The sequence below is a fragment of the Rhinopithecus roxellana genome, chromosome 3, assembly GCF_007565055.1.
Source record: "Rhinopithecus roxellana isolate Shanxi Qingling chromosome 3, ASM756505v1, whole genome shotgun sequence".
Classification (NCBI taxonomy): Eukaryota; Metazoa; Chordata; class Mammalia; order Primates; family Cercopithecidae; genus Rhinopithecus; species Rhinopithecus roxellana.
The window spans coordinates 85,755,867-85,827,955 of record NC_044551.1 but is presented as its reverse complement, the minus strand read 5'-3'; the positions used below and the strand labels follow the sequence as shown (position 1 = coordinate 85,827,955).

The 72,089-nt window shown below is 41.1% G+C and overlaps 1 protein-coding gene across 1 annotated transcript; it reads right to left on the bottom strand.

Moving 5' to 3' along the window:
* Nucleotides 1–22,374: 22,374 nt before the first annotated feature.
* Nucleotides 22,375–48,966, bottom strand: TARS1 (threonyl-tRNA synthetase 1). Its single transcript, XM_010356392.2, has 19 exons — nucleotides 48,580–48,966; nucleotides 44,634–44,714; nucleotides 41,010–41,200; nucleotides 36,712–36,835; nucleotides 35,065–35,186; nucleotides 34,428–34,545; nucleotides 34,068–34,132; nucleotides 33,907–33,985; nucleotides 32,712–32,858; nucleotides 31,455–31,553; nucleotides 30,261–30,427; nucleotides 29,084–29,246; nucleotides 28,840–28,977; nucleotides 28,406–28,483; nucleotides 28,142–28,242; nucleotides 27,942–28,046; nucleotides 26,325–26,397; nucleotides 23,462–23,576; nucleotides 22,375–22,891 (listed from the first exon to the last, which is right to left on the bottom strand). Exons 1-19 carry the CDS (start codon nucleotides 48,634–48,636, stop codon nucleotides 22,743–22,745), a joined length of 2,172 nt encoding a protein of 723 aa, XP_010354694.2. The 5' UTR covers nucleotides 48,637–48,966; the 3' UTR covers nucleotides 22,375–22,742.
* Between the last annotated feature and the right edge of the window lie 23,123 nt (nucleotides 48,967–72,089).

The window sequence follows — 72,089 nt, the reverse complement described above, 5'->3', positions numbered from 1 at the left end:
CTTAAGGGGAGAGGGAATGAAGGGGAGGAGATGAAAAGGAAGGAGATGAAGGGGAAGGGGAGTGAAGGGGAGAGGAGGGGAGGAAATGGAGGGGAGCGGATAAAGGGGAGGGGATGGAGAGGGGATGAAGGGGAGGGGAGAGGATGTAGGGGATGAAGAAGAGGCATGAAGGGGAAGGGTAGGGATGGAGGAGAGGGGAGGAAGAGGAGGGGAGGGTGTCAGGACTGGTTTCTTCCTGGAGGCTCTAAGAGAGGGTCCATTTTCTTGCCTTTTCTGGCTTCTAGAGGCGATCTGCTTTCCTTAGCTTTTGGCCCTTTCTTCCATTTTCAAAGCCAGCAATAATGGGTCCAGTCCTTCTCACATCACTCTAATCTTTTCTGCCTTCCTCTTCCACAGGTAATCCAAGGTAATGTCCGCATTTCAAGATCTTTAGCTTAATCACATCTGCAAAGTTCCTATTTCCATGTAAAGTAATGTATTCATGAATTCCAGGAATTAGGATATGAACATTTTTAGGGACTCACTATTCTGCTGGTGTTTTGGGGTTTGTTGTTGTTGTGGTGGTGGTGGTGGTGGTGGTGGGTTTTGTGTGTTTTTTTGTGACTGTCTCTCTCTCTGTCACCCAGGCTGGAGTGCAGTGGTGAGATCTCGGCTCATTGCAACCTCTGCCTCCCAGGTTCAAGCAATCCCCACCTCAGCCTCTTAAGTATTCTCACCACGCTCAGCTAATTTTTCTTTTTTTTTTTTTTTTTTTTGGTTTGCAGGTAGAGATGGGGTTTCACCATGTTGCCCAGGCTGGTCTCAAACTCCTGGGCCTCCCAAAGTGCTAGAATTACCAGTGTGAGCCACCACGCCTGGCCCACCATTCTGCTGTTAAATCAGCCACTGTGCCTGGGCAACTATTCTACTGTTTAGCCTAAAGTCGTCTTCTTCCACATTTTAAGTTCAGCCTAAATGTTTCTCTGTACATAATGAACTATAACCCAAATGGAAGTGCAAACAGACTATAGCCTACTCTTGTGCCAATCACAAAAAGTTTTGGCCAATCTAAGGGGGCTAACTGATCAAATCGTGTTCAAATAAGGTAGACACCCAGCTGTAATCTATCCACCTGTTTCTGTCCCTCTGTTTTTTGTATGCCACTTTCCTTTTACTGTCTATAAATCTCCTACCCTGTGGCTGCATTGGAATCTCCCTGAACCTATTCTGGCTCAGGAGGCTGAGCTATTCATAAGTCATGTTTTACTCAATTAAACTCTATTAAATTTAATGTGGTGAAAGTTCTTATTTTAATACTGCCTACCACAAAAAGGAAGGATGGAAGAAAGGAAAGGAGGGAAAAAAGGAAGAAAAAGCCTTATCTAAATGTTAATATATGGGTTTTTATGGTCTTACTAAATCATCCAGAGGATACCTAGAATTCATTGCCTCCTATCTTGAAGTTCCAGCACTAGAAGGACCCTTGCGACGGCTTCTTTTCCTCCCCTCACTCATCAGTTTTGCTGTTTCATAACCACCACCTGCACCTCTAACCCTAGCAGCTGCTGCACAAGCCAGGCCCACCACAAACAAGCTCATGGCTAAGGGCTCTTAGTGTGTCCCCATGGTTTATGGACCAGGTGCCTTCCTGCGTTCCCATTTCTCCAGAGGAAAGGGGTACTTGCAGGGTCTTGAAATGGTACCTCATAGTTAACAATTAGAGGCTGAAAATATTTATTTAAACTAAAAGAAAAATGCTCCTTGGAGGGATTTCAGGTCCTGTGACTTGTCACTGAGGAACAAGGACAAGGAAGGCTATTATTCCCTGAGGCCCCTCCAGTGCTAACAGCAGGCCCTCTTGCACCCATTCCCAAGGTTGCCTTCTTGCACCTGTGAGTGCCTGGTTATGAGAGGATCAGGTGTCAATCCAATGGCACATTTTCATCCCAGGTGAGGAGAGGCCCTACCGTCCTCTCCCCTTCCCTGTCCTCTCTTCCCCTGACCAGCTGTTGCCAGCAACCTGAGCTCAGAGGCTCCCTAAGAACCAGGCATGAGCCTCATCTGTTCACGCTGGTTAACTGGTTACAGCTTGAAAACAAGAGAACAATTGCCCATTTTTGCTTGCTCTCTGATAGGCTGGTGACCCTTGGCAGCTTTCAGATTAAGATTCAACCCCAGAAGGATCTGGAAGGCCTGGGATGTGCTGACTTCCACCAAGCATGAACTCCAATGGATGCCCTGGTCATCTGTTTGGGTAACACCAAATTCTTCCTCAGCCTAGTTAGTAAATGGTTCTGCTGTCATTCTGAAGGACTGGCAGAATGTCCAATCAAAGACTTTTGCTGCTTCTGGTCTAGAAGTTTTGGACATTAGCCCTCAGGTTATGGGGATCTGGTCCTGACTGTCTAATGGTGAGATTGTGTAGGTGGGGATAGGGCAGGAGGTGGGGAGTAGTGGGAACAGGTGAGGCAAGACTCTGGCTTACCAGTTAAGAATTGGGTGCTGAACTCTGACTACCTTGTTTGGAATTCTAGCTCTGTTGCTGTGTAAGCTTAAGCTCTCTGTGCCTCAGTTTTCACACTTTAAAATGGATATATACCTTCCTCATACTGTTACTGTTGTTTCTGTGAGGAAGGTTTTGTAGGGCCAAGGGAAACTTCCTATTTGCCCTCCTAAGGTTTACTGAAAAATCAGCTCACAACAGTCTGTTTAACTGGAGAAAAGACACAAATTTTATTAACATGCACACAGGTTGAACCACAGAGTGATCACCCACCCCTCAACAGTGTTCAGAAGCTTAGACACCATCCTGGCCAAACAGGTAATGGGAGGGGAAAGAAGAGGAACTATGTTGATGGGGGTTGGGGGAAGCAATGAAGGATTACTAGGGAGAATGAATTGATTCAGGAACAGAGATGAACTGGTACATTATCTTGTAAAAGGGTCTGTCCAGGTGTGATGATATTCTTTGTCTTACAAAGAGGTAAAGAAAAAAACAACTGTTCCTTTTGGTGGGCCTGGATCTTAGGTAGATAAGGAAACTTCATCTTTGGGAGAGTCAGTTGTGGGGAAAGTCAGAGAGACCATGAGGTTTTTCCAAAACACCATATATTGAGGTAGTTGTTTCTGAGATTTAACAGCTGATATTTACCAAGCACTTCCTAATACTATTATTGTTTTGTTCTGGGTGGCATTCAGCTCCCGAGGGAAACAGGTCTCTGAATGGGCACTTCCTCAACAATTAAAATGGCTCCTTCTCTGGGCATTACTGTGACTTCCCTGCCTCTGTGCTCCTTCTGATTAGATTTAAATCAGAGAATAAGCAGGCGTGATCAGACACCTGACTGGAGGGGAAGCTGGGGACCTGAATAGCAGTTTGGATTTCTGCTCCCAAGACTGTCCATGGGACCTGTAGAGCTTACCTAGGGGCAAATCCAGAATACGGGGCCTGGGACTGAGACAATTTGGGGCAACCTCTTTAAGGAAAAAAATATACAGAATCACGAGTATAAAATGAGGCAGTAGCACACGAACATATTGCTGGGATGCTGCTGGAGGAACAGCCCTGAAGTTTTATCCTCCTTAGCTTTGGAGTGAGTTCACTCTGGCTGATATGGTTTGGATGGTTTTCCCCTCCAAATCTCATGTTGAAATGGGATTCTCAGTGTTTTGGAGGTGGGGCCTGGTGGGACATGATTGGATCATGGAGGCGGATCCCTCATGAATGGTTTGGCACCATCCCCTTGGTGATAAGTGAGTTCTTGCTCTGTTAGTTCATGTGAGATCTGGTTGGTTAAAAGTCTGGGACCTCCCCGCTCACCCCCACCACCCCTTGTCTGTACTCCCTTGCTCCTGCTTTCTCCTTGTGATGCCCTGCTCCCTCCTTGCCTTTCACCATGATTGTAAACTTCTTAAGGCCCTCACCAGAAGCAGATGCTGGCCCCAGACGTCTTGTACACCCTGCAGAACCGTGAGCCAATTAAATATCTTCTCTTCATAAATTTCCCAGTCTTAAGTATTGCTTTATAGTAATGCAAACAGACCAATACACTGGCTAATTTTCAAGGGTCCTATGAGGAGCTCCGTAAGTGTCTACTCTGTGCAGAGCCTCAGAGGTTCTATCAGCCCTCAAACGGATCTTCATCAGAATGTGGGCCCCGGGCTGGACAGCTCCCAGAGAGGTTTGCCTGCCCTCTTGGGAAGACTGAAAAGTGTTGGGGGTGGGGCTGTCTCTGCCCTCAGAAACTGCCCCAGGACATCCTGGGAGCTGCCTAGCCTATTGGGTGAAGGCTCCCCAGTTTCGGTATCCTTCCACAAAGAGAGAGGCTGACTAACCATGATGTGATGGAATGCGCAACCACTTCACTCTGTGATCTCGGGCGAGCCAACCTCTTTGATCTCTTTGATCTTCAGATCCTTTAAATAGGGTAATAATAATAATAATGCCATCCTCACAGGGTTGTTGTCAGGAATAATCACAAGTATGAAACTCTAAAGCCCTATGTAAAAGTTGGTTCTATTTCACTGCCCTCAGCAAGGCTAGTCCACAGATGAGAAATGATGGTGAGCAATTGGGCAGTGGGAAGAAGGACTTCATCTCCTCCACAGCTCACTGCATCTGCATTCTTCATGAGTCTGAGACTAATTTATTACCATCTTTCTTAGGCAATTGAATTATCTTCATCATGATTATGGCAGAAGAATAACCACAACATGAGGAGCTAGGACTGCCTAAGTGGAGTTTGAAGCGTGGTACTTATGAGAGACAGGACTAGCTGGATTTCCTAGGCCAACTAAAAATCCCTAACCCTAGCTAGGAAGGTGACTGCTTCCACCTTTAAACACGGGGCTTGCAACTTAGCCCACACCTGACCAATCAGAGAGCTCACTAAAATGCTAATTAGGTAAAAACAGAAGGTAAAGAAATAGCCAATCATCTATTGCCTGAGAGCACAGCGGGAGGGACAAGGGCCAGGATCTAAACCCAGGCATTTGAGCCAGCCATGGCTACCCCTTTTGGGTCCCCTCCCCTTATGTGGGAGCTCTGTTTTCACTCTATTTCACTCTATTAAATCTTGCAACTACACTCTTCTGGTCCATGTTTTGTTACTGATGGAGCTGAGCTTTCGCTTGTCATCCACCACTGCTGTTTGCCGCCATCACAGACCCTCTGCTGACTTCCATCCCTCTGGATTCAGCAGGGTGTCCACTGTGCTCCTGATCCAGCGAGGCACCCATTGCCACTCCCGATCAGGCTAAAGGCTTGCCATTGTTCCTGCACGGCTAAGTGCCTGGGTTCATCCTAATCGAGCTGAACACTAGTCACTGGTTTCCATGGTTCTCTTTCATGACCCACAGCTTCTAATAGAGCTATAACACTCACCGCATTGCCCAAGATTCCATTCCTTGGAATCCATGAGGCCGAGAACCCCAGGTCAGAGAACATGAGGCTTGCCACCATCTTGGGAGTGGCCTGCCACCATTTTGGAAGTGGCCCGCCACCATCTTGGCAGCTCTGGGAGCAAGGACCCCCCAGTAACATTTTGGCGACCATGAAGGGACCTCCAAAGCAGTGAGTAATATTGGACCACTTTCACTTGCTATTCTATCCTATCCTTCCTTAGAAATTGGAGGAAAATACCAGGCACCTGTCAGCCAGTTAAAAACAATTAGCATGGCCACCGAACTTAAGACTCAGGTGTGAGGCTATCTGGGAAAGGTCTTTCTAACAACCGCCAACACTTCTGGGCTGGGGATGTTGGTCTGCCTGGAACCAGCTTCCACTTTCAGTTTTCTTGGAGAAGCTGAGGGCTGACTAGAGGCAGAAAGCTGTCCTCCCGAACTCCCAGCATTAGCCGGTTCAGATCATGGCACAGCCAGAAATCTCTACTCAACAGTCACCCATGTGTGTGCCCCTACCTTTCCTTCTGACCCATACCTATTGGGTCCCGACCATGACTTTCTTGAAAGTGTAGCCCCAAAATTCTCCTTACCTCTGAATCTACTTCCTCTGATCCCTGCCTCCTAGGTATAGACTTTCATTTCCTCTGGCAAGTTGTATCTCCAAAGGGATCTAAGGAAGCTCTAGGCTGCGTCCTTAGGCATCTAGGCTATAAACCCAGGGAGTCTTATCCCTGGTGTCCCTCCTGATTTAGGTATACAGCTCTCGACATGGGCAGTTATGTAGGATCCGTTCCCCACCACCCTTGCCAGGGTCCCAAGTTTGTAATGGCTGAAAGACAAGGAGAGAGAGACAAAAAGGGAGTCAAAGAGAAAAAGAAAGGAAAAGATAGAAATAGTAAAAAAGTGTGCCCTATTCCTTTAAAAGCCAGGGTAAATTTAAAACCTGTAATAAATTATTGAAGGTCTTCTATGGGACCCTATAACATTCCAATACTACCTTGTTGTCAGTGTAAACAAGGGCGTAGCTTGAGAACACTGAGGCCACTGACAACCTGGAGCTTTCCTATCAAAAATCCTTAACCCAGCAGATTTCCTAACAGGGGATTTAAATCTTAATTACCATACAAAGGTCCAACCAGACCTAGGAGGAACTCCCTTCAGGACAGAATGATAGATGGCTCCTCCCAGGTGATTGAGAAAAAACCCAGTGGGTACTCAGTAATTGATACGAAGACTCTTGTGGAAGCAGAGTTAGAAAAATTGCCTAATAATTGGTCTCCTCAAACATGGGAGCTGTTTGCACTCAGCCAAGCCTTAAAGTACTTACAGTGAAAGAAATCAGGCACATTCCTCAGTCCTGGGCCCAGTACAAACACCATATATCTCTCAATTTCCTGGGCCCAGTACAAACACCATATATCTCTCATATCTCTCAACTTCCTGAGCCCAGTACAAACACGTCCCACCATATATCTCAACTTTAGAAAAACACTACCTGGAAAAATCCCTGATAACGACACAGCCATTTGTAGTTTTACTGAAAGCACAGGAACCAATAGATCACTGCTGAATGTATAACTTAATATGTTAACCAATTGTAATGCTGTAACCTAAAGAATTCCCTTGTTCCTCTGTAACCTTACAAGTCCTATTTACATCGGGCTATAAAAAGCGAGCGCACGCATTGTTTGGGGCCCTCTTGTATGTTGTGGAACAGAGGGACCAAGTTCGAACTTGCAGTAAAGATCCTCGCCACTTGGCTTTGACTCTGGACTCTGGTGGTCTTCTTCGGGGAATAAACGGTCTGGGCATAACATCTGGGGGCTCGTCCGGGATTCCCCAAGCCCACCAGACCCCTGGTCAACAGATCTCCCAGGATCGATCTGCTGATAGGTGAGCTGGCTCGTCTCTGTTTGTCTGTCTGTGTCTGTTCTGAACCTGTATCTGAGACTCGCGAGGTCTGTAACTGAAGCTGAAAGCTGACATAGTCCTGGCGGATGCGCTATAGGATGGCCAGCGGAGACCGGTGGGAGACGTCCCCTGGCTCTCATCTGATTCTTGTCTGAATTTATTCTGACCTAGATTTCTGGAGCGTTCCTGCGACTGACATAACTTGTTGTTGATATTCGGTAACTCACTTTCCCTTGCAGGACCTGTTCCGGCAACTCACTTTCCCTTGCAGGACCTGTTCTGGCAACTCACTTTCCCTTGCAGGACCTGTTCTGGCAACTCACTTTCCCTTGCAGGACCTGTTCCAGGTGCCACTCCAGGCGCTACCGTTCCCTAGAAAAAAAAAAAAAAAAAACTCCCTTAAGATGGGTAATACCCAGAGCACTCCCCTATCTCTCCTTACAAGTAATTTCAAGGATGTTAGAGCGAGGGGCCATGATCTTAGTATGGAAATCAGGAAGGAAAAGCTAATTACTCTATGCCAGCCTTTGATGTAGGGTGGCCACCCGAGGGGACATTCCGCCTTCCTGTCATCAATAGAGTCAAGTCCAAGGTTTTCCTACCAGGGCGTGCTGGCCACCCGGATCATATCCCATATATCCTCATATGGCAGGACCTAGCTGAGAACCCGCCCCCTTGGCTGTCCCCTTTCCAATTAGCCTCTGAACCCTGTAAGGCACTGGTTGCTCAGCCGCTAAAATCCAAGCAACCGACTGCTCCCCCCATCCTGTTCTACCTGATAGCGGGGACCCACTGTCCACAGATCCCCCTCCGTACCCCTCCAGGCCCCAGGCCCCAGCCCCCCGGGCTAGGCCGCAGGAGGGAGCAGGCGGACGGGAGGCGGCCGGTGCACCCAGACCCACTGAAAGTGAAAGTAACTCTGAAGGGCCAGCGGGGTGGACGTGAGGATGCACTTTGTGGGCTAGCCGCCCCCAGCCACCTGACTCCACAGTGGCTCTACCCCTTCGGGAAATAGGACCCCCAGATGACACAGGAATCCCCAGGCTCCAGTACTGGCCATTCTCCACCAGTGATCTGTATAACTGGAAGACTCAGAGCACCTGGTTTTCAGACAACCCCAAAGATTTAATGGCCTTACTGGATAGTGTCATGTTCACCCACCAGCCCACTTGGGATGATTGTCAGCAGCTCCTCCGAATCTTGTTCACAACGGAGGAGTGAGAGAGAATACAGGTAGAAGCTAGAAAGCTGGTCCCGGGGGACGACGGCCAACCGACTGCCAACCCTGACCTCATAAATGTGACTTTTCCTCTGACCAGGCCAGCGTGGGATTACAACACGGCAGAAGGTAGGGGACGGCTACGCCTTTATCGCCAGACTCTAATGGTGGGTCTCCGGGCAGCCGCTCGCAAGCCCACTAATTTGGCTAAGGTATACTCTGTTTTGCAGGGAAAGACAGAAAGCCCAACTAACTACTTAGAAAGATTAATGGAAGCCTTTAGACAGTACACCCCCATAGACCCAGAGGCTCCAGGAAGTCAGGCAGCTGTTGTAATGTCTTTTGTAAATCAGGCGGACCCAGACATTAGAAAGAAACTCCAGAAATGAGAAGACTTGGAGGGAAAACAGATTCAGGACCTCCTACAGATAGCCCAGCAGGTTTACAATAATAGAGATACTCCAGAGGAGAAAATGACCAAGGTCCTGGCAGCAGCTGTACAAAAAGAGCATCTACAGCCAGAGAACACCCAACCTAAGTGGTCCCCCAGACATGATAACCTGAGCAAAGACCAATGTGCCTACTGTAAAAAAGCTGGCCACTGGGTAAGAGACTGCCCCAAAAAGAAACAACAAGGACGGGGACCCCCTAGGTCTACACCTGTACTAGTCACCGAAGACGAAGACTAGGGAAGACGGGGTTCGGACCCCCTCCCCGAACCTAGGGTAACTTTGCAAGTGGAGGGGACCCCAGTTCAGTTCTTGGTTGATACGGGAGCACAGCACTCAGTCCTAGTTGAAACTAATGGAAAATTATCCTCCAAGTCCTCGTGGGTACAAGGGGCCACAGGAATTAAGAAATACCCCTGGACAACACAAAGAACAGTAAACCTCAGAGCCAGGAATGTAACCCATTCTTTCCTGGTCATTCCTGAGAGCCCCGTCCCCTATTAGGGAGAGACCTGCTGACTAAGATTGGAGCACAGATCCATTTCCTCCCTGAGGGGCCCATCGTGACCAGTTCCCAAAATCAGCCCGTGCCCGTCCTGACTACAACCCTAGAGGATGAGTATCGGCTCCACCAGGAGCAAGCGGCCCCTGACCAGGACATAGCAACCTGGCTCCAGCAATATCCAGGAGCTTGGGCAGAAACGGGGGGCTTAGGACTAGCAAAACACCGTCCTGCCTTGTTTGTCGAACTCAAGCCTGGGACAGACCCCGTTCGGGTACGGAAGTACCCAATGCCCCTAGAGGCCAAAGAAGGAATTACGCCCCACATCCGTCGGCTCCTCGACCAAGGGGTCCTTCGGCCCTGTCACTCACCCTGGAATACTCCCTTGTTGCCGGTACGGAAACCTAATAGCGGGGAGTACAGACCTGTACAAGACTTAAGAGAAGTCAATAAGAGGGTTATGGACATATATCCAACTGTGCCTAACGTGTATACCCTCCTGAGTACTCTAAACCCTAAACACCAATGGTACACTGTTTTAGATTTGAAAGATGCCTTCTTCAGTTTGCCTTTAGTCCCTCAGAGCCAAAAGCTTTTCGCCTTCGAGTGGACTGACCTTGAAAGGGGCATAAGCGGCCAATTGACATGGACCAGGCTGCCGCAGGGATTCAAAAACTCTCCTACCCTGTTCGATGAGGCCCTCCATGAAGACTTGGGTGAGTACCGACGCAAACACCCTGAAATAACTTTACTACAGTATGTTGATGACCTCCTGATTGCAGCCGAGACCCAAGAAGCTTGCCTCCAAGGGACCAAGGGTCTCTTGCAAGCTCTGGGGAATCTAGGCTACCGGGCCTCGGCAAAGAAAGCTCGAATCTGTAAACCAGAAGTAACATATCTGGGGTACCTGCTAAAAGGAGGGCAGCGCTGGTTAACAGATGCCCGGAAGCAGACTGTTCTGCAGATCCCCAGGCCACAATCCACCCGACAAGTAAGGGAATTCCTGGGGTCGGCAGGATTTTGTAGACTATGGATACCTGGGTTCGCAGAGCTGGCTAAGCCCTTATATCAGGCAACACGGGGACAGCAGCCATTTAATTGGACAGAAGAAGCTGAGTCGGCTTTCCAACAGATCAAAACCGCCCTACTCTCTGCGCCTGCACTGGGACTGCCTGACGTCATTAAGCCCTTCCACTTATACATGGACGAGAGTAAGGGTGTCACCAAGGTGGTGCTAACTCAGAACTTAGGCCCCTGGCGGAGGCCAGTTGCATACCTGTCAAAAAAATTAGACCCAGTGGCTGCCGGGTGGCCTCCTTGTCTCCGAATGATTGCAGCCATGGCCCTGATGGTACAAGATGCTGATAAACTTGTCATGGGTCAAGAATTATGGGTCGTTACCCCACATGCCATCGAAGGTGTACTCAAACAGCCACCTAATCGATGGATAAGTAATGCCCGGCTCACCCACTACCAAGGACTACTACTAAACCCCCTCAGGATAACTTTCCTGCCCCCAACAACCTTAAACCCTGCCTCGCTGCTGCCCAACCTGGACCTGGACGCCCCACTCCATGATTGCACCGAGATACTAGCTCAGGTGCACGGAGTTCGAGAGGACCTGCAGGACCCCCCACTTCCTGACGCTGACCTCGTTTGGTTCACCAATGGAAGCAGCTTCATACACCAAGGCCAGAGGTATGCTGGAGTGGCAGTGACTTCAGAGACTGAGGTAATCTGGGTGGAACCCCTGCCCCGGGGACATCAGCCCAGAAGGCCGAACTGATAGTGCTCACCCAAGCTCTTACCTTAGGGGCAGGGAGGAAACTGACAGTATACACAGACAGCCGATATGCTTTTGCTACGGCACATATACATGGGGCCATTTACAGGGAGTGAGGGTTATTAACGGCTGAAGGAAAAGAAATCAGAAACAAGCAAGAGATCCTAGCCCTGTTAACAGCCCTATGGAGACCAGAAAAATTGGCTATTGTACATTGCCCAGGGCATCAGAAACCAACCACTCCAATTGCTCAAGGCAACTTTCTGGCAGACCAAACTGCAAGGAGTGTGGCAAAGGCTCCTAGTCAACTCCTTGCACTCCAGCTCCCTGATCCAGGCCCCTGGGACCTGCCATATCTCCCTGATTATTCAGAACAAGATCTCCAGTGGATTGACAACATTCCCCTGAAACAGATCCAGAATGGGTGGTGGACTGATACTAATGACCAAACCATCCTACCAGAAAAATTAGGACAGCAAGTGTTAGAACACATCCACCGAACCACCCATCTGGGTGCCTGGCAGATGATAGACCTGATCAGAAGCTCCAAGCTCAAAATCAGACATATAGCCGAGACGGCCAGCAGCATCGTGACCAATTGCAAAGTCTGCCAGCTTAACAATGCCTACCCCCAATCCCAGGCTGCAACGGGAACAAGGCTCAGGGGAACCAGGCCCGGTATTTACTGGGAAGTAGATTTTACTGAGATAAAGCCAGGAAAATACGGGTATTGGTACTTACTTGTCTTTGTAGATACTTTTTCAGGGTGGATTGAAGCATTCCCAACCAAAAAGGAAACTGCTCAGGTTGTAGCATAGAAAATTCTGGAAGATATCCTCCCCAGGTATGGTTTCCCCATCCAGATAGGGTCAGATAATGGGCCGGCCTTCGTTGCTAAGGTAAGTCAGGGTTTGGCTTCCATCCTCGGGGCAAATTGGAAACTACATTGTGCTTACAGGCCCCAAAGTTCAGGACAGGTAGAAAGGATGAATCGGACCTTAAAGGAGACCTTAACTAAATTGACTATGGAGACTGGCGCTAATTGGGTGGTCCTTCTCCCCTATGCTCTGCTCCGGGCCCGTAATGCCCCTTACAGACTGGGCCTTACCCCTTATGAAATCATGTATGGCAGACCCCCACCTCTGGTTCCCAGCCTAAAAGGTGATCTGCTCAAATCTGAAACAGAACATGTCTCTGAACTCTTATTTTCCCTACAAGCCTTGCAGAAAATTCATCAGGAAATCTGGCCCAAGCTGAAGGAACTATATGAAACCGGTCCCCCACCGACACCCCATCCGTACCAGCCAGGAGACTGGGTCCTGGTTAAGCGACACCGACAAGAGACTCTAGAACCCAGGTGGAAGGGACCACTCCAGGTACTCCTAACCACACCCACTGCCCTGAAGGTGGAAGGCATCGCGTCGTGGATCCACTACACCCACGTCAAACCAGTGGACCCAACCTCCAACCTTCTGGGGCCAATCACGGCGGCGACTGAAGCACCAGCCACGTGGACTGTGGACAGAGCTAAGAATAACCCGTTAAAACTCACCCTGCGCCGGCAGCATAGCTCACTGCAAACATGCAGTTAAGTAGTCTAACCCTAACGTTAGTCGCCCTAGTGGCTGCTGGGGAAAGCACAAAACCAGCCCCTAGTCCCTTTGTCTGGAGATTCTGGCTCTACGAGAACCAAACCCACCCTGGGCAACCTCATAAGCCCGGGAAATTATTGGCCAGTGCTGATTGCCCCTCCTCAGGGTGCAATGGCCCAATTTTACTAAATTTCACTGGGACGTTGTCGCGATACCCCACTATATGCTTTGAGTTCGATCAGACTAAATACAATTGTAAACACTATTGGTGGCACCAAAACGCGGGCTGCCCATACAGCTATTGTAAAATACATTCCCCTAGGAATTGGGCAGAACCAGGAAAAAACTTTTATCAAAGTGAGGATAAAATTTATACTTGGATAGTTAAAGACCCATGGAACTCACGCTGGACCACACCCCAGCATGGGGCCATATATTACTCGTCCTCATCCACATGGCCTAGTAGCCATCTCTATCTGTGGCATAGCCAGGTCCAGGTGAGGCCTCTCGTTCATGGAGAAATCCAACGACAGGAAAGCAGGTTGACTCAAAACCTACGTCCCTTTTCCTGGTTAGAATTGTTACAGGAGGGAATAGAGCTTGCTAACCTTACAGGACTTCACAGCTTGTCTGGCTGCTTTCTGTGTGCCACCCTAGGACGTCCGCCGCTAACCGCTGTCCCTCTACCATGGGAATTCTCTACCTCTACCCAAGCTAACAGCCTGCAGAATCTCTCGCATGCCCCTATTCCTAATGTGCCACTGTACCTGAACCCCAGTCAGGAAGTTTCCCTACTGTTTTTCAGGCACTAACTCTAGCCTCTGCAACATCACTGTAACACCCCCTAATACCAACCTGAGGGCCCCGCCAGGCATATTCTTTTGGTGTAATGGAACATTGTCTAAGAACTTATCTGGTCCCTCTGTTACCAACCTACTGTGTCTTCCTGTTACATTAGTCCCCAGGTTAACTCTACTAACAGCCAGCGAGTTCCTGGGGTACACCGGCAACTGGTCTAGTACTGCTATTCACCCGGCCCCTAGACCGAGGCCTGCACGAGCTATATTTCTCCCCCTCATTGCAGGAATCTCCCTCACCTCATCCCTTATTGCGGCCGGTCTAGCAGGGGGAGCCCTAGGTCACACCCTCATAGAGAGCAACAAGTTGTATCAACAATTTGCCGTTGCTATGGAAGAGTCGGCTGAGTCCCTTGCCTCCCTTCAGCGACAGCTCACATCCCTAGCTCAGGTGACCTTGCAGAACCGGAGGGCACTAGACCTACTCACTGCTGAAAAAGGTGGTACATGTATGTTCCTAAAGGAAGATTGTTGTTTCTACATAAATCAATCAGGGCTTGTAGAGAACCGAGTCCAGCAGTTACGCAAGTTAAGCATAGAAATGAGAAAGCAGCAGTTTGCCTCAGATGCTAACCAATGGTGGAATTCCTCTATGTTTTCTTTGTTAGCCCCCTTCCTTGGACCCCTGCTAAGTCTATTATTACTGCTCACTGTAGGACCTTGTGTTATTAACAGAATTTTGCAGTTTGTCAGGGAAAGGTTTGACACAATACAACTCATGGTCCTCAGAGCCCAATACCAGCCTGTAAATGCTGAAACAGAATCAGAATTATAAGACCCAAGATTGGCTCCAGAGGTACCTGAGAAAGGGGGAAATGAAAGAGATAAACCATATATCTCTCAACTTCCTGAGCCCAGTACAAACACATCCCACCATATATCTCTCAACTTCCTGAGCCCAGTACAAACACATTTTTCGACTCAGAGACAACCATATATCTCAACTTTAGAAAAACACCACCTGGAGAGTCCCCGATAAGGTCACAGCCGTGTGGTTTTACTAAAAGCGCGGGAACCAATAAAAAAACTGCTAAATATATAACTTAAAATGTTAACCAATTGTAATGCTGTAACCAAAAGAGTTCCCTTGTTCCTCTCTAACTTTACATATCTTATTTACATCGGGCTATAAAAAGTGAGCGCACGCGTCGTTCGGGGCCCTCTTGTGAGCTGTGAAGCGGAGGGACCAAGTTCGAACTTGCAGTAAAGATCCTTGCCGCTTGGCTTTGACTCTGGACTCTGGTGGTCTTCTTTGGAGAATAAACGGTCTGGGCATAACACCAGCTTGGCCTATAGCCAGGAATGTGAGTGAGAACAGTCAGCCTGTGAGCCTAGAACCAAAATGGAGTTAGCTTTGCTAGACTTCTCTCACTGTCATAATTTTTGCAAAAGTGGTTTCACATCCATATACATGTAAAGCTAATAAAATTTATATGCTTTTCTCTTGTTAATCTGCCTAGTATTAATTTGATTTCTAGATCCAGCTAAAAAGCCCACAAAGACCTAAAAGGGGTCCCCTAAACTACATTTGGGGAATTTCCCCCATCATTCATCTTCTTTTCAAGATGGAAGCCCTCCACCAACTTCCCTTAAAACTAGTGCACAAGGAGCATTATTTTCACGGGAAGAAGAAGGTACTGGGTGAGTCCAGTCAGCAAAGAGATGTGGCTGGATCATGATGGAGAGATGCCAGCTTTCATAGGTAGCATTGGCAAAAACGCGAGGACAGAGAGAGATGCCAAATGCAACACAGAGAATCTTTGGTCTTTGGCAAGCACCATTTGAATGGCGTGGTGAGAGCTGAAATCAGAATATCAGGGACACAGAACACACTGGAATAGAAAAGATGTTGGTGCGTTTAGGTTTACAGATAGAAAGCAATTAGGGAAGAAGATGATGACATAAAGGGGATAACTGTTGAATCAGGTATGGGAGCAGATGCAAATAATAGCATTATTTTTCTTACACTTTATACAAGGCCCAGTGATTCCTACTACTGATTCCATGAAAGAGGTATGTGTTAGTCCATTCTCACATTGCTATAAAGAACTGCCCAAGACTGGATAATTTATAAAGAAAAGAGATTTGATTGACTCACAGTTCTGCATGGCTAGGGAAGACTCAGGAAACGTACAATCATGGTAGAAGGCAAAGGGGAAGCAAGGCACATCTTACGTGGTGGCAGGAGGAAGAGAGAACTAAGTGGAAGTACTATACACTTTCGAACAACCATCTCTCATGAGAACGCACTTTAACAAGAACAGCAAGGGAGAAGTCCACCCCCATGATCCAATCACCTCCCACCGGGCCCTTCCTCCAACACTAGGAATGACAATTCCACATGAGATTTGGGTAGGGACACAGAGCAATAACCATATCAAGGTTTTATCAACATTTTATGGGTAAGTAAACAGGCTCAGAGAAATTAAATAATGGGTTATCCAACTGAGAAGAGACAGAATAGCAACTCAACTGGCTCCAAAGCTCATCACCTTGCTTCTACACCAGAGGACCAAGAGGTTCAGTAGAATGGTTGGACTTAAAAGGAGGGAGAAGACCTCATTTACTGGAGGGAAGCAGGGAAATACTAACATAAGTTTCTAGATTTAATGACGTAGGAGGAGAGCAAACAGTCTGCTGATAGTGTGGGTAGACGAAAGTGAAGTGACATTTGAAAATATAAAGTTATGTGCTTTCTATAGGCTCTTAGGGGAATTCAATCTTGGGGAGATGTAGGTATTTGAAGAAAGTAGTGACAGTTACTGAGGGACTTGAGGGACTAGATAAGGAAACTACATATAGAGATAAATTATGGTGCAACTGAAGTTGGAGATAATTAATTGGAAGTAGCTCCGGTTCTTAAAATTCTAGACTGTTTTCCTTAACAGCGCTCAGTCTCTTAACTGCAAATTTGTAGAAACATTCAGCATTTTTTCAGTGAATCAAGCAGGACATGGATGCATGGAAACTGGGATTACTAGAAAGAGGTTGATAAGTGATTGGCCATGGAAATTAAGGTTTAGTGAGGAAGAGAAACAAAAGGGGAGACAGGGCAGGAGATAATCAGGGGTGGAAGGTTGGGGAACAAAGGAATTAAAAGACTAGATATGGCAGAGGACCTTTGATATGGTTTGGCTGTGTCTCCACCCAAATTTCATCTTGAATTGTAGCTCCTATAATCCCCACATCATGGGAGGAACCCGGTGGAAGGTAACTGAATCATGGGGGTGGTTATCTTTATGCTGTTCTCATGATAGTGAGTTTTCACAAGATCTGATGGTTTTATAAGGGGCTTTTCCATCTTTTGCTCATTTTTCATCTCCTTCCTGCTGCCATGTGAAGAGGGACGTGTTTGTTTCCCCTTCCACTATGATTCTTAAGTGTCTTGAGGCCTCCCCAGCCCTACGGCACTGTGAGTCAGTTAAACCTCTTTGCTTTATAAATTACTCCGTCTCATACATTTATTCATAGCAGCATGAGAACGAACTAATACAACTTTTTAAAATTTTAATTCCCGATATTTTTTAGAGACAGGATCTCTGTCACCCAGGCTGGAGTTCAGAGGTGCAATCATAGCTCACTATACCCTGGAACTCCTGAGCTCAAGCAATCCCCCCACCTCAGTGGTCTGAGAAGCTGGGACTATAGCTGGGAGCCACTGGGCCCAGCTGTGGCAGAGGAATTTCAATCCTGTTTGCTCAAAATTAATCTTGAAACAAAGACAGAAGCAGCTGTCCATCTTTGGACCAGAAATCTGACCATAGTAATTCAATCGAATTGGGTTTTTACTGTCATATAAAAATGCAGAATGATGCAGTCCAGGTAGGTTCAGTGCATGTACCACATCATCAATACTCCAAACTCTTTCTATCACCCTGTTCTTGTCCACTAACCTGGGGTTTTCATTTTCATGGTTTTGAAGGTGATTAGAAGTTGTGCATAGTTTGGTTCTTCCCAAAAACCCTACCCCAAAATATTTTTTTTTTTTTTTTTTTGAGAAGGAGTCTGGCTGTGTCACCCAGGCTGGAGTGCAGTGGCTGGATCTCAGCTCACTGCAATCTCTTCCTTCCGGGTTTACGCCATTCTCCTGCCTCAGCCTCCTGAGTAGCTGGGACCACAGGTGCCCGCCACCTCACCCGGCTAGTTTTTTGTATTTATTAGTAGAGACGGGGTTTCACCGTGGTAGCCAGGATGGTCTCGATCTCCTGACCTCGTGATCCACCCGTCTCGGCCTCCCGAAGTGCTGGGATTACAGGCTTGAGCCACCACGCCTGGCCTATTTTTTATTTTTGAGACAGGGTCTCACTCTGTCACCCAGGCTGGAGTGAAGTGGCATAATCTTGGCTCATTGCAACTTCTGCCTCCTAGGTCCAAGCGATTCTCCTGCCTCAGCCTCCCAAGTAGCTGGAGTTACAGACATGTGTCACCATGGCCTGGCTAATTTTTATATTTTGGGTAGAGACAAGGATTCACCAAGTTGGCCAGGCTGGTCTTGTACTCCTGGCCTCAAGTGATCCACCCACTTTGGTCTCCCAAAGTGCTGGGATTACAGACACGAGTCACCATGCCTGGCCTAAAGAAAACATTTTAAAAGAAAAGAATTATTAACTACAATAACACATACAGAAAAGTACTAAAAAAAATGTAATCATAGAATACTATGTGGCTTATCAGAGCATAATATTTATGGTCATAATAACAAAGACACCTAATATGGATTTCGCAAAAAGTTGAGATATGACATTAAAAGGATGGAGGGAAGAAATGGATTGTGAAATAAATTCCTCATTTTCTGAAACAAGAAGTCAAGAGAGGGGTTCTAAGAGTAATGAAGGCCAGGCACGGTGGCTCACGCCTGTAATCTCAGCACTTTGGGAGGCCGAGGCAGGCAGATCACGAGGTCAGGAGATCGGACCACGGTGAAACCCTGTCTCTACTAAAAATACAAAAAATTAGCCGGGCCTGGTGGCGGGCACCTGTAGGCTCGGGAGGCTGAGGCAAGAGAATGGCGTGAACCCAGGAGGCAGAGCTTGCAGTGAGCCCAGACTGCACCACTGCACTCCAGCCTGGGTGACAGAGGAGACTCTGTCTCAAAAAAAAAAAAAAAAAAAAAAAAAAAGAGTAATGAGACAGCAACAATCAGGCATGGTGGCTCACTCCTGTAATGCCAACTATGTTGGGGGCTGAAGTGGGAAGATCATTTGAGGCCAGGAGTTCAACACTGGCCTGGACAATACAGTGAGATCCCATCTCTATAAATAAAAAGTCAAAACAATTAGCCAGGCATGGTAGTATATACCTGTAGTCCCAGCTACTTGGGAGGCTGAGGCAGGAGGGCTGCTTGAGCTAGGAGTTCGAGGTTGCAGTGAGCTATGAGCCACCACATTGTGGCCTGGGCATCTCTATTAAAAATCATGAGATTGCAATAGTATTTAGAGATAGGAAAAGAGATATACACCAGCGTGTCTGAAAGTGGTTGCCTCAGTAAGAGGAAGAGAGATAGAGGTCAAAAGGACAAAAAGTTGGTTTCCTTATAAGCCTTTTTCCCCTATTTGATCTTCTTTTTTTTTTTTTTTTTTTTTTGAGATGGAGTCTCACTCTGCCGCCCAGACTGGAGTGCTGTGGCCGAATCTCAGCTCACTGCAAGCTCCACCTCCCAGGTTCACGCCATTCTCCTGCCTCAGCCTCCCGAGTAGCTGGGACTACAGGCGCCCGCCACCTCGCCCGGCTAATTTTTTGTATTTTTTTTAGTAGAGACGGGGGTTTCATCGTGTTAGCCAGGATGGTCTCAATCTCCTGACCTCGTGATCCGCCCGTCTCGGCCTCCCAAAGTGCTGGAATTACAGGCTTGAGTCACCGCGCCCGGCCCTTGATCTTCTTTTTCTTTTAAAGGCAGAACAGAGTAAGGACAGTGGGGATGAGAGCCTTCTATTCAAAGTATGTTTCTGAACATCACCTGGGAGCTTGTTAATACAGTGTCTCCAATCCAGCCCAGACCTACAGAATCAGCCTGCATTTTAACGCCATCTCCTGGTGATGCATATGGCCGTTGTCATTTAAGAAGCATTTGTCTACTAGTCACAGAGCAGGGGGCCTGAGATGAGGTGCAGGTGTCCATCGCTGTAGTAAAGGTGAGGAACTGAAACAAGATTCATAAGTACACAAGATTCTGAACTCAGCCCATCATTCGAGGTAACTTCACCCTTTTCCCTTATACCTTCTTAACATCACTGCTCTGTATTTCTGGAAAGCTTTAATCTTATTGCCCAAATTTCCTGCCCTGATCATCACTTTTTTCACAATCTGGTTTGAGTTTTACCTCTTTGCTTCACAAAATCTATCTTTACAGATTTTGTCACATGGCAGTTGCACGTATTATTTTTCTCAAATTGTTCATTTACTTAATTACCAAGACCATATAACTCACAATAGATTAGATGCTCAAGAAGGCTTAATAATTGAGTTCTTTCAAATCTTCAAGTTATATGCCAGAACAGATGAATGAAGAACTGTAAGTAGACCAGTCTCTGCTCTCCAGGAAAGAATATAAAATTACAGATAAGAGCTTTGATGGGGTAAACCCACAATTATAATCGCTCTTAGAGAGTGGTCCCTGGGTGTCGTGGCTCACACCTGTAATCACAGCACTTTGGGGGGCTGAGGCAGGAAGACTGCTTGAGCCAACGAGTTTGAGACCAGCCTGGGCAACATAGTAAGAACGTCATCTCTACAAGAAATAAAAAAATTAAAAGTTAGCCAAGTGTGGTGGCATGTACCTGCAGTCTCAGGTACATGGGAGGCTGCCGTGTGGGAGACCACTTGAACCCAGGAGTTCAAAGCAGCAGTGAGCCCTGATTGTGCCACTGCTCTCCAGCTTTGGTGACAGAGCAAGACCCTGTCTCAAAACAAAAACAAAAACAAAAAAAATACAAGAACCCTCCCATCAAACAGTGGCCCTCTAATGATTCTACTAGAAGTGAGGACTAAGCTAAGTAGGTGCTAGTTAGATCAAAAGAAACCTTTGATTTCCAGTCCCACTAAACTATGCCTTTATTATATTTTTTTATCCCAAGTTTTGAAAGATTTGTAAAGTTTCTCTAAATGTTGAGTCTGGTTTAAGTATAAAATTAAGTTTCCTTCAGACACATAAAAATTACAACTCTATCAAAAGTTAATTTTGAAGCTATTCAGAAGCAAGGCTTAATTACAAATTTCAAAAGAAAACCCCTCTATGATTAAAGATCTTAGCTCCTTTATTAAAGTGAAAATTAATCTATGCAAATTAGCTTCTCTTTGAAGTGACCCTTGTGTGTTAGTCAGGGTTCTCCAGAGGCACAGAACTAACAGGATATATGTATATATGAAAGGAAATTTATTAAGAATTGACTCACACAAGCACATGGTGAAGTCCCATGATAGGCCGTCTGCAAGTTGAGGAGCAAGGAAGGCAGTAGTGGTTCAGTCCGAGTCCAAAGTCTCAAAAGCAGGGAAGCCGACAGTGCAACCTCCAGTCAATGGCCAAAGGCCAGAGGGCCCCTGGCAAACCATTGGTATAAGTCCAAGAGTCCAAAAGCTTAAGAACCTGGAGTCTGATGTCTAAGGGCAGAATCATCCAGGACAGGAGAAAGATGAAAGCCAGAAGACAGCCAGCTAATTCCACCTTCTTTCCACCTTCTTCCACCTGCTTTGTTCTAGCTGCACTGGCAGCTGACTGGATGGTGCCCACCCACATGGAGGGTGTGTCTGCCTCTCCCAGGCCATTGACTCAAATGTCAGTCTCTCTGGCAACACCCTCACAAACACACCCAGAAACAATAAAGGCATCCTTCAATCCAATCAAGTTGACACCTAGTATTAACCATCACACCTTGCAAACAAGCTCTTTGAGATTATAGCACTGACAAGATGTTGCTTTTTAGGCTGGGCGTGGTGGCTCATGCCTGTAATCCCAGCACTTCGGGAGGCGGAGGCAGGTGGATCTCTTTTATCTAGGAGTTTGATACCAGCCTGAGCAACAAGATGAAACCATCTCTATAGAAAATACAAACATTAGCCAGGCAAGGTGGCACATGTCTGTAGTCCCAGCTACTTGGGAGGCTGAGGTTGCAGTGAGCCGAGATCGTGGCACTGCACTCCAGCCTGGGCGACAAAGGATCTTGTCTCAAAAAAAATAATAAAAGATGTTGCTTTTAAAACATCATTATATCACGGAGGAATGAATATTTATCCACATAAGAAATTATTTACTTTGTGCTGTCCTCTCAATCATCATTTATTGGTAGAAGATTTTGAAAATGATCCCTTATGAGAAAGTAGGGAATTTGTAAAACAAGTGATTCTATGGTCCAGAACAGTCTGCCATAAATGGATATTTCTCTGAAGACTCATGTTTTATTTTAAACATTTGTCAAATCTACTTTATAATAAATCCATGGTAGTTTTTGTTTGAAAAGGTGTCCAACATTAAGTAAAAATGACACTCCCAAAGGTGTTTATCCTCTGAGAAGCCAGCACCCAGCTCACATCCAGTTTATGAACAGCATTATGATGCTGCAGACCTACCCTGTCTCTACCCACCCTGCATCATATTTGCTGTAAAACTGTGAAGATAAATACTGAACCACATGATTTGTCTCAGGCATGTATGTGTACATGAGAGGGACAGAGTAGTCTTGAAACTTATGTGAATAAATTTTTTTTTTATTTTTACACCATAATCCAATTCTAGTTATCTTAATTGAATTTAAAACTTTTTCAATTGCATTAAATTTACAAAAAAGTTCTCCCTCATTATACTAAAGCATTTCCAGTCCTCAGATACTGAATGAGTAAAATCATTTTATTGGCTCTCTTTTAATTAACTCCTTCAAATGCACATTGTTTAAAAACTGACTAGGTCAAAAATAGTTACGCCTGCAGGTTGACCTACTCGGACTCTGCCAAACTCCTCCAAGTTCAACATAAATTGACGTTTTCAGAGTACAAAGTCAATGTTACGGAAACACTGCTCCTCCTTTTCCATGGGGCCAATCTGGGCAATTTTTTCATTAAAATTCTTCTTCTGCCTGTTTGCTGCGGGACTCCTTCAGCTGCTGTAGCCGCTCCATAGTTTCAGAAATGGTGCGTTCCCCGTGGACCTTATTGTCTCTCGTGCGGATATTAACAGTGCCACTGATTTTCTCTTTTTCACCAACAACTGAAACAAACACACAAAGCTTTGTCAGACTTAATCTAAGATATGGAAGGATTCACACTGAACATCTGAAAAGAAATGATCCTAGGATCCAAAAGCTACCCCATAGCTTCTGATACATTAAAAGGTGCAAGTGACCATGTATTAATATTTAAAAGAAACTCTTTGCAATATCTAAAACTACTGTGCTTATTGAGTCAATCTAGACAACTTAAAAAAATAATAAAACCCTAAACATCATGAATACCTTTTTCAAGTAATTCCACATGAGGAATTATCTTGAGAAAGTAATCAAACAGATGTATTTAAAATAATGTGTCTTCATCCTTGTTATAATAGCAAAATATTTTTTCACAAACATCCATGATTATTTAAGTGAAAAAAAAAAAAAACCAGTATGTATGCATGAGCCTATTTTTATAGTTATTATGTATTAAAATATATAATAGAAAAAAATCAGGACTGGAAGAAACTAAATAAATTCTTGATTACAATTCACTTAAGTCTGTCTCAAGGTTTCAGTAGATTTTCCTGATGTCTGGCAAATTTTCTTTGGTAAGTTTCCATTCTTACCTAAAATGAAGTTATACTGTGCTAACTGTGCATTTCGGATCTTCTTATTCAATGTACAACCTGGATCCAGATCAATGTCTGCCATGAATTTGGCATCGTGGAATTGTTGCTGTACCTATTGTAACAGAGATACAGAATTTGTCAGATCTAAAATTAGAATTATATTTTGATGTTACATGATTTTACTGAACACAGGGATCAAGACTTCCTGGGTGAACTTCCAGGAATTTAAAGCTGGCAAAACTGTCTTAGATAATATGATTCACTGCCATTTTTCCCCCGCTTTTGAGAAAAAGGCCAGCTCCTCTTTATTACCTCAGGTCATGTGTATTAAGTAAACAATGTCTTCAGTATTCTTCCTTTCCAAAAAAGTAATACACTAGATTACATTTTATTAATTATACATCAACTAGATTAAACTTCCCATTAACCTGATAACCTATTAACATGACAAAAAGACCTAAATGATTTTATTTCACTATCATTTCATATGAACCTCAGATTACAGATATGAAAAAGATCACATGATCAACACCTGAAAGAAATGATCTTCAACTGAATTTAACTTCTGAGTATCAGAAAGTTTATCAGGTTATCACAGGCATTAAGTCCCTTAACTTCAAAATAGAATAATATTTAATAGTCTAAAAGTAATTTAGATTAGAACAAAGTAACAACGAGTCTAAAAAACTGTTTCTGTTCAACCTGCTATGAGAGTTGGGCATTTTACATTCAAATCACCCCACACCTGGCAGAAAACTGTTTCTTTACAGTGGCCATTAACCCAAAGGAAGAACAGGAGAGTTGGAGGAAGCTGGTGTTCCTTCCTCATCTCTGCCATAGGGACAGTACCCTTGGGCTTTCACGAAAAGCCAGTGTGAGCAGTGACTGCCTATCATCTTTTTGTAGACACAGAAGTTATACTGTCGACTAGCAGAATTACCACCACAATTCCACCCAGACCACTTAGAAGAAGGGTCAGAGTTTCTGGAAATCCTGGTCAGAAAGCAGAAGGAATTTTTCCAGGAAAACATCTTAAGCACAGCTGAAGGTGAAACAGTTAACTATCATACTCTACTTAAGAATCACCCGTAAAACCAGCATTCTCCGGTTGACCTAGGTGACCTAGGTTGACCTATTTCTTTCAATTTTTGATTGAAAAGGATTCTAAATGATCTACAACACATTCATTTCTCAAATGCGAGTTATGTGTAAACCAAGGGTTATTTATGTATGTCAAATGTTTATTTCTATAAGGTATACTTTTTGAAACAATCTAAGTGACTTTGCCTATACTGTGCACAAGCTTTAGCATATTAACGAGTAGATTTTTAAGCCATAGTGATCACAAACCAATTAACCTGTTGAAATTTTGTAACACCCATTTCAGAAGGGTCGTTACAGAATTTTAGAATGCCAAGACAGGTCTACATCTTCAACTTATAACTACTTTAAAGCATAAAGCATCAGTTTTTTCATTTTTCTCAACACGGGTCCTGTGTGTGCATGTGAGATGGGCAATTCTGCAGTTGGGGAAGTGGCCTGATAATTACAGGGTGTTTAACATGTCTGCTCTACAGTTATTAGGTATCAGGAGTACTGCCCTGTCTTCTCTCCCCACAAATGAAAAACTTACCACATAATCTGGAATGTCACCTGACCCCCAAAGGGAAGTGGGGAAGTCAGTGATGTCTCCAGTTGAGAACTCAGTTAACCAATACAGAACTTTTTCCTACTGTGTGAGCTTTCACATACAAATAAGACAAAGTGCACTCAACCATGGAACATAACTTTGATTCTCATCATTTGTAACTAAAACTACTGTGTACAGTAACAGTAATAGGAATAGTCTGAATGGTTTATCTACTAGACGGTTTAGTGTTCACTTCATTTTTTTTTTTTTTAAGAGATGGGGTCTCACTATGTTGCTCAGGCTGGAATGCAGTGGCTACTCACAAGCACAATCATCACACTCTGAACCCTCAAAGATCCTCCTGCCTCAAGCCCCCAAGTAGCTGGGACTACAGGTATGCATCTCCATGCTCAAGTTCATTTATTTCTTAAGGGTAATTAAGACCTGAGTGTGGTTTATTCTGATGGTATGGAGACAGGATAGTTTTGATGTTATAGTATTGTTCACTGATCAACTTTTAATAATTTGAAATTCCTTACTATGGAATTTTCACTACAGCAGAACAGATTGTTATATGCTTTAAAGTGAAGTTATGAATGGTTATACATTTGTTGGTTAAGTTTTTTGGGGGTAGGGACAAGACATTGGTCTGCTATGCTACTAACCTGGAAAAAAGTTTCAAACAGCTAAAGAAATTTACATTAAAATGAAGCAAAATTACTCTTTGAGTCAAAGAGCAGCTTCAACTGTATTTTGAACTGGAATTTACCTATCATACTGAAGTACCTGATATTTGCTAATTTGGTTTTCTAAAATACTAAATACTAAAATATACAAGCGTAACTGGGTATGGCGGCTCCTGCCTGTAGTCACTGCTACTTGGGAGGCCGAGGGGCAAGGACTGCGTGAGCCCAGGAGTTTGAGGTTACAGTGAGCCAGGCATTGTACCACTGCACTCCAGCTGGGGCAAGAGAGAGATCCCATCTCTTAAAACAAATACAATAAAATATACAAGTGTACCTAAAACACTATCCAAATATGTCTTCTGATTATGGAATCATGTAGAAAAGCACTACAGAAGAAACATAATCTATTCAGGCTTAACAAAGATTAAAAATAGTAACATTTCTCTACATCACAACAGCTTGATTCACCAAGAATAAAGGGCTTATGTGATCTGAAAAGCTTAACAGATATTAAGTTGAAAGAAAATTCACATCTAAGGCTTACCTTTTGGGCATATTCATCACAGGTTGGTCCCACTGGAACTACCATTACCTGGCGAGGGGACAGCCAAAAGGGCCTTTGAAAGAGAATAAAAATACTCAGTGTAGATGTGGGCACATTCACTAAACAGGGACAGCATATTTCTTAGTCTACTCTTAAGTATCTTTTCCTGGAATATGTAAGGACTACTTTTAAAACTTGGCTTAAAAAACCCCAAAATGAAAAAACCTATCCAATAAAGATTAAGGCGAGGAGATGCAGGAGAAGAAAACTACCCCTACATAAGGAAAGTCTGTAACTACGATTTGTCTTGCTAAGCGGATAGCAAAACCAGTTGAGGATAGGACTATGCCTCACACTTTAATACATCACAAAACACTGTGTATTGGCTGTGAGAGGGGGTATCAAATTATTTAATAACTGCATGTAGTGATTAATTGTTCGAGTATTTTATTACTTATTCTTCATGGGGACACAGTGTCCTCAGTTTATTCAAAATCCATTTTGCACCACTCAGCAAATTGTAACTGATAATAACTGGTTATGGCATTTGGTAAAAATAAGAGTTTTCACTACTTATTAAAAAATAAGCCCATCCAATTCTTCCTTTGAAGCAATTCAAGTGTCAAATGCTTCTGATGCTGCAAACATCAGGCTAATGTTTCTCTCCATCATTCCTCTATTTTCAGTTGTTCTGTTATATCAGGCAAAAGGCTAAAGTAGGCACTAAATTCTACCCTAATCATGGACTTTTCCCCACCTACAACAAGTTTAGCAGAGCAGTTAGCTGAGGACTCCCTTAATTCTTGAAGTACCTTATAGAGCATGTGTCTCACATTTTATCTGACTTTGAGAAATCTAAAGAGATTATCTTATATCATTGACCAGTATGAAAAACTGTTCTAATTTCTGAAGTAACCAAGTTCAAATAAAACTGAAATGACAGTAATGTAAGATTAAACCAATGTACATCATTCTACAAAAGTTTTAAATCAATATGATTAATATGGAAGGCTCTACACATGGGTGCTTTTATAACCCTGTGCTGCTTTCAAATGCATTGCGAGTCCAGAAAAAAACTGCTTAAGAAGTAAGATGAAAGTTATGTGGCCATGTATCTTGCCAACAAAAACGTAACCTCATAGAAACGAATCACAAGATGTTGATCAGTTGGGCATCTGTTTTAAAAAACGCTTGGCTATTAAAAGATGTCAAAATACTTGCTTGTTATGATTAGCAAGGCTGAACGAAAAAGCCATAAGCCTCCTCATTTATCTACGTAAAACCAGCAAAGCCATCTAAATCCCAAAACAAAGTCACCAGAAAAGCATCCAAAACAGTAAGTATACTTCTTAACAGAATACTAATTCCTAATTAGAAAGTATTACACAACATTCAAACAAACCAAGTTCTGGAATTAAAGTAATTACTACTAGCATAAAAAGTCTGTGTTTAGATTATGATTCCTTATTTTTTAGTGAACACTTGTCATTAGTTAGAAGCAACTGACTGCAATCATTCTCCCTTTCCATCTGATAATTAAATCAAAAAGTAGACATTTCTTGTAGCCAATTTATACTAATCAGAAAAAAGAAAAAAAAAAAAAAAGACAAAAATTACCATTTGCCCCCATAGTTTTCCGTGAGGATAGCAATCATTCTTTCCACTGACCCCAAGATGGCTCGATGAACAATCACTGGCCTTTTCTTATCATCACCATCATGGCTACAAAGAAAAAGAATTTGTTTTGCCTTATCATATGTATATATTTTCCCCTATATATTCCTGGAGAACATTCAGAGCAGACACCAGAAACTCACCTTACATAAGTAAGATTAAACCTGATGGGCAACTGAAAATCCAGCTGGATGGTGGCACACTGGTGGTACCGCCCAATCGCATCTTTAATCTGTATGTCAATCTAAGAAGCAAAGACTGGGTTATTATAAAATGCCAGTGATACTAATGTGGAGTTCAATAGTTGGATTAGGGCTGATTTTTCTTTTTTTCCAACTTATTTCGAAGCCCTATCTTCTTCATCCACAAGTGAAAATCATATTATCCAAATATACTTCAGTGCTCACCTTTGGACCATAGAAAGCTCCGTCTCCAGAGTTTAATTCCCACTTTTCACCAAATTCATTCAGACTATTTTCAAGTTGCTGAGGATAAAGCAAAATGATTTTTTTTTTAATCGCAATTTCCCTTCCTCCAGCCTAATTTGAGACTAAAAATACAGTAATTACTTTCATAGATCAATATTCTCTGCTTTAGAATTTTGTCCACCTGAACATACGCTCACACCAACCCCTTTTTAAAGCTTATAGCTTGATAACTGAAAAAAGCCATTAAAACATTCAACCATTTCTAAAATACACAAAGAAAAAAACCAGCTTACTCAAACCTAGGAACCACTTCCAATTTCCTTTTATCCATTTAAAGAGGCTTGGCTTTCTTACATCTCGGAACAAGCCAATCTCAAACAGTATTCAAAAGCATGCTGAAAAAGACCACTTACTTTCTCAGCTTGATCCCATACTTCAATATCTCCCAGGAATTTTTCCGGGCGAGTAGAAAGGTTCAGTTTAAAAGAAAATCCAAATACGCTATATACCGTACGTAGAAAATCCAAACAACCTTTTATTTCATCTTCAATCTTTAAATTAAAAAAAAAAAAAAAAAAAGAAAAAAGAAACAGTAGTTATTTTCCTTGACTTTCTTGACACTTCTTTCAAAGTATTTTATTCCCCAGGGTTTCATACCTGCTCCATGGCACAGAATATGTGAGCATCGTCCTGCTGGAATCTTCGTACCCGGGTGAGTCCTGTGAGTGCTCCAGACAGCTCATTCCTATGAAGTACCCCAAAATCAGCTAGCCGCAGAGGCAGTTCTCGCCAGGACCTTGGCCGATGATCAAACATAAGGCTGAAGAGAAAAAGAAAAGTCCACGGACACTTAAGAATAAAACTGCTTGTGTAATGTTACATTTAATTACATGAAATGTTGTCAAAAAGCCACTGATTCTAGCTGTCCATCCAAGCAACATTTCTCAAATGCTGGGCTTCATACAGCAGTAAAAGCATTTGCATGAATAAAATAGCAAATAAGTTATAATTCAATGAACCACAGTGAGGAATAAAAAATGTATTCCAACAACTGAAGAATCTGGGAAAATTAAGAAGGAACTTAGTTGATGTCCTGGCCTATAATACAGCTTCTTCACAAAGATTCTTCTCTCACCTCCTCTGCCCTCCATGCCTGGCTAGTAGTTGCTGTGGACACTGAGTTACCTGTATCCACAGCTCTCCTGTGTCTTCCCTTAAGCTGTTCTTCACCCAACTTTCAAAGATAGAAAGTAGAGCGGCCTCATGACGAGGAACATTTTCCAGAATGCTGAGTCATTAGCAGGTTTTGACAGAACAAGTTTCTTTAAAAACAACAACACACTAGATAATTTGTTACACCCCCATATTCCATCTTCCTCTTTTATATTCTGCCTTGGTCATTGCTATGATCCCAGTACCATTACTGAATGCCCATAGATCTGGAGATCTGGCGGGACACAGTGGCTCATGCCTGTAATCCCAGAGTTTTGGGAGGCCAAAGTGGAAGGATAGCTTGAGGCCAGGAGTTTGAGACCAGGCTGAGCAACATAGCAAGACCTCATCTCTATAGAAAAAAAATTTTAAAAATTAGTTGGGCATGGTGGCATACGTCTGCAGTCCCAGCACTCCAGTTGGAAGACCTCTTAAAAAAAAAAAAAACAGATCTGGGGATCTAATGAGGCACAGAAGATATAATACAACAATGATGTTGCCTTTAAATGCTCTTCTGATCACATAATTTGTTTTTAATGAAAATGTTGTTAAAGGAGAGAAGAACCCAGGATGAATTGTAGCATGTGAAAATCTTCAGTAGAAATTCAAAGCTGCCGAATACCAGTGTCCTGGGCAGTTCATGGGTTTCAAAGCAAACAGCTCCTTCTCCACCTCAAAGGAGAACATGTTCTCACTGTAGTGCTGCCAGTGACCCGAGGTCATCCAGAGTCGGCTGTTGAAAATGTTTGGGGTGACTACCTCCTGGAATCCTCTTTTCCTATATTCACTCTGATAGAAAATAAACAGAAACATGCGTAGGCAAATAAATGCTCATACTTCAAGTGGGAGTAAAAACTTAAAAGAGAGATTTTATACTCTCTCATGAGAAAGATGCACACATGCCATGATTGAGAAATCCCACTTCTAAGTATATACCGAAGAGAAAACTCTTGGCACATGTACATAAGGAGGCTTATAAAAGCAATGCTACTGCACATGGCTGATAATAAGGGACAATTATACATCAGCATCCATCAGAAAAGGGTTGAGCACATTGTGGTAGTTACATAACAAAATAATATGTAGCACATGAAAATAAACTGGATTTGTATGTCTCTAAAAATAAATCACAAGACAGTCTGATACACAATAAGGCTTCCTATATGTAACACATACATACATAAATAATTTAAGGGTACACATACATGGGCTAGATGTAAATAACATGGACAAAAAGAATCCATGCCAACTTCAAAACAGTAGTTTCTTCTAGAAAGCTGGCATATGGTATACCAGTATATGGGTATATATAGCAGTATATGGAGGTATATGGATCAAAACTGGGTCCTAAAGAGAGGCTTTTTAAACAATTATTATTTTTTTAATATTGTGAACAAAAAAAAAGCAAATATAGCTCAAAATGAATCTTCGTTAAATTTGGGTAGTAAGTACACAAGATATTGGATATACTATTCTCTATAAAGTTATACTTGAAACATTTCATAATTTACAAAGAAAAAAAGCAATGTAAAAACCGTTTTTTCAAAGAAAATAGAAATCAATGATCAAAGTCAAAGAGGGCACAGAGCTCCTGTGTCAAGGACCACAGGTGCCCCTTCAAGCTCACCAGCTTCCATATGTATATGGGCAAAATCAACTACTAGGGATGATTTATGAGGCCACAGACTTCTACTTTTACTTATTGTTTTATACATTTCTTCTCAAATAGAGATTATCTTTCTTTTTAGTAGACCTTATTTAATAAAAATGATCATATACCCTAAATCTAAAGAAGAAAGCAACAAATATGACTTACCCTAATGAATTCAATAAGTGCATTATAAATGTAGGCTCCCTTTGGCAGAAAAAAGCAACTTCCAGGGCTGAGTTCATGAAAGAAATATAGTTCTTGGTCCTGGGTAAAAGAAAAGCAAAAGAATGTTCATGTACGTCATGTATGTGTGTGTGTATATATACATGAATTACAGTGTTCTTGAGCTCAGAATATGGTCATGATGTCCCATATTTCAATCAGTGCCAACCCTGAATCAAAGAAACCATGTCAGTGTTTCTGGTGGTACAGAATTGCAGCTGATCTACAATTTGGCAGACGTGTAACACGTGCCCTGCTTGTTATATTCCTCAATCCAGTCAAGTTTCCCCAACAGTGGCAGTGAGGAAGGGTCCCTCAGTTCTCTATCCACTGCAGTACCTCTCATGGTTCTTAATTCCTTAAAGCTCCAAGATCTGGAAGTTTTTCTCATTTTATTTATTTATTTATTTTCTTAATAGGAGTGTCAGGAAGGAGACTGGGAAAAAGACACTGATAATGAAATAGATGCTGATAAAGTTGGCTGACTTTGGGTCACAGTGAAAGAAACACACCCTCCTACCTCCTTGCCCAACATCCCCCTCACCAAGTCCCCAAAAGCCCTCAGGGAAGGGCCCACCAATCATTGCTGGCTGCCTCATGGCTGGAATGTCAGATAGTCAGGGGTGCAAGGCACTGGCTGCTAGCTTCAGCTCAAGCTTCATAACCTAACAGTCAAGGACCCCTGGCACAGAGAGCCTATTTTAGGGAGGAATGTTTTATCTAGCCTAACTTCCAGTTTAGAGGACATTCAGCAGTAACAGAGATAATGGGTAGAGGAAATGACAGCACAGGATCTGCGTGTGACACGCTGTGTTACCTTGGGCAACAAGTAGGTTAATCTTTGTGGGACTCTGTTCCACATTTTAAATGAGTCAGTGAGACTAGATGGTTTCCAAAGTCTAGTTCTCCCAGCTCTATGAGAAGCTGTTATACTTCTTTTACAGAAAACTGTAGATCATCAGCGTTTGTTCTGAATAAAAGTAGTTCAAATGCATTTTTGTGTGGTACTGAGATCACTCCAGGCAGATAATGTGGACAATCAGTAAGTAAGTATAGTTCGTACAGGACATAGCACCAGTTACTAAAAAGCTACAGCATCTCTTCAAAACAAGATTCCTAGTACTTCATACAGCTAAATTTCAAACTTCAAATGAAGTTGAAAAAAACTCAGTCTAGACACATCACTGTTCTTGAACATACCCTGCCAATTTTCCTATGATCTCGGTTTTTAGCTTCCTCTTGGAACTTCTCCCACTCTTTCAACATTTTAGGATCTGGGAATGAAATGCCATAAACTCTCTGCAGAGTCTCCATATCTGCTTTGCCTTCCCAGTATGTGGAAGAATTCTGAAAACAAGGATTAACCATGAAACAACATTCAAATTTGTAAACATCTCACTTATTTTAACTCCCAATTGCTTTGAGGCCTTGTTAGAGTAGTTACTCATTCTGCAGCACAAAGCTGGCTGTTTACTTCCCTCGAAAATGCCCGTCCCTCAATCTGCAGGTGGGTGCAGTGGCTCACGCCTATAATCCCAGCACTCTGTGAAGCAGAGGCAGGAGGATTGCTTGAGCCCAGGTGTTTGAGACCAGCCTCGGCAACACAGGGAGACCCTGTTCTTTGCAAAAAAAAAAAAAAAAAAAAAAAAGGAAAATTACCCAGGCATGGTGGTGTGCGCTTACGGTTACAGCTATTCAGGAGGCTGAGGCGGGAGGACCGCTTGAGCCTGGAGTGCAGTGGCATGATCTCCGCTCACTGCAACCTCATTTCCCAGGCTCAAGTGGTCCTCCACTCTGTCTTTTTGGGGTAACACAGTGAGACCCATTCTACACCCCAACACCCTTAAAACTGCCCACCCCTAGATACTTAACCACAATTCCACAAACATTACTTTGCCTGCAAAGGCATTTCTCACGAAATGATTGAGCAAAAATAGAAATGAGCCAATAAAAAAAATCTTGAAATGACTCAATTATTCTCTTGATTTAAAGTGCATTTTAATAACCTCCACAAAATGTTTATGAAGTAGTATAAAACTGGGTTCTGTTAAAAAGAACAACTTGGGAAATTATTAATTTAGACATACAAAGGGCAAAAGCACGTACTCCTAGTGAGTCTCAAAGCTTTTATAGAGCCAGGATGGCCTATGCTGTATGATGTTGTAAAACCTCCATCCCCTGGGCTTGCTCTGGTAATGACAGCAAGTCAGTCACCCCTTGAGGGATTTCAATTATAATAAACCTGATAGCTACAGCTCCCAGTTAATAGACAGCATGAGAAAACACCATCGTTTCATGTGCAGCAGAAAATGGTCAAGAGAAATCAGTGAAAGTTTAAACACATATCTATTCTAGACAGATGCATTCACATAGTCTTTAAAGTTACATTGCTTACTTTGTGTATTTTTAAAGCCTTAATTTTGCCCGTGTGTCTGACATGAGGACCCCGGCAGAGATCTATCAAAGGGCCACACCTAAACATAAAATGAAAGGAGTTTTAACAAACACAAAATGACATACATACCAGATACATTTAATGACATCTAATATTCTCACCTATAGACTGTGGTAGTTGGAGTATTCACCTTTTCATTCAATATCCGACATTTGAACTTGTTGTACTGAAAACAGGAAAAATCATTCTTTTAAAAGACTGTCCTTGAATTTTTACTTCTAAGTACTATGGATAAAATGTAGCACTGTATGAATATAAATGTTGATATTTCATGTTTTAAAAACATGTTGAAGGAATGGTTTGCTAGGGAAAAAAGTGAAATAAAAATAATAAAAATACTTAATGTTTTCTAAAGAACCAAATACGCTTCGGCTTAGTACACTGAACTCCAGTGCTGTCACTTCAACTAACATGAATAAATGATATTAATGGTGGGGGCCACACATTATGGTTCAATTTACCTTAAACATTGCCAGTAAAGTTTCTTTCTTAACTTCCAGTCTTTCAAAAGCTTGTTTTTCTTTAATGATCTTCTTACATAAAGACTCCAGAGAAGAGAAATCATTGCTGGACACACCCCTGAAGGAGAAGAAAGTATAGTCTTTTCATTCCATTTGAATCACACCATGGCTTCAAAAAATGTTTATTTGGAAAAAATATTTGGAATACTTCAAGGATTTTAATATTAAAAAATTAGACTATTGCATCATATCTTAGAATTCTAAACAAAACATTTTTCATAAATAATTTTTACATTTTATATTTTCAGTGGCTTCTACCTTGGTCATCCATGGAGACCTTTCTCACTAGTGACCCCTTCCCACAACTCTATCACCAGGTTTTAAAGGAGAGGGGAGGACCAGTGTCCCTGAATTTCCCAAAACACCTTAGGACTCTACCTCCATCAATCTATAACAGAGGTCTCATTAAATCTTCTATTACTTCAAGTAAATTGCAACATTTCAAGTACTGATAATGAGCATACGTGATGAAGAAGCAGTGAAAGCTGTATCATTTCTCCTTTCCTGAGGACTCTAAAAATAACTTATGGATCCATAGTCACTGACTTCAGTTTTCTTCATCTAGTTGACAGCTTACCCTTCCTCGAGGTACATGTCATAATAGAATCCATTTTCTATTGGTGGACCATAGCATAAACATCCACCATAGACTCTTTCCATGGCTTCACCCATTATGTGAGCACTGGAGTGCCAATACACCTGAAAATTTAAAGAAAAATGGCATGGTCTGAGTCTTGGCGTACAAGTTGTCAATTAATGTAGTTGTCTGAAAGAGACATAATATTTATTACAAGTAAACCCAATATATAAAATCCTAAATTTCTAAATCTGTAAACTACCGTGTGTTTCTATCCATAGCCAAAGTAATTCAAAAGGCTTCCAATTACTAAAGTGTATTTTTATTTTGGAAATCATCTGGTTTAGCTGTTTTCAAACAAATTAAACTGAACTTGCCATCACTAATTAAACAGCATTGATTTTGCTCTCTGAAAACAACTGCTCTCACAACGTGACTATCTCATTGACTGCAATGGCCCAGGTTCTATTGAGTCAATGTGCCCAAAGCACCATGTCTCAGACACTGTGATCTGGTCTTTAGCTGGCTATGGAACATCACTTAGAAATTACACATTGTTACTGGCCCAAAACCCGACCCCACAACACAACGACAAAACATAAGGACAAACATCTGTACACTGAAAACAAATGGCAGTACTTGGTTTTAAAGTAATCACTGGGATGTGTCAGAATACACCCAAAGCAATGTTTTCAAGATTTAGTATTAAGGTACCAAAGTGACATTAAAAAATTCTCATAAGAAACTTGAGGACTCCAAAATACATTTGAAAACCACTAATCCACATACATAAGTGAACAATCATCACTAAAACAAAATACTTTGTTTCTCCTTATATGATACACAGCCATGAAGAATTAAAAAGAAAATCTTGTCATCAAATGCAGGTTGACTTTTATAGTGTTATCCAGCAGCTTTGCATCTTAAGACGAAAAAGATACAGAAAAAAATACAGAAATTGTCCAATAAAGGGAGTGCTTTGAAGTAAGGTTCAAATTTATTTGTCAAATGTACGTATCTTGCTAAAATGTTCATAGTTTAGAGGCCAGGCGCAGTGGCTCACACCTATAATCCCAGCACTTTGGGAGGCTGAGGTGGGCAGATTACTTGAGGTCAGGAGTTCGAGACCAGCCTGGCCAACACGGTGAAACCCCATCTTTAGTAAAAATACAAAAATTAGCCAAGCGTGATCGCGTGCTCCTATAATCCCAGCTACTCGGGAGGCTGAGGCAGGAGAATCACTTGAACCTGGGCGGCAGAGGTTGCTGTGAGCCGAGAGCACACCACTGCACTCCAGTCTGGGTGACAGAGCGAGACTCCATCATAAAAAAAAAAAAATTAAAACAAAATAAAATAGTGTTCACAGTTTAGAAAACAATTTTTACTTGTTTAATCAATGTTTAATAAAATTCCCAAAACATTTTCCCTATTGAAGTGTCTAGTAATGAAAAGACTTATTCAGCTTCACCTCTTTATTTTCTAAGGCAAGCACTTTTATTATGTTCCCTAAATGAAGGACAAAATGAAGATTTCAAATATGGCAATGAGACAGCAATAACTGTTTGCCACCCAATCGCAGCAGGACTGAACTGATGCAAACATGAATCTGCATCCTAAAATTCAATGAATACTAAATCAGCAACTTACTGCCTGAGCCTCCTCATCCTCAAACTTGAGAAGCTCCAAGGTACAATCTTCTTCCAGAGGGCGGTCCAGGTCCCACACAACATTATTTACTTTAGCAATAACGGTGCTGTCGGCCAGGCCTTGACTTAAAAGAAAAAAAATGTCCACACATATATAAGAACACAAGAATCTAATTTGAAAACAGGAAAATAAACACTATTTTTATTACGTATTGATTCTTTTATTGATGTATCTCTATTTTTCTGAAATATAATAATAAAAACAACAAACTCCAAAAATGTACCTAAGAATGTAACTGGAATATCCTGAAAATGCAGAACATTATCATTTGACAGTGAATGCCTCTTGTTTAAGCAGATATGGCAACTATGGTAAATAAGCATGATCAATTGCCAATGGTTTGATTAATCTTAATTTCTCCAACAAATAAGTTTTTTTTTTTTTTTTAATTTTTTAGAGACAGGGTCTTACTATGTTTCCCAGGCTGGCCTCCTGGCCTCAAGCAATCCTCCAACATCAGCCTCCAGAGTAGCTGGGACAAGTGGCACCAGTCACCACACCCAGCTTTCTCTTAATACACCCACCTTTCTCTTTCTACAAAGGTAAGCTATTTAGACTCCAAAGAGGGGGGCAAAAAAGGGCCTACTAAATAACTTCTCTGTTCCTCTTCTTGCTTAAAATGTACACCAGATCCTTTCTTTGACAGACAATGCTAACCTCAGAATAAATTCTGCAAATGCCTAAGATGATAATATTTATAATATAGAGGTAAAATGAAAGATTATTTAATAAACTTTTCATAATGTGAGTAAAAATATTACACACCCAATATACAATATCAAACATAAAAGTATCAAATGATGAAATATCAGAGCACACACAGAATGTAAAAGCCACAGGAGTTCTGAGGAGGCAAAGCAGCACAGGACAGAGTCATCTGGAAAGGCTTTGAGGATAAAGCACTCACAGGAAGAAAGTGGGGGGGTCCATGGCATTCCAGATGAGGGAATGGCCACAGATGCAAGCAGAGGTGCAAGTGAAGAAATGTTTATGCAGGAAGCTGTGTGACTAGAGCAGAGTTGAGTAAGGTGAGCCAGATTATACATCTAAATGCACAGCTAGAGAAATAATAGTCGATAACAGCCTGGACATCTCAACGAGGGTAGGCAATACTCTACATTGTGAAGAAAAAGTATACACCTTTTACACTGTAAATCTCAAAGAAACCTACCACTAGAAGGCTTTAAGCTAGCTGGGCTTGCTGTGCTGGTGGTTCTCTATGTATAAGGGTTTACAACCAAATGTATACAACTTCTCCTATTTAAGGATCAAGAAAGAAGAAACAAACAGAAGGTAAACAACAAACCCCTATTTTCAATACTCCTACTAACTTGACCATAGGTTATAGACAATGTTTTCTTTCCTCCTGAGATCAGATGGAGCCAATAAAATAAATACATGCATTTCACAAAACATAACATGAATTTGGCAGACAGAAATGTATTTCATCATATTGGTATAAAATAGTTTTCAGGAGATTAAAGAACTGATAAAAAGGTTACTCATATTCTCTAGATTCTTTGGGAAGAACATGACTTTTATCTTACGATCCAAAATGGAGCCCCAAGATTCTAAGAATGGAGTTACTTTGAAAATGTAGATTACACATGGGGCCATACTGGATCATGTCAATTTTTCAAAGAAGGGTAAAATAATCTGTAAGATTTGCAACAAAATGGCCGGGTGCGGTGGCTCACGCCTGTAATCCCAGCGATTTGCGAGGCCGAGGCAGGCAGATCACGAGGTCAGGAGATCGAGACCATCCTGGCTAACACAGTGAAACCCCGTCTCTACTAAAAATACAAAAAATTAGCCAGGCGTGGTGGCAGGCGCTTGTAGTCCCGGCAACTCGGGAGGCTGAGGCAGGAGAATGGCATGAACCCGGGAGACGGAGCTTGCAGTGAGCCGAGATTGTGCTGCTGTACTCCAGACTGGGCGACAGAGCAAGACTCCGTCTCAAAAAAAAAAAAAAAGGATTTATAACAAAACAAAACTTCAAAGAAAAACCTTTTGATGCAAATGGAACATGTCTTTTTTGTCCTTCCCTTTCATATTCACCACTAATTATCTGAATCTTTAAATAGCCTGTTATCAATGTTATAAGTTTTTCACAGAACAAAAAGTTATTCTGGACTCTTGTAAAAATTTCCTAAGTATTCTCAGTGCAGATCAGTGACTTAACTCCAGAGCTAAAGCCCATCAATGTTTTATGTAATTCGACCTTTTTTTTTTTCCTTCCACGATGGAGTCTCGCTCTGTCACCAAGGCTGGAGTACAGTGGCTCAATCTCCATTCACTGCAACCTCCACCTCCCCGGTTCAAGCTATCCTCCCACCTCAGCCTCCAAGTAGTTGGAACTACAGGTGTGCGCCAACACGCCTGGCTAATTTTTGTATTTTCAGTAGAGACAGGGTTTCACCATGTTGGCCAGGCTGGTCTTGAACTCCCAACCTCAGGTGATCTGCCTGCCTCGGCCTCCCAAAGTGCTGGGATTACAGCTGTGAGCCAATGTGCCCAGCTATGTAATTCAACTTAGAATTTTATAGTTCTTGAAAAATATTTTTCAACTGAAGACTTGATAAATTACAACATAATCTAGATCAACGTTGTAGAAGGTAGGGGAAAAGGTTCCCAGACTAACAGAAGCCCAAATTTTAATGACACAGCTACAATCTCATTGTGTGACAACAGAAGAATCTCTTAATCAACCTGACCTTCAAAATTATCTCTAAAATGAAAGCTTTAACTGATACTTAAAGGTCTATCCAGTTCTCTGTGCTCTCACATAGAAACTTGCATGGTATCACAACTGTTTACTTCCTTTGGAGTACGGTAGAAGTACTTGTAGGTAGAAGCCCTTGTCAAATGAATGGAAATACTTTGTTCACTTTGTAAAAAGTACTAACCAATGTCGGTGGTACAGTAGAGGCTCATGGCTCATAGGCCTAACTGGTTCTGCTTCTACTAGTTGTATAATAGGCTTACCAAGAATCAGCCACGCTGGTTCCCCAAACAGTTTTTGTGCTTGTTCTTTTACGTGTTTGGTTCAATAATACAAAATTGATGACAATCAACTATATGACAATTCATGTGGTGAGATCAAAGGGTTCATTTCAATACATAACAATTATAAATAAACTTAAAAATACATAATTATAAAATAATACAATGAAGGAATTATGGTTTCTATGAAAACCAAGTTGAATGTTTGAGAAGGCTTGATAAATCCAAGTCACACACACAAAAATATTGTCACGTTAGGTGTGACTTTACAACTACATGAAAATCTGCAAGGATTCTGCGCTCAGACCACTTCTCAAATGTGTTAAGATAATGTAAGAACTCTAATTAGCACTCGCTATCCCCCAAAGCTTTGCCATATATATATATATTCACTGTTTTTTTATATATATATAAAGTTAGCAAATACATATATAGTCACATATTTAAAGTTGAAGTGTTTTAAGACCAAGATTGGCAAGCTTTTTCTGTAAAAGGTCACACAAATATTTTACACTTTGCAGGCCAAACATGGTTTCTGCTGCATATTCTTTTTAGTTGTTTTATTTTTTCCAAACTATTAAAAAATATAAGAATCATTTTTATTTTTGGCTTTTAGGACGTACACAAACAGGTTATGACCATAGTTTCCCAATATCTGGCTTAAGACATATATATATGTTTTACCAATTATTATTTTGATAAACTGACTAATTACTGATCCCAATCATATCAGATTAAGAAAACTTCTCCCCTATTACAAAACATGCATCTAATTCTCACTTAATTGAAATAACTTCTTCCCACCCCAATAAAAGTTTTAAGACTAGGAATAGTCCTTCGTTCACAGTACACTTTTTTCATGTGTCATATAAAGTTTCTTAACCTTTCCATGTGAGATTATCTAGCTTCATTTTTAACTTCAAAACCAAGGCATTTAAGTCAAAATAGGTAAATACCGTCTACTCAGTTTTGTAACATTTATAATCATAGTTAGACTAAAAATATACAATGTCCCATAAGACCAAAGTGAACTCTTTCAGAAATTAACTTTGAATTTTGACTACATAGCTCTGTATCATTTTGATTTTTAAAAATCCCAAGTAGGCCAAATTAAACAGATTAAAAACACTGAATAGTAACATAAAAATATTATAAGAATAAAACATGGCAGGATAATAAAATGAAGTTTAGTTAGGCCACAAACTATAGAATGTCATGATGGGTGTAGCTTATACCTAATTCCACAGGCAATTTGATATGGTGTAGTTTTCCAAGATTCCGCATCAACCTGTTTACCATCAGGCAAAGTGACTTTAATTGGCTTGCTATCTTTTTCTGCCTTTTCTGCCAGAAGGGAATCATGTTCTGCTTTTAGTATATTATACATCTCAAGACGTGTGTAAATATATTCAGGCCAAGGATTCAACTGTAAGACAACAAATCAGGAAATAAATAATCAGTAAATATTGTTTTCCTATTTAGAAATGGGAAAGAAATAATAAAAATACAGAAACCCACGACAATTGATTCAACGTAGTAAATAAACACACTGCCAAAATCACCCAGCATTACCTCAATTTGGTCCTAAATGAAGGTAAAAGAAGGAATTAAATGCCCTATTCTTTCTCTTTTTTTTTTTTTCCAGACGAAGTCTCACTCTTGTCTGGAGTGCAAGGGCGTGATCTTGGCTCACTGCAACTTCCGCCTCCTGGGTTCAAGCGATTCTCCTGCCTCAGCCTCCCGATAGTTGGGATTATAGGAGTATCTGGGATTACAGGAGCGTGGTACCACGCCCAGCTAATTTTTGTATTTTTAGTAGAGACGGGGTTTCACCATGTTGGCCAGGCTGGTCTCGAACTCCTGACCTCAGGTGATCTGCCTGCCTCAGCCTCCCAAAGTGCTAGAATTACAGGCATACGCCACCATCCTGGCCTAAATGCCCTAGTGTTATGCTGACTTGACAATTACCATTTTGCTATTATTTACAGCAAGTGGTCTTTTCTCTTTTAAGATGCCTTCTTAAGATCTTTTCTAACAAAATTATTTTACAAATAGAGCTATAAACAATTCTGGAAATAAAAACAATAAACTGCTTTTTCCATTTGTTTCAATCATGTCCAGGTGATGGTCTGTGTAGCTGGTCGGCCTATATGTCCACTCACAACCAATCACAAATGTATTTGACTTAAGGTCTCTCCTTCAAGGAAAGTATTTACTGAATTCAAAGATGCCATGATCACCCTGGAATATGTAATTAGCAAATATAATAAAATAGCATATTACTACTTTCTCTAGTAGATAAAATTAACAAAGATATTTTATATAAAACACCCATCTAGGTTTCTAAAGGTTTGGCAAAGAAAGAAAAAGAGACAGCAATCAAAGAGCTGACTTCCTCTACTGTCGGAGACTCTATAATTTATGGAACATTTCAAAAAGGCAGTGAATCTGTGGTAACAAAACAGTCGAACTAACATCTACAGCATTTATCATCTTCAAATTACAAGAACATTAACACTGTATACAACAGTGAAGAGGAGATTGCTTAATTTTGCCATGACTTTCTATCTTCAAATGAATTTCAATCTATCAAATACAAAATGACTTACTGCAATACAGATTTTAACATTTGTTCAATGTTGATAATGCTACCAAAACGTCTCCATATATATCAACACACAATTTGAAAGGAGTACAAGCTAATATCTAATCCTTAAGAAACTGACCAGGCTCATTCTTGTAATCCTAGCACTTAGGGAGGCCAAGGCAGATGGATCACTTGAGGCCAGGACTTCAAGACCACCCTGGCCAACACGGCAAAATCTCTACTAAAAATAAAAAATTAGCCAGGTGTGGTGGCGCAACCTGTAGTCCCAGCTACTTGTGGGGATGAGGCGTAAGAATCATTTGAACCTGGGAGGTGGAGATTGCAGTGAGCCAAGATCGGGCCACTGCACTCCAGCCTGGACAACAGAGTGAGACCCTGTCTTAAACAAAATGAAACAGAACAAAACTGACTGGAGATAATAGAAAATAACATCAAATGAAAAAGATTCATTGTCTGCCCAGTAATTCCTTCCCTCCCTCCTTCCTTCCTTTCTTTAACGACAGGGTTTCACTATGTTGCCTAGGCTGGCTGGAGTGCAGTGACAATTCACAGGCACATTCACAGTGCATTTCAGCCCCAAACTCCTGGGCTCCCAGTGATCCTCCCACTCAGTCTCAAGTGGTTGGCTCCCACCACTGTACCAGGCCTTAATATCCTTGTAATTCCCACCCACAGCGGTCCCTCCCTTTCTTTAGACATTCAGTTGCTCTTTGGGAGCTTTTCATCAAATTATCACAACGGTCCATAATCTTCAATGGTGAAGAATCCATGAATTAACTAAAAGCTCAGAGCCTGTCATTCTACAATGATAATCTGAATCCCTCAGACTAATGCACAGTACCTGCTTCCATCCACTCTAAAGCATCATTATAAACCTCCCCACCAGCACTACCCTCTGTATCTTAACTGCAGTTTATCATCATAGCCACTTGGCATGTCCCAATTAGAATTTCGTGTCAAAATTTCTTCAACATTCATTCAACAGATACCCTCTGTGTCAGGCTCTGTGACTGCAGAGATGAATAAAACCTGCATGTTGCCCTTGGAGGGGAAGGCGAAGGTCTTGGACAGTTCACGGTACACTCTTTTTTCCAGACCAATCGTTAAACATAAATAATCACATGTCCCACTTAAAATTATCTGTTCAGAAGAGTCTTCTAATTATATTCTTTGTCTTATTTCCAGGTCAATTCTCAAGCTGTGATGGAACAGCATGTATGCTTGTATTGAAAGTATAAAAAAGAAATTAGGGAACATATGCATTTTTCCATTTGCTTGCAAATTTTAAAATTCACAATCAACAATTTTCTTCACAATTACAGTGGGGTAAAATGGTCGGGAGACTGATCAACTGATCAACCGTAAGAGAAATGGTTAGGTAAGGTTCTAAGCAACACTACACTTGATCATCTATAAACTTACCCTAAAGTAAATGATGGCACTATACATTTAGTAATTGCAGCATTTGTAAAGGTGGCTCTTAAAAGCCAGCTTATTGTGCTACTTCTAAAAAGGCTGTTCCTTTGTGCTTCTTCCTTCTGATAGCTTTCTAGAGAGTCTCCAGTAAAACAGCTCTAATGACTAAAGCGAAAAGTGAAGCACAGTTCACAGCAATAAAAATATAGTAGAAAGACAAGCTTAACTGCCTCTAAAAGCAAAATACTCAGGAACCAGGTTGATTCAGGGTTGGCTTTTGATATGCCAGTTCCTTTCGGTGTGAGCCTGGGGAAGTGAAAGCATTTTCTCCAGACTTGAGAGGCCTTAAGGGGAATCTGTCCTGGCTTAGAAGCCAACCCTAGGGCAGGTCCAGATGGAAAGGGCAAGGAGGCAGTCACAAAACTGGCTTTCTTTGGTTTTTGTTGTATTCAGTGTAAGCCCAAACACCAAGCCTCTATTCCCTTAACATCTCATGTAATGAAATAATCAGAGAGCTAGCATCACGTCTGGTAACTGAATAATTACCAGTCTCCTCTTCAACTTTTCTTCTCTGATTTTTATATTCAACCCCACAATCAGATCACCTTATACAATCATACGCCAGTTGCTTCCTTTTACAGTAACAAAAGACTGAAAGTCTTTTTTCCCCTCTCAGATTATCCTTTCCTAATTCTTCTTCCTGATTTTTCCAACCAGTACCATCTTATAACACCATGTAAACCATTAGAATCCTTACACATTCAGAAAGTCTCAGAAAGTTCCCTGTGATTTGCCAACCTTTGATAACAGAGCCCTCTGCGATGATAACTTTTACCTCAGCTCGACCTCCATCTCCAGATCCTTCTTTGTTCTTCTTTTTGCCTCCTTCCTTTCGCTTCTCTTCACCAGCACCAATCTAAATAAGCAAAAACGTTTTACATTTTAATCTAATGTGACACCTCCACCCTGCGATGCCCCAGCAAAAGTGTTGAGAATGTTATTTTAGTATTTGTTATTGAATTTTTAAAAAATGGAAATCTGATATTGAAAGACTGAACAATTTCATCACTGGCAAAGACAGGTTAACAACTACAATAAAGATGAGTCTTTAAAAAGTAAGAAGGAGTTACTAACGATGTTTTAACTCCTCAAATTTCATTTATTTTATTTTAACTACACCCGTGAGTCTCGCTTCAGGTTTACTTGGACCACATACCAAACATATGGCCACAGGGAAGCATTCAGTTGACTCAATAAGCATATTTCCAGGAAAAACAAACAAACAAACAAACAAACTGAATACAAAGCATGCCCATGAATTCCACCAGTGCTACCAAAAGCCATGGAAGAAGCAAATATAAGGCCCAATCCCTACCATGTGTAAACCTAGTCTCTCCAGGGAAACTAAGGCATACATGTGTGAGAAACTCCCGGAAAAGAAAAGAACACAGTAGCAGTGCTACGATTAGACGTCAAACAAGCTAGGACTAGTGTAAGAACTTTAAAGGATGGAATGCATTTCAACAGGTGGATTTTGAGAATAGAGGCAATGTGTCCTACGTGTACACATAAACTTGTTGTCAGAAACATTAAAATTTAAAGAGAGAAAAAATGACTAAACCAGGCTGATTAATGAAGGATTGTTTTAGAAAGTAATACAAGGTAAGACAGACTAATGTTCACAGAAGAACTAAAAGTTACCGGAAGGAATACAGGCTTCAATTAGAAGTAAGTGAAGTCATACAAAGTTTTAAAGTAATAAATCCTGTGCCAGGAATGTAGAGGGGGGGATTTTATTTAGTTTGCATGTTTGTGACCTTTAGTTTTTTAAAGTTTTAAGATACAATCCATATACCATACAATTTACCCATGTAAAGTATACAATTCAATGGTTTTTAGGTATTCACTGTTGTGCAACTATCACTACCATCAATTGTAGAGTATTTTTATCACCCTCAAAAAGAAACCTTGTACCCATTAGCAATTCACTCCCTGTTGCCTTCAACTCCAGACCCTGGCAACCATTAATCTAGTTTCTGTTTCTATGGATTTGCCTATTCTAGAAATTTCATATAAATAGAATCACACATTATGTGGTCTTTTGTGACAGGCTTCTTTTAGTTAGCATAATAATTTCAAGATCATCAGGTTGTAACATGTATCAATACTTGTCATTGTACCTTTTTATTATCAAATAATATTCCATTGCTTATTTATCCATTTATCAGTTGATGGACATTTTGGTCATTGTCTTTTAAATCCTATAAAACGTGTTACTTGTATAATTAAAAAAAAAACCTAGTTTTAAAATATGACTCCTAATTTCATGCTGAGCTAAAATTCCCCCCTACTCCAGGAGTCTGGATTTAATAAACTTTGAAGGTTCATTTAGATTCAACAGATCCTTTGTCATACCGTAGAAGTGAGGTAACTAATCAAGTATACTGGGTAAAAAGAAAATTGCAGGTGTGTGCAGGTTTAAAGTGGAAAGATAATAAAATAAGTTTTATATTTCTGATAAGATTATTTGGGTTTTGACCATTTGCCAAATGAATAGGGGTAATGACAGAGAGAGAGAGACAATCATCACAAAGTTTTTCTGGTTCTAAATACAGCTCCGTTTTATAAACAAGAACATTGGCTCAAAGAAGCAACTTGCCCACCTGTATCATTAAGTAGTAGAGGTGGGACATTACGACAGGTCTCTCTGGAACCCTGAGGCCTATTACCTCTTTTCTACATCACTGGGAAGAAAGTGGGCAATTGTTCTCTATTTCCCTGAGTATATATGTTATGTACATCTACATACAAGTAATCTAAAATTTCAACCCCTAAGTTGGGAAACAGAACTGGATTGTTAACAGAAGCTACAGAATTACCTTTCTCAGGAATGATCTGTCCCTGACTCACTCAGAACAGCACAGGGGTTATTAGTATTTGCTATAGGATACTGGGTTTGAGAAAGGGGAAAAGAAAGGGATACTTGGTTTGAGCAAGTTACTGTTCCTATGCCTGCTTTCTCATCTGTATAATGGAGATAATAATAGAACCCAGTTCATAGCGTTATTAAGAAGACTGAATGAGGCCAGGAGCGGTGGCTCAGGCCTGTAATCCCAGCACTTTGGGAGGTCGAGGCGGGCAGATTGTGAGGTCAGGAGATCGAGACCATCCTGGCTAACACGGTGAAACCCCGTCTCTACCAAAAATACAAAAAAAAAAAAAAAAAAAAAAAAAAATTAGTAGGGCATGGTGGCGGGGGCCTGTAGTCCCAGCTACTAGGGAGGCTGAGGCAGGAGAATGGCGTGAACCCGGGAGGCGGAGCTTGCAGTGAGCCCAGATGGCACGACTGCACTCCAGCCTGGGCGACAGGGAAAAAAACAAAACAAAACAAAAGACTGAATGAGTTAATTCACGGAATACATTAATACAGTACCAAACCCATACTTAGTACTCAAAATAAATATTAACTATTGTATAACTATTACAGGAAGGAAAAAGTACATATTTGTTAACCATACATATCACGTCCAATTAAGAATAGTACAGGAAAATATTTATGGACAGGGAAAGTTGTTGACCACATCCTATTAAGCAAAAAAAAAAGTTACAGAACAGTAAAAATACCATTTTATGTGAAAAAAAATCTATGTATTGTCACCATTTATCATCTAGAATTAAATTTACTTAGTTTAGAATGTGCCCATATGCAGTTTCTCCATTCAATTCCGAGTAGACAACCAAGAAAGTTTTGGCTTTTAAGTGACTTGTCTTGTCACAGACTTGGGATAGAGGCTCCCTTAGCTCAAGATGTCACCACTTCTCACTTGGACTATTACAACAGTTTTCTGCATGTGGCCTCACCTTCTACCCCGATGCCAGCGTGACTTTTACAAATTCAATCTTCCCGCTTAAGATCCTTCATGTATAGAACACAAGTATCAAACATCCTTGTTGCCTAAGATCTTTCTGACTGCTGTTCCTTTAACCCTTCTGGCATATCTCTTGCAAACAACCCGAAAGACAATTCACCTGCGTGCCCCTTTTCACTGCCTTCCCTACCTTTATGTGGGAAGCCCCGTCCTGCCTGTTTTCCTGGTGAAATCATTCTTCCAAACTCAATTCGAAAGAGCCCTCCTAAGCTTCCTCTTCTGTAATACCACACGGCTGATCACAAAGCACTAGGGCTGTTTTCCTGTCTCTTACACATCAGCCTGTGAGGCCCTCAAAGTCGGGGAACTGGGCCCTATCCATCTTCCCACCTGCACCGCCCAGCTCAGTGCCGGGCAAAATGTATACTTAACCACCCAAACTTGGACAAGTTGGGGTCAGATCTCAGGGACTCGGTTTTCCTTTCCTCAAAATGGAGCTCTTTACCCCCGCAGGATCTTAGGAGATGGATTAAATAAGGCTCTGCAATGTGTTTCCCGCTTACAGTAAGCCATAAACCCAAGTTTGGAAGCCCCAAGCCTAAGATTCTGATACTGTCTCCGCGTCTAACTATTGTAGATGTGAGGCTCTGAACAAGTCGCTCAATCAAGGTCTGTTTCCTCATCTGTAAAGAGAATGGACCCAGAGATGAACTGCAAGGCCCCACCCTAATTTATGAATGAACGGTTCCCAAAGGGGGTTCCGACTTTCCATGAGTCCCACCGTCCCCCACTCCTCCGACCCACGCGGTACCGGCCGCTTCCTGCTTCCTGCTCCCTGCCCCCGCCGCGAGGGTAGCGTCTGCAGCCACGAGAGTCCCAAGCTGGTCTCTGGGTCCCACCAGGTCTGCTCACCGGCTTCTCCTCGCCTCCCATCTTCCCTGAAGGACTGCTGGCCTTCTCCTCAAACATCGGCGAACGACGAAGCGATCAGAAAACCCGAAAGCGATGGCCTAGCGAAGAGCAAAGAGGCGGGTCGGAGGTGGGCTAGCGCCCGGGAACACTGCGCTTGCGCCACTTGGCCTCGACTGGACCAGCTGATGCAATCGAAAGGCGCCCTAACCCCGCCCCCAACCTGCGGCGGAACGGGCAGCCAATGGATAACGGGGGAAGACGGGCCCTCCCTCCTCTAAGCCAATGGGAAATCCTTTTGGATGACAGAGCCCGTCTAGGAAATCAGGTTGTGGCGGGTGAGGAGGAGCAACTGCAGAAGCTACAAGCCTACTCTCCGCTGACCTTGGTCTGGACGCTTTCCAGTGTCAAGTCCCCAATGCGCGTGCGCTTTCTTCCCTTCTGACTTTATGTCCCACAATCATGGACCTTCCCGGACACCGTAGATAATAAGTCAGTCTTGGCCTAAACTTCCGGGAAGTTTTCGGCGACCTGGATACCATCGTCGACGCTGGAACAAATTCAGGGATGGAGTCCAGGGTTTCCTGCGGTTTCGGCGCTTCCTGACCTGGCGCGACTGCCGACTTCTCGGCACTACCCAGGTCTCTGGCTCCCTGTCTGTAGTGGTGAATCGAGCCTTCCTCATGGCAGTCCAGACTCCCCAAGCCCCGAGTCCTAGTGATCGGGGACAACCCCTTCCTTGAACATTCTTCACTGCTAGCCGCTGCTGATCTGTACTGCCTGGAGGAGCATTTCTATAGCGCCCGCAAAAATACAATAAAGCTCACCCAAGGAAATAACCATGGATTCTCACTCCTAGGTGTCAGTGTTTGGAATCGACTGGGCTTTTAAAATTTATGTTAGTAGGCAATTTAAAACAATTACTTATTTGAAATCAGAAGCGCAATGGGCACAACTTTACGTACGTACTCCATCACCACGTTTTGTGGATTTTTCTTTTTAAACATCAGTTCTGTTCTCTACAACTCTCCGCCTTCAGGAAACAAGGGGTTAAGAGAAGCTGCTAGAAATAATGTTATATAGCAGTTAAATATAATTGTTAGCCTATAATTTTCTGCATCTAGCAAACTCAGTAATCTTGAGCTCTCTGGTTTTCATTATACTTAGTTAAAATTAAGATACAATTCAGGCAAACGTGTCTAATGAGCATAATTAAATTGTTTTACATTAGAAGGTAAGAGTAGATCCCGTTGATTCTCATTCTAATTTAAATGTGGGGAGTTAGTTTGGTCTATTTAAGCCTATTAAAATTGAATGTAACTCCTGGAACATCAAGCACTACTAATAATCTAGTCTCATCATAAACTTTCTTCTAGATCTAGTTAGTAAATGGGTTTTGACTTCTTTTATAATACAAATTAAGAGGTAATTTTCCAAACCTTGATTGAAAAATTAAGCAAGTTTTGTCTCAACACTCGACATTTATTGCACATCTGCTGTGTGACAGGTTTACATCTTCCAGGTGCTGGCAAAAATACACAAAGTGTGCTTTCGTGAAGTTTTCAATCAAGGAGATAAAATACATTTTTAAAAAACTGTAAACTTGCAAGGTAGGAGGAGAGCTTAAGCTCAGGAGTTCAAGACGAGTCTGGGTAACAGTGAGACCTCGTGTCTACTAAAAATTAAAAATATATATATATTAGCCAAGCGTGGTGGTGCGCACCTGTAGTCCCAGCTATTCAGGAGGCTGAGGCGAGGGGATCACTTGAACCTGGGAGATCAAGGCTGCAGTGAGCTATGATCACATCACTGTACTCCAGCCTGGGCAACACAGCAAGACTGTCTCAAATAAATAGGTAGAATAAAAAATTAAAAAATTAACTGGGTTTGGTGGTGTGCGCCTGCAGTCCTACCTACTTAGGAGGCTGAGGCAGAAGGACTACTTGAGTCCAGGAGTTTGAGTCTGTAGTGAGCTATGATTTTGCCACTGCACTCCAGCCTGGGTAATGGAGTAAGACCTCATCTCAAAGAAAAAAGAAAAGAAAACGATTGTTACTGAAATCAAGGTGTCAGCTACAGTGCAGTAAAAAAAGATAGATAGATGATAGATAGATAGATAGATAGATAGATAGATAGATAGATAGACAGACAGATAGATAGCTAGATAGATAGATAGAGTAAACTTGCTTAGCTCTAAATACACACATAGTAAAAGAACAAGTTGAACCAGTAAGTTCTACTAAGAACTACATGAAACTACCAGCAGATACTATTGTAAGTGCCAAAGGGAAAGGTCCCCTTGGCCCTCTGAAGTTTGGCTGAAAATCACTGACATGAGGTAAATTAATAGAAAAAACATACAAATTTACTTAATGTGTATACACAGGAAGAATCACAGATGATTACCCACCCCTCGGAGGGCTTCAGAAGCTTGTGTATACAATCCCAGAGACACAGGTTATGGTAGGGAGAAGAGGAATTCTGTTGAGGGGATTACAAGGGAGAAACAGTCCTCATTTAAGGATGACAAAAAGAAAAAGCAGAAGGCATTTCTAACAGGTTGACTGTGGTGGAGGAACACAGGGGAAGCTGTAACGGAGTTGCCAGTGTGGGAACCTCGCAGAGGTATCCCTGTAGCACAGTGCCCTCTGGTGTTAGGAAGATGTTTTTTTTTTACTATGTGTGTATTTAGAGCTAAGCAAAGATCACGGGAGCCTCCAGCACATCTCAGACCAAAAGCACAAAACACGGTTATGCAACTTTTGTGTATTTGCCAACAAAACCACTTCTGATTTATTCTCAGTGTTATAATTTATGCCCACTGTATTAGCCCATTCTCTGCTATGAAGAAATACCTGAGACTGGGTAATTTATAAAGGAAAGATGTTGAATTGACACAGTTCTGCATGGCTGGGGAAGCATCAGGAAATTTACAATCATGGCAGAAGGTACCTCTTCACAGAGCAGCAGGAGAGAGAATGAGTGCCAGCAGGGAAAATGCCAGACACTTACAAAACCATTAGATCTCATGAGACTCACTCATTATCACGAGAACAACATGGGGAAACTGCCCCATGATCCAATTACCTCCACCTAGTCCCACCCTTGACACATGGGGATTATGGTGATTACAATTCAAGATGAGATTTTCGGTGGGGACACAGCCAAACTGTATCACCCACTACCCTACATACTTTAAAAATTTTTTACATTAATTTATTATTATTATTTTTATTTGTAGAGACAGGGTCTTGCTTTGTTGCCTAGTTGGTCTCAAACTCCTGGCCTCAAATGATCCTCTCACCTTGGCCTCTCGTGCTGGGATTACAGGTATGAACCACCACACTGGCCTCCTACATACTTTTTAGGAAAGTGGTTGTCAATAGCTCTGCCATGAGAGGTGAATCAAAATTATGAGATCCGGCCACTGCACTCCAGCCCGGGCGACAGAGCGAGACTCCGTCTCAAAAAAAAAAAAAAAAAAAAAAAATTATGTGATATGCTACAAATAGTGTTATAAATAGTAGAAGTTTGTACATAACCATCTATCGGTTCAGGGGCAAAAGAGTCTTCTTCATTATCAATCCTTAATTAGTCATTTGAATAATTTTTGCTTCTGGTTCCTACAACCTTGGGCTGGATGATTTTGAAGAAACTAGTCCCTGAGGGAAGAATGCTTCTATCAGGGAGTACAGTCATGGTTCTGATCAGTTGGCCTAAGAGTACACCCTATGTGGGGCTTCACGTACTGCTGCACTCACAGGCAGAATTGGCGGTTGTTTTTCTGGCCAGAGTGGTTGATCCTCATTACAAGGGGACAAATGGGTTTCTTCTCCCTAAAGGATAATTTTGTCAAGAAGGAGATTTTTTTGTAGAGACAGTGTCTTGCTTTGTTGCCCAGCTGGTCTCAAACTCCTGGCCTCAAATGATCCTGTCACCTTGGCCCCTCGTGCTGGGATTACAGGTGTAAACCACCACACTGGCCTCGTATATACTTTTTGGGAAAGTGGTTGTCAATAGCTCTGCCATGACTGAGATTCACTGAGACATTTTTTAGTACTTCCTTGTCTAATGTTCTGCTGTTGGAAAACTCTGGGAACCCAACAAAGACAAGGAAGGAAGGAAGGTTTGGGCTATCCTTCTAGGTAAAGAACCCAGTCTAGCGAGGTCCTGACAAAGGTTAAGGGTAACTTGAATAGGTGCTAGGAGAACAGAGTTATGCAATATTAGCTACATAACTTGAAGAACCCAGTGCAAAATAAAAATGTAGGGCTCCTTGTTAATTTCAATCTATTTAATAGGCACAGTGGAGCAGCAACCAAGTGTAGAGCACTTCTAAGTACTGAACCCTGTATGACTGCCCAGGTTGTACATCCATGGAGCTGGTGCTAGTGCTTTGATTGCTAAATTAGCCCTCATGACCAGAAAGAAGTATGGCCTGTAGAAGTTATGTTTTTTGTCACTTTTTCCACTCCCCCAACTTTTCCTTCTATATATATCATATATAAAGAGTACTAGGAGTGGCTAACTTTTTAGTTCTCATGAGGGAATATGATTGAATCAAGATCACTCCATGATGATACACATTCTAAAGGGACTTCATGTGTCCCTTGTGTTGGAGGCACACACTTTTCATGTGGATGAAAAGCTATAGAGGATGTTGAAGGGGAAAAGGTATGGCCTGTACCAATGGACTCCTGGGCCATTGGCCTCCCGTTGCTTCTAGCCAGTGAGACCCTCCGCAGGAGTTGGGAGGGAAGAAAACAAAATCAGGACTTGTATACCCCGGCCCTTCCCTGGGAGGAGGTTGCCTTGGGCTGTTGATGTTTCACAACCAAAGGTCATTGCTGATCTCATGGCAATCACTACACAACACTTCCCTTCTAGGTTCCAGCAAATGCAGGCTACCCTCACCCTGCCTGGCCTAGATGTGGTTACAGATTTCCCACAATTACTATTTGTAGGATCCTGACTCCCTATACTTCTCATCTCTTTTAAATAAACCCTCTTTAAATTACTCTAACTTGAGTGTGCCCTCTGTTCTCTGTTGGAACCCTGTGTGATATAATCATGTTCCTCAGCTATAAAATGGTGATAGAAGTAATAAACCTGATTCCAGAACTTGTTGGGAGGATAAAATGAAAGTCATGTATACAAAGTACTTTGCAAATTCTAAAGGGCTATAAAAGTTAATTATGTTTGGGGGAATGAATGCTGTAGCCAGTTACTCTCTCTGGTTTACTCTAGATTTATTTGGAACCATTCTGAATAATATTCCTCAATTTGTTTTCATTTTTGTCGTATCTCTTCCTTGCTGAGAGCTTTTGCTATGATTTAACTGTGTCTCCTAAAGTTCATATGTTGAAAACTGAATCCCCAATGCAACTGTTGGGGCGTGGAGCCTAGTAAGAGGTGATTATGTCATGACAGCTCTGCCATCATGAATGGAGTAATGTCATTCTCTTGGGAGTGGGTTAGTTATTATAAGAGTGGGCATGCTATAAAAGTGAGTTTGGCCGCCTCTTGCTCTTTTTCTCTCTTGAGCTCTCTTTCCCTTCTACTTTCCACCATAGGATGATGCAGCAAGACAGCTTTAACTGGGTATAGGCCCCTTGACCTTGGACTTCCCAGCCTCCAGAATTTAAGAAAGAAGTTCATTCTCTTTGTAAATCTCCTAGCTATGGTATTCTGTTGTAGCAATACAAAATGGACTAAGACAGATTTAAAATAGCTTTGAGAGGCCTAGCATATGAGGAATACATTCTGGATAGCTTTTAGGAGGTTCTGAACCTCATCTCCAAAGGGTATACTTTCCTCCAAAGTAAGTTGTTAAATGTGTAGAATTGTGCATTTGCCTCTGGCGTCCCTCCCTTCTCATTTCTTTGCAGAGTATCTGTGCTATTCCCTGAAGGTACTTTAGGACCTCACGCTTTTCTTCATCCTACCTCCCTGTATAAAAAACAGTTTCCAGGAAGGGCTGTGAGTTCATCTGTACTAAATAAATGGCTGCTAGACTTTGATATGTGGCCTTACCCAGATATCAAAAGTGTTGTCTGAACCAGGATTTTTCACAACCTCAGCACTATTGAAATTTTGGGGCTAAATAATTATTTGTTGAGGGAAGCCACTGTTCTGTGCACTATAAGTGCTTAGCAGGATCCCTGGCCTCTACCCACTGAATATCAATAGCATTCTTCTCCCAGTTGTCATGACCAAAAATGCTTTCAGACATTGCCAAATGTCCCATGGGGCAAAATTACTGTTAGGAATACTGGTCTAAAAAAATGAAAATTCATCCGTATAACCTTTTGGGCATCATCAAATCAAAAATAAAAATGCATATAAGGGCAGTAACTGGAAGGTCTTTCTAAAAATACAGAACTTGAGTGCTTGCTGGTAAAGAATCGCCTAGTTCTCTGAGTTGTATAGTCTGGTAGTTTTTCCTCCAAACAAATCTGTACATATCCATGTTGTTTCTGAGTACTTCCCACCCAATAATTCAATTATGGTGACATGTGATTATGAATAAAAACATTTTTTCAAGTCCTGTTTCATATAGCAATATATGAGTAATTTATGTATACCTAAAAAATATTCTGAATATTAGCTGAAGTTCTTCAGAGAAACAAAACCATCTATCTACTATCTATCTATCTATCTATCTATCTATCTATCTATCTATCTATCTATCTGCCATCTATCTGTCTACCTACCTACCTACCTATCTGAAGAGAGAGAAAGAGGGGAGGAGAGAGACAGACAGACACAGAGATAGATAAAGAGACAGAGATTTCTTAGAAGGAATTGGCTCACATGATTACAGAGGCTAAGAAGGCCCAAGTTCCGCAGTTGGAAAGCTGGAGATCCAGGAGAGCCCGTGGTGTAAGTTCCAGTCCAAAAGCCAGCAGGCTGAAGATTCAAGAAGAGCCCATGTTTCAGTCAAGTTTAAAGGCACAATGTTCCAACTTAAGCAGTCAGGCAGGAGGAGTTCCCTATTACTCAGCCTTTTTGTTCTACCCAAGTCTTTAATTGTTGGATGAGGCCCACCTGCATTGAGGAAGGCACTCTTCTTTACTCATTCCACCCATTCAAATGTTCATCTCATCCAGAAAACCTCACAGATACAAGCAGAATAATGCGTAACCAAATGTCTGGGCACCCATGTTCCAGTCAAGTTGACATGTAAATTAATCATCATATCTTCCCATTGACCTGTTGGACTATTTTAAATTATCTCTCAAGAACTGAGTTTGGAAATGTTGATACCAATATTTCAATCTGAGACACTATGGTAGTTCAAGGATATATATAGCCTGCTGCATTTTTCAATGAGAAGCATCTTGGAAGCTTAATAAAATTGGAGTCCTCTGCTGGTACAACCTACTTAGGAGCCAACAAGACCATGGTGCCACATTCATGCTTTCCCCTAGCCATCATAAGCCCCTATTTCTATCAATTAGATATAAACAGAAATCCAATTAATAAAATAGTTACAGTAAATGCTAAATGAAGGTAGAAGAAAGGCTCCAAAATACAATGACGGTAAGCTAGATGTTTACTTATTTTTCTGTTACAATCATGTAGGGACCCAAGTTCCTTCTATCTTTTTGCTCTAGTGTGGTGGTTTGCAAACTTTTTCTGAAAACACCAGATAGGAAACATTTAAGGCTTGCAGCCCAACATGGTCTTTGTTGCAATTACTTAAGTTCTCTGTCATTGTGGTGCAAAGGCAGCTATATATACTTTCTAAACAAATGGACATAGCTGTGTTCCAATAAAACTTTATTTACAAAACCAAGTGACTGGTCTATGGGTGATAATTTGTTAACCCTTTCTCTAGAGAGTTCTCATCTGCATGGTTGTACTTGGGTTGCTGGCACTTCTGCACTTCAATTTGCAAAAAAAGAGTGGAATTGCTTATTCCAAGTGTTTTAAGGCCCAGACACAGAAGTGGCACATAGTTACTTCTACTCATATCTCACTGGTCCAAACTGAGTTGCATGACTTCTAGGGGGGCTGAGGAATCTGGCCTCTAGCTAGAGAGTCATGTACCTCACTTAATTTCTGTTACTGAGGGGAAGAAAATATTTTGGTGGAAAATTAGTAACTACTGCCACATGACACCAACCACTCAGGATAATTCTGCAGATTACATGATTCTCTATCTTTTTTTTTAATTTAATTTTATTTTAAATTCTGGGATACATGTGCAGGAGTGCAGGTTTGTTACATAGGTAAACATGTGCCATGGTGGTTTCCTGGACCTATCAACCCATCACTTAGGTACTAAGCCCCACATGCATTAGCTATTTATCTTGATACTCTCCCTCCCCACCACCCCCGACAGACCCCAGTGTGTGTTGTTCCCCTCCCTGTGTCCATGTGTTCTCATTGTTTGATTCACACTTATAAGTGAGAACATGTGGTGTTTGGTTTTCTATCCTTGCATTAGTTTGCTGAGGATAATGACTTCCAGCTTCATCCATGTCCTTGCAGAGGACATGATCTTATTCCTTTTTATGACTGCATAGTACTCCATGGTGTATATGTGCCACATTTTCTTTATCCAGTCTATCATTGATGGACATTTGGGTTGATTCAATGTCTTTGCTATTGTGAATAGTGCTGCAGTGAACATATGCATGAATGTATCTTTATAATGGAATTATTTATATTCCTTTTGGTATATACCCAGTAATAGGATTGCTGGGTCAAATGGTGTTTCTGGTTCTAAGTCTCTGAGGAATTGTCACACTGTCTTCCACGATGGTTGAACTAATGTACATTCCCACCAACAGTGTAAAAGCATTCCTATTTCTCTGCAGCCTTATCAGCATCTGTTATTTCTTGACTTTTTAATAACTGCCGTTCTGACTGGTGTGAGATGATATCGTGGCTTTGATTTACATTTCTCTAATGGTCAGGGATGTTGGGATTTTTTTTTTTAATGTTTGTTGGCCACATAAATGTCATGTTTGTTGGCCACATAAATGAGAAGTGTCTGTTCATGTCCTTTGCCCAATTTTAATGGGTTGTGGGGGTTTTTTTGTTTTGTTTTGACAGAGTCTCGCTCTGTCACCCAGGCTGGAGTGCAATAGCACAATCTCCACTCACTGCAAGCTCTGCTTCCCAGGTTCATGCCATTCTCCTGCCTCAGCCTCCTGAGTAGCTGGGACTACAGGTGCCTGCCACCACACCTGGCTAATTTTTTTTAAATTTTATTTTTATTAGAGACAGGGTTTCGCCATGTTAGCCAGGATGGTCTCGATCTCCTGACCTCGTGATCCACCCGCCTTGGCCTCCCAAAGTGCTGGGATTACAAGCATGAGCCACCGCACCTAGCCCATGCCTGGCCTTTTAATTTTTTTTTTTTTTTAATAAATTTGCTTAAGTTCCTTAACCCTAAGCAAAAAGAACAAGGCAGGAAGCATCATGCTACCCAACTTCAAACTATACTAAAAGGCTACAATAACCAAAACAGCAAGGCCCTGATATAAAAACAGACACATAGACCAATAGAACATAATAGCTCAGAAATAAGACCACACATCTACAACCATCTGATCTTCAACAGACCTGACAAAAACAAGCAATGGGGAAAGAATTCTTTGTTTAATAAATGGTGCTGGAAAAACTGGCTAGCCATACGTAGAAAACAGAAACTAGACCCCTTCCTTACACCTATACAAAAATTAACTCAAGATGGATTAAAGACTTAAATGTGAAACTCAAAACTATAAAAACCCTAGAAGAAAATCTAGGCAATACCATACAGGACATAGGCACAGGCAAAGATTTCATGACAAAAACATCAAAAGAAATTGCAACAAAAGCAAATATTCTCTCTCTTACTGCAGATAGTGTGTTTTTAGTGTGTTTAGTTAGGAGATTTTTTTTTTTTCTCCTTAGGAAATAACTCTTATAAACTATTTTCTCAGAATGTAATGCATAATCTGGATAGTATATACAACTTAGACATTATATTCCTGAAGAATATATCTACTAATGCCTACTTTGTTTTAGGGTGTTCTGTGATTTGTGCCTTTAGAGAGTTTACAGTATGCTTGAAGAAATAAAATATCCCAACATAAAGATTAGCAATATAGGGGATGATGCCAAGATAGAAGACTAGAAGGAGCTCATATGTGCTATTCTCACAAAAAGGAAACAAAAGGGCTAGTGAACACTAACCTTGCAGGTCAACCATTTGAGAAACCATGTTGGGATCCATCAAGGCAGCAGGAGAACACAGGGAGCAGAGGTGGGCACCAGCCTGTGTGGGCTCATCACGGAGTCAGGAGAACCTCTCCAACATGGCAAAGGGTGAGAGAGAGCCCCCAGGTGGATTCATGCTTTCCACAGGGACCTGTGCAAGACTGGGAATAGGACAATCCCCTCGGCCTTCCCATGACCCTTCCCCCTGCACTATGATTCTAGACTGAGGCAGAGCGCCACACAGATGTGGGAGCAACTCCTGAATTCAAGGGGACCTCTACAAGCCTTGGGCTATGAAGCAGGCTAGCACCAGCACATCAGCCCCAATAGAGGCCACAGTTGTTATGCCTGGGAGCAGTAAGGTTGCTCCATCCCCTCTTGCTCGACGTGGCTCCAAGCTTCCAGTCCAGCAGTCTCACTTCCCCCTAAACTCGGCCAACCACTCCACCCACCGCCACCATACCAGTGCTAGCCAGGTGCCCAATGCTTGCTAGAGCTTCTAGCCCAGTGGTCCCACTTCTGTGTGAACTCAGCCGGAGAACACAGGCTCCTATTGTCCTGGGAAACACCCAGACAGTAGGGTGCGTGATCCCATACACTTCTGATACTGATAGCCAGGTGGGCAACACTTGCTAGAGCTTTTGGCCCAGCAATCCTGTTTCTGTGGAAACTCAGGTAGTGGGTGCAGCCTCCTGTTGTTCCAGGAAGCATCTGGACAGCAAGGCAGTTATCCTCACCCACTCCCACTACTGGGAGCCAGGTGAGCCACACCTGCTAGAGCTTCTGGCCCAGTGGTTCTACTTCTGCCTGAATTTACCAAAGAGTTCAGCCTCCTGTTGCCCTGAAAACACCCTACAGCAGGGCAGGCAACTCCATCCATTCTCCCCTCCCATAGCCAGACAGGCCACACCCACTAGAGTTTCCAACCCAGAGGTCCTGCTTCTGACTGAACTCTGCAGAAAGGCACAACCCATGTTTTTCCAGGAAGCACCCAAAGAGCAGATTAGGGCTGACCTGGCAAGGATACAGCTTATCCACCAACTGCGGCCCCTACCAAAGGGAGCCCAGTGGACCAGAACACTCAACAAAAGAAATGTGGGCATGGAAATAGTAATTGGACGAGGCTTCTCCAAGACCCAGTAGTGAACAATAACTGAATCCAGTCAACTGAACTCACCTTATATCATACGTAATCAACTTTCCAAGGGCATGAAAGCGCAACAGCAACAAAAACAAACAAACAAAACAAAAACAAAGGACAGCAACTTCAAAGACTGAAGGAACATCGGCCCACATGATAAGAAAGAGCCAGCACAAGAACCCTGGCAACTCAAAAGGCCAGAGTGCCTTCTTTGTTCCAAGTGATCACACTAATTCCCCAGCAAGGGTTCTTAACCAGGCTGAAATGGCCGAAATGATAGAAATAGAATTCAGAATATACATAGGAATAAAGAAGATTGAGATTCAGGAGAACATTGAAATCCAATCCAAGGAAGCTAAGAATCACAATAAAAAGAATGCAGGAACTGATAGACAAAATAGCCATTATACAAAAGAACCAAACTGATCTGACAGAACTGAAAAACACACTATAAGAATTGCATAATGCAATTGCAAGTATTGACAACAGAATAGACTAAGCTGAGGAAAAAATCTCAGAGCTTGAAGACTGGTTCTTTGAAATAACTGTCAGACAAAAATAGGAAAAAACAATAAAGGAGAATGAATAAAACCTCCAAGAAATACGGGATTGTGGTAAGAGACCCAATATATGACTCATTGGTGTGCCTGAGGAAGAGGGAGGGAAACCACGCAACTTGGAAAATATATTATAGGATATTGTCCATTAAATCTTCCCCAACCTTCCTAGAGAGGCCAACATGCAAATCTGGGAAATACAGAGAACCCTTGTGAGATATTACCCAAGAAGATCATCCCAAGACACATAATTATCAGTTTCTTCAAGGTCAAAATGAAACGAAAAATGTTAAAGGCAGCAAGAAATAAGGGTAGGTCACCTACAAAGGGAACCACCAGGCTAACAGTTGACCTTTCAGGAGAAACTCTACAAACCAGAAAAGATTGGGGGCCTATATTAAACATCCTTAAAGTATAAAATTTCTAGCCAACAATTTCATATCCACCAAACTAAGTGAAGGAGAAATAAGATCCTTTTTAGACAAGCAAATGCTAAGGGAATTCATTACTATCAGACCTGCCCTACAAGAGGTCCTGAAAGGAGCACTAAGTATGGAAAGGAAAGACTATTACCAGCCACTACAAAAACACACTTAGATACACAGACCAGTGATACTATATAGCAACGTTTATAGTATGCATAATGACCACCTAACGACATGACAGGATCAAATCCACACATACTAATATTAATCTTCAATGTAAACAGGCTTAATGCCTCAATTACAAAGCACAATCTGTACTACAGGGCTACAGTAACCAAAACAGCATGGTGCTGATACAAAAACAGACACATAGACCAATGGAACAGAATAGAAAGCTGATAAATAATGCTGCACACCTATAATGATCTGATTTTTGACAAAGCTGACAGAAATACACATGGAGAAAGGACTTTTCATTCAACAAATGGTGCTGGGATAGCTGGCTAGTCATATGCAGAAGATTGAGACTAGACTCCTACCTTATAACACATATAAAAATTGACTCAAGGTAGATTAAATACTTAAATGTAAAACCTAAAAGTATAAAATCCTTGGAAGATAACTTAGGAAATACTATTCTGGACATAGGACTTGTCAAAGATATCATGACAAAGATGCCAAAAACAATTGCAACAAAAACAAAAAAATTGACAAATGGAATCTAATTAAACTAAAGGGATTCTGCACAGCAAAATAAACTTATCAACAGAGTAAACAGGCAACTTGCGGAATTGGAGAAAATACTTGCAAACTAGACAAAGGTTTAATGTCCAAAATCAATAAGGAACTTAAACAAATTTGCAAGCCAAACTCCAACAACCTCATTAAAAAGTGAGCAAAGGACACGAACACTTTTCCAAAGAAGAGATACATGCAATCGATAAGCATATGAAAAAATGCTCAACATCACTAATAATTAGAAGAATGTAAATCAAAACCACAATGAGACACTATCTCATACCAGTAAGAATGGCTAATATTAAAAAAATAAAAAATAACAGATTCTGTCAAGGTTGTGGATAAAAGGGAATGCTTATACACTGCTGGTGGGGATGTAAATTAGTTCAGCCATTGTGGAAAGCAGTGTGGTGATTTCTTAACACTCTTAAAACAGAAATACCATTCGACCTAGAAATTCCGTTATTGGGTATACACCCAAAGGAATATAAATCATTCTACCATAAAGACATGCATAGTATGTTCATTGCAGCACTATCCACAATAGCAAAGACAGAATCAACCTAAATGCCCATCAACAGTAGACTAGGTAAAGAAAATGTGGTACCTATACACCATGGAATATTATGCAGTCACAAAAAAGAATGAGATCATATATTTTGTGACAACATGGATGGAGCTGGAGGCCATTATCCTAAGCAAACTAATGCAGGAACAGAAAACTGAATACGCATGTTCTCACTTATAAATGGGGCCCAAACAATGAGAACACATGGATCCACTAGGATAAGAACAACAGATACTGGGGCCTACTTGAGGGTAGAGGGTAAGAGGAGGGAGAGGATCAGAAAAGTACCCATCAGGTACTGTGCTTATTACTCAGGTGACAACATTACCTGTGTGCTAAACCCCCAAAACACACAGTTTGCCTATATAACGAACCTGCACATGTACCCCTGAATCTAAAATTAAGGATAAAAAAAGATTTAAACAAGACAGCAATACATTTTCAATAGCTGAATCAGATGCTGCAATATAAGCATTAAGAGAAGGAGGAAGACATAATTGATATCTCATATTTGGATATGATTTCCTATTTTCAAGCTGAGTTGATAAAACTGCCTTGTTTTGCATGGAAATAGTTGGGAACTGAAAGACTTGTCCTCAAAAAATTGCTTTTTTGAGTCATATATTTTAATTATTACTATTATTTTTGAGACAAGAGTCTTGCTCTGTCACCCAGGCTGGAGTGTAGTGGCATGATCTCAGCTCACTGCAACCTCCGCCTCCCAAGTAAGCAGTTCTCCTGCCTCAGCCTTCCAAGTAGCTGGAATTACAGGCACGTGCCACCATGTCTGGCTTTTTTTTTTTTTTTTTCTAAGTAGAGTCGGGGTTTCAGCATATTGGTCAGGTTGGTCTCAAACTCCTGACCTCAAGTATCCAGCTACCTTGGCCTCCCAAAGTGCTGGGATTACAAGCATGAGCCACTGCACGCAGCCTTTGAGTGATATATTTTAATACTATCAGCACTTGATTTCAAGAGACAGAAACCCACTCAAGCAAGTTTAAACAAACAAAAAATGCCATGGCCAGATTCAGAGACTTTAAAGATGAATCCAGTCTCTATCTCTGCTTCCCTTCATGTGCTAGCTTCAATTTTACGAAAGCTATTTCCATGTGCCAGGAAAAAAAAGGGCCACTAATTTTTCTATTTTATCTTTACATCTTTACAACTCAAGATCCCAGAGGAAGAGGAACCATCTTTCCCAGTGGCTTTAGCAGAAAAGTCCCCGAGTCAGTCACTGTGCCCACTGGAAGACAAATGGAGACTCACCAAGCTTTGGTCATGAACTCACTGGGACTGCAAGAGACTGGGTCAGCCCCACCAAAATAACGCAGAAGGGAAATACGTGGTTCTTCAAAGGAAAGGTGGGAAAACCCAGTCTAATAAATGTGTTTTCCTTTTGGTCACACATATCATATACAATATGTGCTCATTTTATAAAATTACTCCCACTACATTTTAAAAAGGATATATTGACAATGTACTATTAATTCTTGCTTTATAGAGATGATAGATAGATGATAGATAATAGATTAGATAGATGATAGAGATAGATTAGATAGATAGATAGATAGATAGATAGATAGATAGATAGATAGATAGATAGATAAGGGCATCAGTGATAGGATCAATATAGGCCTGGGTGCTGGCGCTACAAAGATGAGTGAGGCCTAGGGTTTCTCACCTCATGAAACTTAGGGGAAAACTTAAATAAATAAGTAAACAAACATTACAAAACAGTGTAATTATCACTAACAGATTTGATATCAGAAAATAATTTTGCACAAAGGAATACAATTATTTAAAGTATTATTTCTTTCCTTGTTTGGCTTTTGAGGGTGCAAATATAAATGACAAATATGCTGGATTGGGAGTCAGTAGGCTTTGGGCAACCTCTACTTGTGACCTTAAGCACTCTGTGACCTTAAGCATGGACAAAAATGACCACTTTGGTTCTCAGTTTTTACTCGTGGAAAATGAGAAGGTTGAAGTATATGATCCCCTGGATTCCTCTAAGTTAAAAATTCTAAATATTTGCATGCATGAGATTATAGTAATCAATGGTGACTTCGTTGGAATTCTTCATACGTCAGGATGTATATAAACTGAAAAGCCACTAGATGTCACGCTTGTCACAGATTTTTGCTATTCACACTTTTGTGTGTGTGTGTGTGTGTAAATATCGAGATCTGGGAGTTGAGCAGGACTTTTAAAACTGTATTTGTTTAATCATGTCTGTTAATTAAAAAAAAAAACTATTTGGATTAGATAGATCAAATTGCTTAGCTAAATTCACACAGCTAGCTAGCACTAATACTAGACCTCCTGATTTCTATTCTAGTGGAGCCGTCTCTTTTTAAAATGAATGATGTTTGAAATGATGTTTTTACATCAGCTATCAACTTTGGTAATGATAAATTTTTCTTTTTCCTCTTGAGCTATCGCTCAAAGTAATTTGGGGAACCAATTTTTCAAAAATTCTATGATTCAATATAATATCAATAACAATAGATTAAAAAGTAGTTATTACTCATAGATTACTAGACTGCCTTGAAACCCTGTTTGAAGATAATTTACAGGATGATGTAAGAAATCGAGTAGATGTGAATAAAAGTGGAAATTAAAGTTCACACACACCTAGCTTATCTGAATTTCAGACTTTGAGAATTTCAGGTTTTCTTTTCTTAAGATGGCCCTGGATGGAAAATAAGTTTTTTAAAACAGCTTTCTTTGAGAAGTGAAATAACTTTTAGGTTTCTGAACCAAACTAATTAACATTAATTTTTATGTAATCCCTTGAACTTTATCTAACATGCAGTTCTTAATAAACGTGGTTCTCTAATTTATGATTCCTAATACTTAGTTGTGCAAGAGGATTTGAGACAGAAACAGGGCTGTGAGAGGCAGAATTGTAGCAGATAGCCTGATGAGAGGGGAGGACTGCTAGACTCCAAGAAACAAAACTATCTTACATCATTACAAAATAGCAGATGTTTCTAATTACAACCTTGTGTCTTCAAGAACCGGTTAAATTATATTGACAGTCCTTTGTGACATATAAGCTTTTTGAGAAGGATTTTCTACAGAATGGTCAAAATGAAGCCTTGGTGTCCAAAAGCAGTTAAATATTGCTTATATAGGGAAGTCATTTATGTAATTCTTATAACTGTGAAGTTACAATAAATCCTTTTTCCAGAGTGAGGGTAAGGTTGGATTATGGATATAAATAGTGAGCCTGTTAATACTGGCTCTGCTGCCTCAGTAAACTGAGAAGAATAATACTACTGCACAGAGGTGATGTGGGATATTTGAAGGAGTTGTGGAAAATGGAAAGTCCTATATAGTTGTAAGCTATCAAGATGATGACAGTTAGAAAACGTGAATGGCTACATTCTCCCAAGAAAAGCTCTCCCTGTGGAGATGAGCTACGGAAACTGGAAGAGCTCAACATTAAAAAACTAGAAGAACATATGGGAAGGCCAGAGGTTAACTTCTCTGTGGATGATGAGGTAGCTGGACTGATCCACTTTCCAAAAGTTAAGAAGTGATCAGAGAGATTCTTCCAGGGATGAGAAAATGGGACCACTCTCTGAATCAATACTGAGATATGATGTGTCATGAATGCAGGTAAAACCACGGCTGTCCAAATAGGATGGAGCTTTGCGACCGTAAGGGACCAGCTCTTGCATTCGCTCTTCCCATCTTTATTCTGCTTTCCCTGCTCACTTCCAAAATGAAGGAAAGCCAGGATCTGTGTAATATCTTTCTTGAGCTATTTTCAGTTGTATTTGATATCTATTCCTGGGTTGGAAAATTGAGGCCTTCTGCTATTTTTCCAGTTTTCTGTGGTCAGGCTTCAGTATTTTTCTACCTCTTTTTAAATCCCTTTGATGAACTTATACTTAAAAAACAAAAGTTGCTTGTTGCAGGAATATTCCAGTTGGTTTCAGAGAGGGAGCAAGACAAGTTGGATATCACGTGCCCATATCTCTCACGTGTGTGCTAACTGAATTTCTACATGCCCTCAAATCACCTCATGGTTTGCAAAATTGTTATGTTGGAATCAGCAAACAATTAGAAAATGTGCTGTATTTCAGTGTGGCAATTTTATATTCTCTTGTCTATTACTGAAACAAATTATTTCCCACACATTTTGACTACATTATAGTGGTGCTAGTCACATTGTTGTGTTAAGGTGGCCTCAGCATTCCCACAATAAATTTTGTTTGTCAAGCTCTTGTAACTTGGCTATAAAACTCTACCTCGAGTTCAAGACTTGCTTTAATCCCAGAGCCATCTAGGAAAGAAAATAAATTTATCTTAAGTTGGATACAATGTTAGCAATAAAATAATTAACAATGAAAACCTCCTCCCATTGCTCAAATCTTGTTGCTATTTTTCAGCAAGTCCAATCTCGAAAACATCATTTTTTGAATTTAATAAATTCTCTCATTCTGTATGAAATTTCATATAATTTGGAAGTTCATCTTTAGGTCAGAGAAGGACATTTTATCTCTGCAAATAAACCAATGAAATATCTGGGTGAGAAAATTCTATTTTTTTAAAGTTTCTTATTTTTAACTAAGTCGTTTCCTAAGGGTTACACAATGCAAGGACAGAGAGGGCAGCCAAGAGCCCTGGAGGCACCGTTTGTTCTGATGCTGTCTTTTTTCGATTTAAGAAATAAAGCCACAGAAATCCTGCTTCACTTGCCTTTTCTCTCTTGAGTTGATTATTATTATTTTTTTCCTTTCTAAAGTTTTAGTTCAAATTCTTGTTATTTTGATAGAAAGGGAGTTCTGGTGATAAAAGTGCATAGAAAAGGGCATAAAAAGTGCATAGCCACAGATCAAATTCACTTTGTAAAAATGTCTCTTGAGAGATTATCAGTAAGTGAGCCAAGGTGCTGTAGAAGTGAAATGCTTTCTCAGTTGAACTGTCTTTCTGCATAAGTTTAATTTTTAAACTGCCAATTTGTCTGCATGCCTCCATTTTTTACTTACCCACTTGATGATAACTTGGGTGACCCTGAGGCTTTTGTTAAACTTACATTCAGAGATCAAGGCTCCAGGCAGGGACTCGGCTCCCCTGCGATTGTTTCCTACTCTCACGGACTTTAAAGAAAACGGAGCCCGGAGAAAGATAGCACACTGGGGTTATCTGAGCTAATTTTTTAAAAATCAAGAATATCATGCAATATACCCAGGTAACACATCTGCAGCTGTACCCCCCTGAATCTAAAATAGAAATTGAATTAAAAAAAAAAAAAGTCCGGGTGCGGTGACTCACGCCTGTAATCCCATCACTTTGGGAGGCCGAGGCAGGCAAATCACGAGGTCAGGAGATTGAGACCATCCTGACTAACACAGTGAAACCCCGTCTCTATTAAAATTACAAATATATATATATATATATATATATATTTTTTTTTTTTTTAATTTTACCTCTTGAAGGGGTAAAAGAAAAAAAATGCTTTGAGTTTTTTCACTTATAAAAGAGAAGTAAGGCGAAGAAGAAGTAAGAAGAAGCCTGGGCGACAGTGCAAGACTCCTTCTCAAAAAAAAAAAAAAAAGAAAAAAAAAAAAGAAAAAAAAAGAATATTTTGGGGTAGGGTTCTTGGGAAGAACCAAACTATGCACAACTTCTAATCACCTTCAAAACCCTAAATGAGAATGTTTCATTTTAGTAAGTTCCATCTGAATTGAACGCCAATCAGTTGGAAAAATAGCAGATATGTTATGAGACCTCTAAGCTAAATGTGCTTCCTGAAAAAATGCTCACATTCGAGGCTCTGTAAATGTAGTAAGGAATACATAGTGGGAAGAGCAGAAGAGAAGCCGTGTCTTCACCTTGTTGGGTCATTCTTATTAAGTTGCTATATTTCTCTGAAAAACAGTTTGTGAAAGTTTCTCTCTACATAAAATAAGAAAAGGAAGCTATCATAATAACATTTTTAAAAATTTATTTAATACAGGGACTGGCAAACATTTTCTGGAAAGGGGCAGATAGGAAATATTTTTGGCTTTGCAGGCTGCATGGTCTCTGTCACGACTACTCAGTTCTGCCGATGTAGAGTGAAAGCTGCCATAGACAATATGTAAATGAATGGACGTGGCTGTGTTCCAGTAAAACTTTATTTACGGAAAGAACCGGTGGCTCACAAACCAAAGTTTGGTGACTTTAGTTGGAATGTTTGCATTCTTATCATGCGACAGGTACCACTCCACTGCTTTACATACATGAATATACCTAATGAGGTGGATACTATTATTGTCATCAGTTTATGAATGAGGAAGCCAAAGTTCAGAGAAATTGATCTACTTGCCCAAGGACATATAGCTAGTAAATGGCAGAGCTGAGTTTGAGCATGAAGTGTACCTCTGTCAGTCTCCAGTCTCTTACATTTTTCTTTTCTTCTTCTTCTTCTTTTTTTTTTTTTTTTTTTTTTTTTTTTTTTTAGACAGACTTGCCTTCCCACCTAAAAGCTGAAAGCTTCTATAAGGGACTTGTAACGACCCAGGAATATTAGCCGGGTGTGGCGGTGCATACCTGTAGGCCCAGCTACTCAGGAAACTGAGGCAGGAGAATCGCTAGAACTCAGGAGGCGGAGGTTGCAGTGAGCCGAGATCGCGCCACTGCACTCCAGCCTGGACAACAAGAGCGAAACTCTGTCTCAAAATTAAATAAATAAATAAATAAATAAAAATAAGACCCAGGAGTAAATACCAGGAAATTTGATGTAAATCTTACTAACTCCAACTGGAGAGTGATACAGAATAGCATTCAGAGTAATTTGTCACAGAACATATTTTCCAGATGATTCTTGGAATTTAGCTTGGTAATATGGATAATTTGCTTTTTCTGATATTTGATTATACTTGTTCCACTCACATTTTAGCTTAAAGGGGGATTCCTCTTCTCTTCAAATATATTTACTAGCTTTCCCACATTTTCCCCCTTCCTTGAAGGCAAGAATACTATTAAAATGCACTTGAACTTCTCTTTTGTAAGTGAAAAAACTCAAAGCATTTTTTTCTTTTACCCCTTCAAGAGGTAAAATTAAAAAGCAGTGTTTCATAAATGGAAACAATGAAAAAACCTTGGCAAGCACTACTGAGGTGATGAATTGTAATTCAACATGAATGTCATTCCCATCCTCTTGTGTGATTTGACAGTTACTGAAGGGCTTGCATCTTTAATTGTATGGCGTTTGTGATAATAAAAGTGTATGCATTTTTACAATAAGATTGTTGGATTGTTAACTCAGGCAGAACAGTACATTTGATGAGACTTTGCAGTATACTGAGATCCCAAGTTGGTTCATCTCCATTAAGGGGAGGAGAGCTCCCCCTATACCTCATGTTTTCTATCTGGCTCTCAGGGCAGGCTAAGACTGAATGGAAAAATAGTGGAGTATTGACTGACAAACATTTTCTGGGAAGGGGCAGATAGCAAATATTTTTCACTTTGCATGCTACACGGTCTCCATCACAAATAATCAACTCTGCTGATGTAGCATGAAAGCTGCCATAGACAATATGTAAATGGTGGATGTGGCTGTGCTCCAATAAAACTTTACCAAAAACCTGGTAGCTCACAATCCAAAGTTTGGTAACTTTGGTTGGAATGTGTGCATTCTTATTTTGTGACAGGTACCATTTAGCAGTTTTATATACATTAGTATGCCCAATGTATGTAAAACATAAATATAAAATGTAAAACTCTCACATTTTTAGTGTAGTAGAACCAACGATCACACTTTTCTATAGGCTGCCTGTAGTTTATGATGTTCTTCTCAACTGTTCTCTTAGATTTCCAAGAAGATCTTAGCACAGGGTCTCTGAAAGGGAACATGGGCTCCAGAGAAAGTCTTGTAGTACAGCAAATATTCCCAGTGAACGTGACCTAAGCAGTGTGAAGTTTCCCAATTGAAAGGTTACCTTTTAATCAATCAGATCTGGAAGTGCTCAAAACAGATCCCAGGATTTGAGTTTTCAGAACAAAACCATCCACTGATGTATGTGCAGTGCCATGGCTAGAACTCCTGGGCTATCTTTTTGTAGGATGGAGCCATTCTGGCTTCTGAAGCTTACCCTTGTTTTTCAATTGGAGTCATGAATGTTTTATGGACAATAAACGTCCTTGACAATTCTCTGGAGGTCTTCTTGGATTATTAACTCTGTTGAAGGTCTGATTAAGCCAAATCAGCATTTGTAGTTCATTTTCTGGGAGTAGCAATGCAGTGATGCAGGTATATAGTTGCCACTAATATTATCATCATCAAGCAATCATTAGTGACCCATTGGGGACAGCACTATGCTAGGCATCAGTGCTATCTAGCTGTCTTTCCAGAGTCTCTCACTTCCAGAAACCTCCACATTCTGGTGTCCCCAAGCTAATCTCTCATTTTTATTCTCTACCTAAGCCTGGCCCCTCCAGGTTTGTTACAGGTCTCTGTATCTGTTCATTTATCTAACCCAGATATGCACATGTTGCTTGTGTTGGAATAAAGTCTCATCAGGTTGTTTTTAGGAAAATTAACCTTACTTTTTAAACCACAATTAGGTCTGAAAGAGGGAAAACGAGATTACGTTTCTTCTTCTTTTTTTTTTCTTTCTAACCAAGAATGCCAACTATCAGACACTAGGTTGAATTATAGTTCTCCAGGACAATCAGTTAATATATGTATAATATTAAAGTACATGGTTACAAAGGGGATAACAGTAAACTTTTGAACTCTTGATGTTTCAAGAGGAATTCCTTACAAATGAACTAGAAAGTACATGTTTATGATAACAGGATATTTAGAGACACCAAGGCAAAGATGTGATATTTGAATTCCTGAATTGTCTGGAGAGTTCTCTTAATTGTCTACTTAGTGATGTAGAATTGATCTTCTAAGAAACTACATAGCTTATTTTTAGAAGCATTACTAGAGAGAGATAATTATACTCTTGCTTTTAATTTCTGGTAAAGTTTGCTGGAAAAGGATGCAGTAAGAGTGAACATTTAATTACAATCCAGCAGCATAAAAATTTGTCATTTCAACTATCTATATGTTCTTTAGAAACACATTTTATTTTAATCTAATGTTTTGGTATGTTTATCATCAAATACATTTCTTCTAAATATATAACAGGGTCAGAGTTTTCCCTAGGACATTATACTATCCAGGGAAAATTAATGACAGAGTAACACAACCTCTGCCTCCTAGACAAAAAAAAAAAAAAAAAAAAGTTATGTTTACGAAAGTAACATATGCAGTACTTCTCCCTTATTTACAGTCTTGCTTTCCATAGTTTCAATTACTCATCATCAACTGTGGTTTGAAAATATTCAATGGAAAATTTCAGAAATAAAGAATTCATAAGTTTTAAGTTTTTCAGCATACTAAGCGGCATAATGAAATCTTGCATCATTCTGCCCTGGAAATGAATTCTGCCTTTGTCCAGTGGATCCATGCTGTAGACATGACCTGCTCATGAGTCAATTAGTAGCCATCTTGATTATCAAATCCACATTCACATAGCTTTATTACAGTGTAAAGTTATGCTTGTTTTATTTTACTAATAGTTATTTTTCTTAACCTCTTACTGTGCCTAATTTATAAATTAAGCTTTATCACAGGTAGGTATACATAGAAGAAAACATAGCATATATAGGTTTTGGTTCAGGTATCCACTGAGGATCTTGGAATGTATCTTGTGAGGATAGAGGAAGACTACTCTATTCACTCTAGAACATTTGGAAATAGATTTTATATGAAATTATATTAAAATATCATTCATAATCCCACTGTCCATAAATAATCACTGTTACTATTTAATACATTTTCTTCCAGTCCTTATCCATGCAGGTGTAAATCAGTGTGC

What these genes read in the sequence shown, in the direction of transcription:
- TARS1 (XM_010356392.2), bottom strand. Translation starts at nt 48,636, where the DNA reads ATGTTTGAGGAGAAGGCCAGCAGTCCTTCAGGGAAGATGGGAGGCGAG. An exon ending in AGGCTTTAAAAATACACAAA is followed by an intron (nt 32,859 to 33,906) that starts GTAAGCAATGTA and finishes CCTTGTTTTCAG; the next exon opens with AATTCTTCCACATACTGGGA. An exon ending in TATTCTGTGCCATGGAGCAG is followed by an intron (nt 28,978 to 29,083) that starts GTATGAAACCCT and finishes TTTAATTTAAAG; the next exon opens with ATTGAAGATGAAATAAAAGG.